The sequence below is a fragment of the Hyperolius riggenbachi genome, chromosome 3 (assembly GCF_040937935.1).
Source record: "Hyperolius riggenbachi isolate aHypRig1 chromosome 3, aHypRig1.pri, whole genome shotgun sequence".
NCBI classification, from domain to species: domain Eukaryota; kingdom Metazoa; phylum Chordata; class Amphibia; order Anura; family Hyperoliidae; genus Hyperolius; species Hyperolius riggenbachi.
In genome coordinates this window covers 74860635-74932723 of record NC_090648.1, presented here as the reverse complement: position 1 = coordinate 74932723, position 72089 = coordinate 74860635, and the positions used below count along the sequence as shown (strand labels likewise).

At 46.2% G+C, this 72089-nt stretch overlaps 1 protein-coding gene across 1 annotated transcript; it reads left to right on the top strand.

Annotated features, from left to right (window-relative positions):
• The first annotated feature begins 19277 nt into the window (after positions 1-19277).
• LOC137561006 (intercellular adhesion molecule 5-like) lies at positions 19278-69807 on the top strand. Its single transcript, XM_068272212.1, has 5 exons — positions 19278-19499; positions 51200-51475; positions 60260-60493; positions 63845-64117; positions 69583-69807. Exons 1-5 carry the CDS (start codon positions 19436-19438, stop codon positions 69696-69698), a joined length of 963 nt encoding a protein of 320 aa, XP_068128313.1. The 5' UTR covers positions 19278-19435; the 3' UTR covers positions 69699-69807.
• Positions 69808-72089: the final 2282 nt, after the last annotated feature.

The window sequence follows — 72089 nt, the reverse complement described above, 5'->3', positions numbered from 1 at the left end:
TCTCCGCCTCTCCCCCGCCCCTCTCAGTCTTCCTTCACTGAGAGGGGCGGGGGAGAGGCGGCGATGCGCCGCTGATAGACGCGACTGGAGGCAGGGCTGCAGCCGTTAGCCCTGCCTCCAGGAGCGACCAAGTCTGCGACCAAGTGTCGCAGTGGGGGGTTTGGGGGTGAAGGGACCCCCGTTTAGCAGCGGGATAGCGGCGGTTTAGCAGGGGCACACATGCCCTTGCTAACTTTGAGCTCTGTAGCGAGATTTATTCTTGCTTCAGAGTCTCTTTAAGCCCCTTACACACAAGGGGATCTTAACAGGATCTCTGCCACTCAAGGGATTTGAATGAAGTTCAATCCTGGTTTAAGCAGCTGAAAAGCAAAAAGCCCTTTTAAGATTACTCTCTGGGTCAAATAAATTAATAATTATCTTATACTGGAAAGCAGTGGTGTAGGTTAGGAGCTGTGGGCCCCGATGCAAGTTTTACATTGGGGCCCCCCAAACACTCTATACATAACAATTGATACGGCGCACCAATACCTGCCAATGGCAACTACAGTGTCAGAGGTGCAAGAAGGGAATGGGAAACAGCTTGTTAATGATTACCACTGTTCAAAGTATCTATAGAAGTGATTATTATGAGCACAGGGCCAATAGAGAGCTAATACTGAAGTTTAAGGAGGGCCCTACAGGGCCCCAATGCGGCCACAACCTCTGCAACCCCTATTGCTACGCCCCCGTTGGAAAGGTACATGTACTGTATGTTCATAGAGGACACCCTTAACGGTTTGAAAAAAAAATTGGAACAACTGGCTAGTAACTTGTAGACCCAATAGTAACCAAATAGATGTATAGCATCAGCACCAGACCAGACAGACTGCTGAGTGCGGGAAATAGGTAGGATGGACTCTGATGGACTCTGCCTCCAGACTGGTAGCAATCAATAGATCGTTAGAAGTGGAAAGAATCTGGGCACCAGACCCAAAGTTCCAAAACCTAACAGCCGTTTCTCATATTATACCCGCTTCGTCAGAGGCAAAAAGCACATCAAGTTGCCAGTACAAGACATGAACATTAAATACAAGGTTTGCTTACCATCTCCAGGTAGCTCCCCACTACCGAGCACGCTGGTAGGGGAGGTAAGCACCTGCTATGCATCTAATTTCTATTTAATGTTCATGTCTTGTACCGGTAACTTGATGTGATTCTTGCCTCTGACGCAGCGGGTATAACCCATGAAGCGACTGTTAGGTGTTAGGCCAGAGTGTCCATAAGGAGTGTCCTTATACTGTCTGTCGGCATCTAAGGATGTTATAAAGGTGACGCTGGTGTTGGAACCTTTGGTCTGGTGCCTGGAATCTTTCCACTTCTATCAAGGAATTTGAAAATCCATTCTTGGTTAAAGATCGGAAACTGAAGTGAGAGGAATATGGAGGCTGCCATTGTTATTCTCTAACAATGCTACATGCCAGTTGCCTGGCTTCTGTGCTGATGCTCCACCTCTAATAGTTTAAGCCACTGACCCAGAATGAGCATTCAGATCAGATGCTTTGACTCCACTTTGTCCATGCTTGTTGCAGGTGTGTCACTCAAAAACAACAAAAGGCATATGCTCAGCTTGATAGCCAAGCCACTGGGAAAGAAGACAGCAGCCTCCATACTTCTCACGCTTCAGGTTAATAAGTGGGCTGTTTTCAAATGGAAGAACTTTTGACTGAGATGTTGGAACACAATCATACACACCAAATTAATTATTGGTGCGATGAGCAAAAACGGCCATTTTCTTTTTGGTATTTTTTTTTTCACATAGATGAGTATATGTGGGAAAACACACACCAAATGCACAATAAGCATGAGAAAAGTCATTTACACACAAATGAGAATATTTGCCAAAAAACACACGTTTTGAAGAGGTTTCATATGTTTGTGAAATTTTCATCTTGGGTGAAAATGTAAATTTCAATGCAGAAATGAAAATTCAAGCTCATCTTATTTCTAGGGATGGTCAATGAGATGCAATTGTGAGTGGTCCATTTTAACCACTTAAGGACCACAGGCTTAACCTCCCCTAGGCTATATTTTACAAATTAGGCCACTGCAGCTTTCAGGGCTTGCTGCAGGGCCATACAACTCAGCACACAAGTTTTTTCCCCTCCCCCCCCCCCTTTTCTGCCCACCAACAGAGCTTTCTGTTGGTTGGCTCTGATCCCTGCTGGCATGTTTGTTTATTTTTTTATTGTATTTATTTGGGCTTTTTTATAATAAATTTTAAGATTTTTTTTTTATCCCCCCCCCCTCCGCCAATCACCGCAATTGGGTGTCATAGGCATCATCCTCCCAGGGGGACAGCCACACGGCTGTCCACAGAACAGTGCGAACAGTGCTGCCGTAGATCGCAGCGCTACACAGTGTAAATAGACAATGGTTTCGCCATCTAACAGTCTCCTAGCAGCAATCGTCGCTGCGAGACTGATGACGGAGAGGAGCGCATCGGTACGCGCAATCTCCTGTATAACTCTGGGACTTCACGCCAATTGGCGTTGAGCGGTCCTGGGGCTGCTGCCGCGTCCACGACAAATGGTGTGGATCGATTGTTTAGTAGTTAAAGCTGCATAAATCTGCATACAAAATTTGCATAACCCTTCATCACCAACTCAAAATTATTTGCATCTCATTGACCATCCACATATTATTACATTGCTTCAACACTTATCAGTCTTTCTTTTTCTGTGATTTTCCTGACACCTTGGTCTTTCACTTTCCTTCTATAGCACATGTGCTTTAAAGAGAGCCAGAGCTGGCGTAAATTTGTAATAAAAACCACTCTACCAGATCCGGGGGGCAAGCTGGATCATATAGAATCCATCCCCACCGCTCCCCGACCACCCTGAAGCCTGTAATGGCTTATTTTCTCTTTCAGGGGTCACACAGTCAAGCAAGAAGCACATAGCTGAGAAAGGCAGGAAATGGAGGGGGATAGGCAGCGAAGGGCCAATGAGAGGAGGGAGGGGGCGTTCCTGGCAATATTGGGGGGGGGGTGACAGCAGGGCGCAGAGTGGGCAGAGAGCAACACATAGGGGACACAGAGGCATGTCAACCAGGCACTGTGTCTGGCATTGCCACAAGCACAGACGCACAGGAGCAGGCCAGGAATCATCCCAGCAGACAAGTGAGACTACTATATGCAGGTAATACAGCCAACAGAAGATTGGACAGTGATCCTAAATTCTAAACTAGACCTTGCCATATCACTTCTGCCCACTAGGGGGCACTAAAGAGTTAAATTATGAAGCAGTGAGAAGTTTCTGCTCCAAATGAAATTGAACATACATTGGTTATGACACACTTCCAACTATAGGTGCTAAATGGGGGGGGGGGGGGGGGGGAGGGGGGGACATGCAGGACTGTCCTCACACTATATTGCACACAACAATTGCACTGGTGAATCCTGCGTGTAAGGGGGCTGGAGGAGATCACTAAGTAGTACAAGAAATAGCAAGAGGAGAGAAGATGAGAGAAGTGTAAACAAGCATATGTAATACCCTCCACATGCCCAGGGGCGTAATGATACTTCTGGTGAAATACTGCCCACTTTACGATTATTTTCTGGTGAAATGCTGCCCACTTTACGATTATTTTCTGGTGAAATGCTGCCTACCTTACAATTATTTTATGGTGAAACAATGCCGCATTACAATTATTTTATGGTGAAACAATGCCGCATTACAATTATTTTATGGTGAAACAATGCCGCATTACGATTATTTTATGGGGAAACGCTGCCCCATTACAATTATTTGGCACCTATGGGGGGAGCCCCATCCAAATTTTCGCAGGGGGGCCCAGTGATTTCTAGTTATGCCCCTGCACATGCCCACTGAACAATAAGGCAGCAACTGGCACGTGGTAAAAAGGTGATGAAATTACTGCCTGCCCAGAGCATGTGACTAACCTTCAGGCCGGTTTCAGATTACCGACTGGCGGCGGGATCGGTGCAGTCTGGGGGGTACTCCAAATAAGCCTTTGGGGATTACCACGTTAATATGCAGTAATCCCCATCTGGCTGACAGTGACAGCCAAAAAGGAAGTGACGCTCACTGGCACTCACTTCCTGTTTCAGAAATACGGAAGTGCACATAAGCGTATTGTGAAAATACACTTTCGCACATGCGGGCCACAACGCCACCGCATTCATTTTTTAAAATCCCTGCATCACCATAGACTTCCATGACTTCCGGTCCGTCGCACGTCGCTACAGGTACCATTGATTTGTCCTTGTGCCAGGGATGCAGGGAAAACGTCACTTCCATCTTATTGCGCTGCACCACGTCACTATGAATGGCCCATAGACTTTCATTGGGCTAAGGTGGGTAGACTTTCATTGGGCTAAGCTAATTACAACAGAGAGAGAAAATGTGTGCTTCAACCAAGTGAACCTGACAAATCTGGCTTTGCAAATTTGGCCTATTGGCTAATCACGAGACATTGCTCATGCAAATAAGCATTTGCTTTCGCATGCCTAAATATGCAGGGTCAAAAACCAAAAACCGCAAAACAATCGCCCTGCGGGAATCAGTTCATGCTATACAGCACTATCCAGGGGCGCCACGAGGAGGCTTCCCATTGCCCCCATACAACCGGGGGGCCGCGGGGGTCCCAGGCACTTTCACCGCCTGGAACCCACACAGCGGCACCCCGGAGGTGGAGGCTGTGGGGTGCAGGCGATCTCCCCAGCGTGATCAGCGCCGGGAAGAGCCGCCCGCACACACCTCCCAGGGTTAAAAACAGGCACTTACCTTGGCGTCTATTGCGTTCTGCTATATGCGCATAACCTGGGCGCGACACATAAGGGGAGGACAGGCGCAAATAGCCTGCTCCAGGGCTCACACCTCCTAGAACAAGCCACTCACCACCTGCCTCCAAAGAAAAGAAATGCAATGCTAATTACAACAGAGAGAGAAAATGTGTGCTTCAACCAAGTGAACCTGACAAATCTGGCTTTGCAAATTTGGCCTATTGGCTAATCACGAGACATTGCTCATGCAAATAAGCATTTGCTTTCGCATGCCTAAATATGCAGGGTCAAAAACCAAAAACCGCAAAACAATCGCCCTGCGGGAATCAGTTCATGCTATACAGCACTATCCAGGGGCGCCACGAGGAGGCTTCCCATTGCCCCCATACAACCGGGGGGCCGCGGGGGTCCCAGGCACTCTCACCGCCTGGAACCCACACAGCGGCACCCCGGAGGTGGAGGCCTGTGGGGTGCAGGCGATCTCCCCAGCGTGATCAGCGCCGGGAAAGAGCCGCCCGCACACACCTCCCAGGGTTAAAAACAGGCACTTACCTTGGCGTCTATTGCGTTCTGCTATATGCGCATAACCTGGGCGCGACACATAAGGGGAGGACAGGCGCAAATAGCCTGCTCCAGGGCTCACACCTCCTAGAACAAGCCACTCACCACCTGCCTCCAAAGAAAAGAAATGCAATGCTAATTACAACAGAGAGAGAAAATGTGTGCTTCAACCAAGTGAACCTGACAAATCTGGCTTTGCGAATTTGGCCTATTGGCTAATCACGAGACATTGCTCATGCAAATAAGCATTTGCTTTCGCATGCCTAAATATGCAGGGTCAAAAACCAAAAACCGCAAAACAATCGCCCTGCCGGGAATCAGTTCATGCTATACAGCACTATCCAGGGGCGCCACGAGGAGGCTTCCCATTGCCCCCATACAACCGGGGGGCCGCGGGGGTCCCAGGCACTCTCACCGCCTGGAACCCACACAGCGGCACCCCGGAGGTGGAGGCTGTGGGGTGCAGGCGATCTCCCCAGCGTGGTGCCGCTGTGTGGGTTCCAGGCGGTGAGAGTGCCTGGGACCCCCGCGGCCCCCCGGTTGTATGGGGGCAATGGGAAGCCTCCTCGTGGCGCCCCTGGATAGTGCTGTATAGCATGAACTGATTCCCGCAGGGCGATTGTTTTGCGGTTTTTGGTTTTTGACCCTGCATATTTAGGCATGCGAAAGCAAATGCTTATTTGCATGAGCAATGTCTCGTGATTAGCCAATAGGCCAAATTTGCAAAGCCAGATTTGTCAGCTTCACTTGGTTGAAGCACACATTTTCTCTCTCTGTTGTAATTTTCATTGGGCTAAGTCCTGAGTGGAGGCAAAAAGAAAACTGGACTTACCTGGGGTCCAGTCCACTGTAGCCCGCAAGGTCCCCCAGCATCCTCCTGGCTCCTTCCGCGGTCTCGCTGCTCCACTAATGCAGCAATGCAGCAACGTCTGGTGAAGTTGGCGTCGCGCATGTGCAGCCATTGTGTCATCACGTCGGGTGTCATAAGAGTCCTGTGTATGCGCGGTTCAGTCTCTAAAGAACCTGCGCATGCGCAGGACTCTTGCAGCAACCGGCATGATGACATACAGGGTGCGCGCCAGGGGTGGGCACACACAACTTCCCCCCAAAGTTGCTGCATTACCGGAGCACACCAGCAGGACCGCGGAAGGGGCCAGGAGGTTGCTGGGGGACCTCGCGGGCTACGGTGGGCTGGAGGAAACCCCAGGTAAGTCCAGTTTTCTTTTTTTTTGCCACCGCTCAGGGTCCCTTTAAGCAAGACATACAGTACAGTGAATTGGTCAGTTATGAACAGTAGTGAGGAATAGGATGGGTAAAGGGGTAAGGGGACAGCCTATTTCTCAGCAATCTGAAGGAAATAGTTATCCGCTTCTGACCGTCAGCAGACGTAAGCACTAGCAGTCCAGGATATTGCAGAGTGATGCTTCGTATCCCCGAGGTCACGGCAGAAGTATCAGAGTCCTGTGACTGTTCTTGTTCCTGCTTCAATTTCCTGGGTGGATTTCCAAGTTACACTTTGAAATTGGCACTGCTAAGCTGGCACGTGACTAAGATCACATATAACTCTACCTAATGTTCAAACTGGAAGGAGTCTCTGACCTGCTTCAGCTGAGGTGAGAGATTCCTTCCCTTCAGCTATTTGATCTCCCCTTTAAAGCATAGGCAAACGCAGGGGAGATTTACAGCTTCCCAGAATCCCCCTCAGACCAGGGCTGGTGCAGTGTCGGGGGACAGGCACAAGTTGAGACACCACAATATCTCCAGGTATCCTGCAGCTCACAGCACCGCCCCATTTCTTTCCCTGCTACAGTTGACTTTGGATGGAGCAGTAGTGTGCGGACTGAGCATGGAGCAGCTCTGGGGAACTTAACAGAGTCAGGTATGAGCACAGCCCTGTGCACTGCTGTGTGAATGCTTCACTTTCCCCTTCATTAGCAATGTCGGACAGGGACGGATCAAGACCAAGTTGCGCCTGGGGCAAGGTCAGGTTTTGGCGCCTAAAGGTCAGGTTTTGGCGCCTAAACTGCCATTCATTTTGCCGCCTTTTTAAGAATATAACAAACTGCGCCTGGGGCAAGATACCCGCTTGCCCCCCCCCCCCCCCCCCCCCCCCCCCAGATCCGTCCCTGATGTCGGATGTCTTCATTATTATTAGTATCCAAACTACTCCTGATTGATCCCGTTGTCGATCGGTGAGCAGATCGGACATTTAGGAATTAATTGTCAGATCCTGTCAGTTGGACAGGAAATTGCATTATGTGTGCCCTGCATAATGTCCTACCATATTATTATACTGTATTGTGCGTGGCTGAGGGAGACCTTTCAGAATCACCCCCTTGAAAATCATGGGGTTGCCCCTGTAAAGGGGAACTTCAGCCTAAACAAACATACTGTCATTAAGTTACATTAGTTATGTTAATTAAAATAGATAGGTAATATAATCTTTTACCCACCCTATTTTAAAAGAACAGGCAAATGTTTGTGATTTCATGGGGGGAAGCAATCTTTTTCATGGGGGACAGGCAGCCATCTTTTTGGTTGAAAGAAAGTGACAGGGAGCATGAGACACAGTTCCAACTGTCCTGTGTCCTGATCACCGCTCCCAGCTGTGCATGCTAGGCTTTAAATCTCAAATTAAAAAAAAAAAAAAGTGTGTGCCAAAACAGCAGAAGGAAAAAAACAACATCAGAAATCCCATCATGCTTCGCACACCATCAGGGGAAAAATGCCCAGGCAGTTTTCTTCTGTGCAGCTAAAAATGAGGCTTGGGTAAGAAAAACAAAGTTCTCATGCTGTGAAACTGTTAAAGAAACACCAAGCCTTTCCAGTGCTGCTGAATAGATTTTTAGTATGGAGGTTCACTTTAACCATTTAAGCCTTCTGGACATAGAGGCTACGTCCAGAAGGCCATGTGCGCTCCCGGCCGCGGATAGTTAGCCCAGGAATCAATGAATCGGGACATAGTGCCCGATCATTGATTCCTTTCCCCGGCAGTAAAAGCGACCGCTTCTCTCGGAAGCCTCGCTTTTTTTTCTGCCTCTTAAGTCCCTCTAAGCATACATGTTACGCTTAGAGTGACTTCATGTAAACAAACTCAAGGTTGCCATCTTGTAGCCAAAAAGTAAAACTACATCTACATGTAAATAAATAAATAAATAAGCAAACACAAATTTGCATAAAAAAATTACTATTTACATCCCACCTTCCCAAAAAGACCCAAATAAAATGTTTAGTAAAAAAAACATTACAATAAAAAAAACAGGTAAATACTTATCTAAGGGTCTAAACGTTTTAAATATCCATGTAAAGATGAAATATTTCAATTTTTTCTTTATTATTGGCTTGTAAATAGTGATGGATGCAAAACGGAAAACATTTTCAAATAAAATATTGTCGCCATACATTGTGATAGGGACATCATTTAAACAGTGTAATACCTGGGACTATTAGGCAAATACAACACGTGGGTTTTATCTATGGAGGCATGTATTATTTTAAAACTATAATGACCGAAAACTGAGAAATAATGAATTTTTTGTTAAAATGCATTTACAATAAAGTAGCTCTTAGCAAAATGTACCACCCAAAGAAAGCCTAATTGGTGGCGGAAAAAACAAGATATAGATCAGTTCATTGTAATAAGTAGTGATAAAGTTATAGGCTAATGAATGGGAGTTGAGCATTTCTCGGATGCATAAAGTAAAAACGACTGAAGGGTGAAGTGGTTAAAGCCTGTGTAATATTTGCTGCATAAATAACATTTGTGGTGTTTAAGTGGACCCTGAACAGAAGGAAAAATGCCATACTGAACTTACCTGGTGCTTCCGATAGCTGACAAGAGGTGTTAACCCCTCTACATCCCTGAAAACCGCATTTAAGCTCCCAGGGGCATAAATACTCGTCCCCAACTGTTTATGCGCACATGCGGGTGCCCGCAGCCTCCAGCAGTGCACAGATTGATGAATATAATCCAAAAGCGTGTGTCGAAAGTGACAATGTTTGCAGCAGTAATCATTGCATTGTGAATGACAGTAACTGTCATTTCCTGCTGGCTGAAATGCAGTTGGTACTTGTTGTAATCCTCTATAATAAAACCACTGTCGCTGCGTCCAGCAGCTGTCCCTGTGTCCCAGGTTTTTTGTAACGTAGTAACGGACAGCTGCACGGGACCAGGGAGCGAGGCGGGTGAGTGAGGTGGGCGGGCGAGCGAGGTGGGCGGGTGCGGGTGGGCGAGCGAGGTGGGCGGGTGCGGGCGAGCGCGCGGCTGGTGCGTGCTGGGAGCGCGGCGGTTGCGTGCAAGGCGGGCAGGCGTGCACATGCGCACTGGCGGCCGGAAAAAAACCTAGAGCCCGTTTGTAAACGGGCTTGGGTCTACTAGTTATTGATAGAGTACTATATCAAAATCACTAAATGGAAAAAATACACCTTTATTCCCAGATAAAATATTGTCGCCAAACGTTGTACTAGGGGCTTGATTTAGTTTTTAGGCTACGTTCACAGTGGGACATTGCAGAGCTGCGTTATAAACTCTCATAACACAGCTTAATGCATTGTAATGATAATCCTATGGGACGTTCACAGCGCAACATTAGCATCGCATTGCAACGTGTAGCGCTATGGTAATGCACTGCTGCAGTGTGCTACCTCTAAGCGTAACATGTTACCAGGTACAGAAAAGCATACTTTTCATTGCCAGTATGCTTTGCTGTATCTACTGTATGCGACGGTAATTAATGTGTGTTACCACCTTTTTATTGCGTTGCTTTGTAATGCTGCATTGTGTGCTTTGTAATGCTGCATTGTGACGTTAACGTTGAATTACAACGCAACGTCCCACTGTGAATAAGCCCTTAAAAGTTGTAATAACTGGAAGAAATGGGCAAGTAAAATGTGTGGGTTTTAATCACAGTAGCACATATAGAAATGATGCATTTTTTAATTATTTGCCTTCTTATTCCCCCTAAAATGCATATAAAATAATACAATTCTTAGCAAAAAGTAACACTAAAAGAAAGCCATTTTATGGTGAAAAAAACCAATGTATAGATCATTTAAGTGTAATAAGTAGTGATAAAGTTATTGCCGAATGAATGGACAGAGCCCTGAAATGTGAAAATTGTTCTAGTTCTTAAAGAGAACCCGAGGCTGATTGATTTAAAGAGGAACTCCAGTGAAAATAATGTAATAAAAAAAGTGCTTCATTTTTACAATAATTATGTATAAATGATTTAGTCAGTGTTTGCTCATTGTAAAATCTTTCCTCTCCCAGATTCACATTCTGACATGTATTACATGGTGGCATTGTTACTGTGGGCAGATTATGTAGCTGTTTCTAGCTGGTCTGGCTTTAAAGGGATACTGTAGGGGGTCGGGGGAAAATGAGTTGAACTTACCCGGGGCTTCTAATGGTCCCCCGCAGACATCCTGTGCCCGCGCAGCCAGTCACCGATGCTCCGGCCCTGCCTCCGGTTCACTTCTGGAATTTCTGACTTTAAAGTCTGAAAACCACTGCGCCTGCGTTGCCATGTCCTCGATCCCGCTGATGTCATCAAGAGCGCACAGCGCAGGCCCAGTATGGTCTGTACCCACGCTGTACGCTCCTGGCAGTGACGGATCTAGGGGGGAGCAAGCGGGTCTCTTGCCCCAGGCGCAAATTGTTGAATTCTTAAAAAGGCGGCAAAATTTGGATGGGGAATGGCAGTTTAGGCGCCAAAACCTGACCTTGCCCCAGGCGCAACTTGGGGCAACTTGGTCTAGATCCGTCCCTGGCTCCTGGTGACATCAGCGGGAGCGAGGACACGGGCGTGCAGGCGCAGTGGTTTTCTGACATTAAAGTCAGAAATTCCAGAAGTGAACTGGAGACGGGGCCGGAGCATCGGTGAGTGGCTGCGCCAACACAGGATGTCTGCGGGGGACCATTAGAAGCCCTGGGTAAGTTCAGCTCATTCCCCCCCCCCCCTACAGTATCCCTTGAACAGACAGCTATAAGCAGCTATTTCCTGTCTGTGAACATTGTTACATTGTGGCAGTTTGCCCAGAGTACCGTACGGTACCAGAGCCTCTTGTGGGAGGGGTTTCAGCACAAAATCAGTCATACAGCGCCCCCTGATGGTCTGTTTGTGAAAATCATTATTTTTCTCATGTAAAAGTGGGTATCAGCTACTGATTGGGATAAAGTTCAATTCTTGGTCGGAGTTTCTCTTTAAAACTGAATAGGACACAAAGGCATGCTCTGTGCACAATGACATGCCTCTGTGTCCTTCTACTACCCCCGCCAGTTCCCCCCTGGCTCTGCTGTCCACCCTGCAAAATAGTGCCAGGCTAGCGACAATCTGCTTGTCGCTAGCCTGCTATTTACCTCGTATTTGTCAATCAGCATCTCCTCCCCGCCTCCTCTATTGCAGGGCTTCACCGCCTCTGTCCCATAGCTCACCGCCTCCGTAACCTCCTCCAATCGGAAGCTAAGCCACAATCCAGGAAGTATGTAAAGAGAGAGAACCAAGAGCCCAATATAGTGTAGTAAGTACCGGTAATGGGTTTTATACAAAAAGAGTACAACGATATACTCACAAACCAGGGTTACCTCCAGGCAACCACTGTAAAGGCAGGTGAGGAGATTATCCTGTCCTCACTCAGGGTTAAGAAGTCGCTCTCTGTAGGAAGAAAAAGGGGTATTCCCCTCCACCAGGGGTGGATATTAGGTATAACGTAAAAACGGACAGAGGCGCCAAAAGAGTAAAATCAAATATTAAAAGGTTTAAAAGTGCTTAGGAGGCAGTGGCGGACTTACCTCCTGCAAGCAGACACAACAAGCTGTGTATTCAAAATAAAGTAGATTTATTGGTACACTCCAAAGGGTAATCGCAACGCGTTTCACAGGCCTATACCCGCTTCATCAGGCAATAGTAAGCAGGACCACACAACTGGGGGACAAGAGGCATCATTGGTGTGTATTCTCGAACAATGTGCATATATACATAGTCAGTGTTAGAGAATAATAATAAATAATATTAAAAATTACAAAAAATATAATATAATATTAAAATAATAAAAGAGCTTTCAAGTACCTCCTGTAGCAACGTGTGGTAGTTATTATGCGTAAGAAAGGTAATCTGCATGGGCATAGAGGAGGGAATGGGAATGTGGGGGAGGTGGGGAATAGGTGTATTACTGAAATGGAGGGTAATCATCAGTTTGGGGGGGCGTGAGGCGGGAGACGTGTGTACAATGGTGGAGAATAGGTAGGTAAAGGCTGGGGTATATAGGGCCAGGTGTAGGAAGTAGGGGCCATTGGTTGGTCCTATCACAATGTGTAGGGTAGAGGTCCTGAGCAGGTGCCAGGTCGGTGGGTTGTTAGGAGATAGGATGGCAAAGGATAAAGACGGGAAACAGTACTATAAATAGGCAATTCGTATGGCTTCAAGAGCAAAATAGTTATCTATTCTCCACTTACCAGCAGTATGTCCGGTAACACCTGGCGCCTCATTGCCGCGGTGTCCCGTACCTGCTGTTTAAATAATCAGTCATCTCGTCCCTCTGCCAATCAGACTGCGGGGCGGGCAGATGGTTTCCCGCCCTGCGGGAATACGTCATCAAAAGCAGCTCCCGTGCGACCTTTACGTCGCACTAATATTATGCAGAAGGGCAAAGCAGTGCGACAATAACGTCGCATTGAGGGCAGCTTCCGGATTGGGGCGGAAGTAGTTGACCCGACGTCAGGCGCTACTACTGCGCCTGCGTCAGGGTTCCTTCCACCATTATTGTGGTGGGCAGTTTGGGCAAAAAGGCGATCTATTCAAACCTGGAGTAGGAACTAAATAATAGAACAAAAAACAATTAAAACATATCATGCATGAGGTATCAGACGTGATGGCTTATATGTCGACTGTTTATAATGTTAATTAGGATAATTATTTTATTTGAGAAAATTGCTTTATGAATAAAATTACTACTTGTACTTTGATGGACAAAACAGAGAGAACTGGTGCCCTCCAGTGGGCATTAATGTTGTTGGGGTTTTTTTTGTGAATGTATATACACACACCAGTTTTTGTACAGGAGTATGTAGATGAGATTAAGCGCAGAAAAGTGGTTATGGTAATAATGATGGATGGTCTAGTGTACATGTCAAATCTGTGCTTGTAAATATATACAGAGGCACTCAGCTTCTACCTGTGTCACTGAGCCAGCCTATCACAGAGAGGAGAGGTGAAGAGAGAAGTAGTGCAGTGTCAGCCACAGTATGTTGCATTTCAGAGCTGTCACAATGCTTCCCTCCTTGTAAATGCAGAAGCCAGCTATTGCAGCACTGAGTAAAAAAATAATAATAAATTAATACAAAACGAGGAGGAACAGTCATAGTAAGTGTCATTCTGCCCTGTTTTCACTTTGGAATTTACAGCGGAGGTCCCCATTAAGTCATGGCGAATGATTTTGTGCTTTTAATATACTTTGGTATCCAAGCACACGGTATCTCTTAAGATCAAACACATTAATAGCTGGCAAGAAGAAGATGTCTAATAAAAGTAACACAGCACACTGGGAACTCAGGAGAAATCTTGAGCTGTGGAAAAAAAAAAACATTGAAAATGCCAAATATTCAGTGCTGGTCTGCGATCGCTCAGGAAAAGGGGGCGGAGACACGCCTCATGCTCCCAGACTGCTAAGCCTAAAATGAAACAGTCTCACTAACAGAACCTGTCTTCCTTTGCATTTATCTACATATAAAAATAAAATGTACTCAACTTAATACTTAACGTGCCAATAATACCCATATTAGGATTCACTGAGTTCAGTGACCGTATAAGGGACATAAGAGCCAGTTCACACTTGTTTCTCAATGCAGATATGAAGCCATGATATGCAGAAACCACCAGTCATTTATAGCAGTCTGCAGGGGCAAACCCAGGATTTTCCAGGGGGGGGATTCCTGAAAGGTCTCCCTCATCCACGCATAATACAATATCATAATATGGTAGGACATCATGCTGAGTACACACAATGCAATTTCCCGTCCGACCGACCAACAACGGGAAGCAGGAGCAGTTTGGATACAGATAATGAGGACAGCCAACATTGGTAATGAAGGGGAAAGTGAAGCATTCACCCAGCAGGAGCACAGGGCTGTGTTCATACCTGACTCTGTTAAGTCTCCCAAAGCTGCTCCATGCTCTGTACACACGCTGCTGCTCCATGCTCTGTACACACACTGCTGCTCCATGCTCTGTACACACACTGCTGCTCCAAGCTCTGTACACATGCTGCTGCTCCATGCTCTATACACACACTGCTGCTCCATGCTCTATACACACACTGCTGCTCCATGCTCTGTACACACACTGCTGCTCTGTACACACACTGCTGCTCCCTGCTCTGTACACACACTGCAGCTCCATGCTCTATACACACGCTGCTGCTCCATGCTCTATACACACGCTGCTGCTCCATGCTCTGTACACACATTGCTGCTCTGTACACACACTGCTGCTCCCTGCTCTGTACACACACAGCAGCTCCATGCTCTGTACGCACACTGCTGCTCCATGCTCTGTACACACGCTGCTGCTCCATGCTCTGTACACACATTGCTGCTCCATGCTTTGTACACATGCTGCTCCATGCTCTGTACACATGCTGCTGCTCCATGCTCTGTACACACACTGCTGCTCCATGCTCTGTACACACACTGCTGCTTCATGCTCTGTACACACGCTGCTGCTCTATACATACACTGCTGCTCCCTGCTCTGTACACACACTGCTGCTCCATGTTCTGTACACACGCTGCTGCTCCATGCTCTGTACACACGCTGCTGCTCCCTGCTTTGTACACACACTGCTGCTCCCTGCTGTGTACACCCACTGCTGCTCCTTGCTCTGTACACACGCTGCTGCTCCCTGCTCTGTACATATACTGCTGCTCCTTGCTCTGTGCACATGCTGCTGCTCCATGCTGAAGCAACGACCTTATTATCTTTAGTGTGCCACCCCCCTTGAGACACTCATATAGCCGGTGGTCATTGCCTCATTGTGATACACAATCCCCTTCACCGCGGCAAGGTAATGATCACGAAGGGGAATTGGCACATGTACATGCCTTTTGTTTTCTTATTGCAGCTGCAGTGCAGCCAGAAAAAGTAGGCAGGCATGTACACACACCAGAAAAATTAGTATAGCGGCCGCTGCTAGCAGCGGCCTTAAAAATTCAGGAATCCACCTGGAGTCCTGGACCCTGTTGGTGGTGGCGGAGAAGGCAGTCAAGCGGCCTGCAGGCAGAGATGCTGTGTGGGGAGTGACTTAGTCTTGGGGCAGGCAGGCAGAGATGCTGTGTGTGGGGACTGACTTAGTCTTCGGGAAGGCCTGAGCGTGCTTTGCAGACCAGGCATCCGTGGTCAGATGGACCCTTGACCCAACGGCAGAGATGTCAGGTAATGTCAGACAATGTCAGACATGGTAAGGCTGGAAGCACACTCGTCTGTCGGTTTTCTTCATGCGTTTTCTGCACACCATGTTTGTCTGTGTGTGTGAAAACATGCACGTTTTATCATAGATTTGCCATCTATGTTAGAAATATTAGTGGGAATATGGTAAAGAAAATTGTGAAAATACCATGTATTTTTTGAGAAAATCAATTCTAACATTTCATAGGAAACTGCTCAACAAGGCATTTTTAATTAATCAGTCTAAGGCCCCGTTCACACTTGCGGTTGTCTGCCAAACAGACCGGATGACCTGACCGGATCCGGACCGGATCCGGATCGGAACCATACGGTTCTGATCCGGATCCGATCCGGATCCGGTCAGGTTGCATCAGGTGTTCATCAGGATGCGATCCGGATCCGTTTGGCAAAAGTTACGTAAAAAACAAAAAAAATGTTGGGGTCTGGGAGGTCAGCAGAAGGGGGACCTGTGGAATCAGGCCCTCCGCTGTTTAGCACTCACCTCCACCTCCAACATGCTGCCAACATCTCCAGCTCGTGCTGCTCCACTCCAAAATGCTTGCCCATGTGTCCCCGATCCAATATCGCCGCAACAATCCTCATAGGAAGTGGGGTAGAACATCCAGATTTTTAGCCAGTGTGTTGTGCGCTATCCGGTTCTCATTGATTTGTATTGGCCGGATGGTGCAGTCCGGCTCCGCCCCGGATACGGCTGCCGGAGGAGCCGGACCAAAAAATAGCGCATGTTGGAACGGACGCCGGAGTCCGGATCCGGTCCGGCTCCGGTCCGGACGAAACAGACGCATGTGAACGGTGGCATAGACTTACATTGCTATGCCGTGCGTCCGTTTCGTCCGTTCCGCATGCGGTGCGGCTCCGGCACGGCGATTCCGGATAGCCACCGCTAATGTGAACCGGGCCTAATTCACAAGAACCTAGTTAGGGAGCTGACTGCACAAATATAGATTTTTTTTTTTCTCCTCGATTGTTAATTTTCCCTCTGGACTCCTTATTATCTCTGTACAGATGTTATCAGCACTAGTAATGCTAGGTACTGTCACAGGACCCCTAGTGGCCGTACCGCACAATGCCTTCCAATCGGTTTCAGCACACAGACCATGCAAGCTGTGGTCGCAATCGGTGCGCAGAAACCACTGGAATTTTGGCAGCAGACAGACTAGAAGGGAGCATGTGAGTTACGGTAATTACAACTTACACACTATTTCAGGGTATAACTGTGACCACCTCTGTTACCATGGGACAGAGGAGCCCACTGACTGGCTGAGTCTAGACCTGCAAATAAAAATGGTTAAACACACTCTATTCTGTCTAGCTAGCAATAATAGTAGCGACTCTTCAGAGACCAGGTTCAGTTTGTGCGGCTAAATAGCAGGGTAGCTGAATAAACAAAATGGCGTTAGAGTCGTTTTATTAAAATGCAATATAAATAATATAATTATTATAATAATATGACATTTGTCATATCTCGGCTTACGCTTTCCGCACACACATGACCATCACAGATTCATATTCCTCAGAATATGCCAGTTCATATGATACCAAACTTGGGCACGTTTGCATGCCCAGTTACAAAATAGTGGAATACCTCGGGTTTTGGCTATATCAGTGGCCCCAATTTAATATCAAAACATTCACAAGATTTGGACCAGCAGAATGAGATAACTTTCACATCTCTCCTATGAACGTTATTCTTAAAATGTGCTAAAAATCATAACTCCATGTACTTCTTGATCTGGCTGAATGGCCCCGACAAGTCTGCCTTCATGCTGGGACTAGCTTCCTTGGCTCTGAAAAGACTTTTGGTTTGTTAATTAACATCTGAGTGTAAGATCAGCTTGGACAAACTTTGAGTTTTGGCTAATTAACAAGTCACAGGCACCAGGCTTCCTGCCAGTTGGTACAAGGGAAAAAAACCTGTCTTTTAAATGAAGGAATGCCATTTTCTGATCGCTGCACAAGTCTAACCAGGAAGCGATCAAAAAAATCGACGGCGAATCTTCCAGATTCATCTGCGTTTCTCACGGCTGTTCCGTGACAGGTACACACAATGCAATTTTCTGACAGATTAACTGTCAGATCGATTATTTCCAACATGTTCAATCTGCTGATCGATTTTCCATAGAAGTTCATGGAAAATGAATTGGAACATTGATCGGAAATCAGATCGGACATGTTGGAATTAATTTATATAACAGTAAATCTGTCCGAAAATTGCATTGTATGTGCCTAGCATAAAACATTGAGTTTAGTGATGAGTTACTGTGTAATGTCAACAGCAGGAATGACATGCTTGTCTTTTAAAACAGGTCTGAAATGATTCATGCAGGTATACTTCATTAAACATCAGAGCTTAAAGGGACACTATCGATTAACATGCTTTTTTTTTTTCAATTGAGATAGGAAATGTTTGGGAAGTGCTGCTAAGTGCTGGTGTATACATTTCACTGCTTATCTATTTGATTACCGTTATCTAATTCCTTTCACATTTTTCTGATGGCAGTCTGCTGAAATTCTGAGGGGAGGGGGGACATTCCCTCACAGTGTATCTGTTAAAGGGGAACTGAAGAGAGAGGTATATGGAGGCTGTCATGTTTATTTCCTTTTAATCAATACCAGTTGCCTGGCAGCCCTGCTGGTCTATTTCTCTGCAGTAGTATCTGATTAAAACCAGAAACAAGCATGCAACTAGTCTTGTCAGATCAGACTTATAAGTCTGAACCACTGAAACACCTGATCTGCTGCATACTTGTTCAGGGGCTATGGCTAATAGTATTAGAGGCAGAGGATCAGCAGGGCTGCCAGGCAACTGGTATTGTCTAAAAGGAAATAAACATGACAGTCTCCATATACCTCTCTCTTCAGTTCCCCTTTAACCCTGTGTGTGCAGAAAGCTCAGTCAGAGACAGGCAGAGCTTTCTCCCACAGAGAGCAGAGGAAATGTATATTATGTGCAACAGTGCAACATAAACATTTGTAATACTGTAGTGTGTGAAACCTGATACCTGTTTTCAAATAATCTGCTTTAATATTACACTGTTCTTAGCATGTCAGACTGCAAAGATTCATACAGATTCATACCTCTGCAAATGAAACATTCCAATCGTAGCTAAAATCTACACACAATGAATTAAAGCTTTTGCCTCTGATATTTAACATTAATAGTAGGAAAATGTTAACATAGCTACTTAGACATTATTTGTCATTTTAGAACACTTGGGCATTGATAGTATTCCTTTAATGTTAAGTACTTTTAAGTATAAGTAAAGTACTATAAAATGAAGAATAGCTGCTTCAGGCGGAATAGGAGAAAAGCATGACTTTGGGCTTCTTCTACCCTCCCCTGGAATAGTGAATAATTCTTTCCATAATATCTCCCTGTAGCATTTTCCATCAGTGCTCCATAAATGGAAGCTGTTGATCTAAACAATCCCGCCCGTTCATCACGTGTCATAATACTGCACATGAAACAGTCACTGGCCGCCTCTCCCTCTCCGTCCCGAACTGACACATTCTGAACTCGGGGAGGAGAGTGGAAACATCTGCCCAGCTTCTCCCTGACATCTCTCACTTCTCTGCTGGAAGCCCACTTCATTCTGTCATCCTACCTGACATCTACTGTACACAGCGTCCCGATGGAGCTCTCTGCCGTATGGACTTTAATCACCCTCACCATCCTCAGAGCCTGCAGAGTGAACAGTAAGTCTCATCCTAGAATCCTGGAGGGGGGTTTATTCGTGTACGAGAGAATCAAACTCACTTAAAGTGTAACTGTCGGGCATAAAATCAAAAATCAATTCTTTATTTGTATCTGGTAAACAAGTAATAAGGATGCTAACAGGGCAATCAAAAAGTTAAAATCTTTATTACTTTTCTTGTTTATAAATGATCATTCCCCAGTTTACCGGACTCTTATTTGGTACGCTGCCGCACAAAGGAAGTTGCCGGTCCTGCTGGGTTGTCTTTTTTTGCTTTTTCTTTATTTCCCCTTAACTAATGTACAGAAGCAAAAAAGGACAACACAGCATGCCCTGCAACTTCCTTTTTGTGTACCAAATTTTGTGTGTACCAAATAAGAGTCAGGTAAACTGGGGAATGATCATTTATCAACAAGAAAAGTAATAGAGATTTTAACGTTTGGATTGCCTAATAAGCATCCTTATTACTTGTTTACCAGATAAAAATAAAGAATTGATTTTTGATTTTATGCCCGACAGTTACACTTTAAAGGACTTCCGATGCAAACTTTAAAATCTATTTTATACTCCCCTGTGGCTTCTTTCAACCCGAGCAGTAGTTTCAGTCCCTAGTCGCAGCCCTGGTCCTCCTCGGTGTTCCCGCTGCCCGCCCGCAATGATGATGACCCGTCGGCAGGGTCGGCTCTTCTTAGTGCCTACGTTATCTGGCGCACACTGCATTTGAGCACAACTACTGCGCAGGCGCAGTATGCGCCAGATGATATGGATGCGGAGTGCCCGCTCAGGCGCAGAAGAGCTGACCCCGCCAGCGGGTCACGATCCTTACAGCCAGCCAGCGGGAACACCGAGGAGGACCGGGGCTGTGGTGAGCGACTGAGACGGCTGCAAGGGGCTGGAAGAAGCCCCAGGTGAGTACAAAATAGATTTTTAAGTTCACATGGGAAGTCCTTTAAGGTGCTCAGTGATGATACAATCTTGATTGTACAATCTTATACAAAATTATAAGCTTTACTAGAGGAGACAAATACTAAAATACAACTTTTAATTAGACCGTTTTAAAAACATTGGTTGTGCTGATTATTACATAAGTAGTACAATCAGAATTGTATCAGTACCTTTAGAATGTCCAGTTTTTTATACCTGGATAGTTGTAACTTTTGCATCTGTAACTCTGGACTGCTGACAGTACTGCAAACATTTGTGTTAGATTATTTTGTTACTTTTTGTGTCCGGATAAGAAGTGGACCAGGTGACGTTTTACTTGTGCATGTTGATATTTCTTGTTGTCTGTGATTTATTTTGTGAACCGCTCTGCAGCTCACGCCAGTTTTCCGACTCTTGCTGTGAAGCACAACCCATAAGTCTTCCCGTACAGTACAGGCTTGTCTGCTGTCAGGACAGAGCGGAGAGACAGCTGTTTCTGTGTTTCTTCAGTCTAACAAATAGGTAGAGCTATCACACACTGCTGGCCTGCCTGGGTTACACCAGTACGTGTTTTTTGTAGGGTTTTTTCTATAGTCTTTGATTAAGGCAGGCCACACCCATATTGATTTTTTTCTGGCCGATCTGATTACTTTGATCAAATCGTCCTGTGATCTATCGCTCCCAACATGCCCAATCGATTGATTACTGATCAATTTCAGAGAGATTATTGATTAAGCATGTTGGAAAATCTCTGTACAGTGGGAGAGGGCAGCAGGGGATTGTTGGCTCAATGAAAGACTCCTCGTTATAGTAAACCTGTAACAGAAAAAGAGCCCCTGGGAGTTCTTACCTCAGAAGGGGGAAGACTCTGGATCCTAATGAAGCTTCCCCGTCCCCTCCTGCAGCCCAGATCCAGCGCTGGCCGCCCCTGAACGGCTATGCGGGCTCCAGGATCATAACAATCCCGAGAGAGCCTCGAGCAGGTGTGGCTTTCGTTTGGGCTCAGGCACAAATAGCTGAACCTGATTGGATCCACTCTACTGCACAAGTGCAAAGTATTTGCACCTGCCCAGTAGAGCGGATCCAGTTGGGTCCGTTTAGTGTTGGATCGGGGGGGCTGCAGGAAAACTCATTAGGATCCAGAGGCTGTCCCATCCCGAGGTATGTACCCCCCCCCCCCTCCCTTCCCCGGGCTCATTTTTCCATTACAGATGTTCTTTAACCACTTGAGGACTGTAGGTTTACACCCCCGTAGGATCATAGTTTTTTTTATTTATTTATTTTTAAATAAATTTTCCCTTTTTTAATAATTTTTTTCCCTCCCTCCCCCCGCCAGCCAATCACATCGATCAGCTGTCATAGACATTAGCCTGTAACAGCCGATCTCTTCTGAGCCTCCCAGGGGGACTGCAGTGCCACACGGCACGGTAACCCAGATATCCAAACTTTTTTACGCTTTCCAATTCGGATCCTGGATTTTTTTTTAAATCCGGATCGCTATCAACAGATATTTGACCGCATAACGTAGATATCCGCGGATATCCGGATCGCAAATACTGTAACTAAGGAGATGACGTCCTGGAGCCAATCAGAGGGCTCCCAACAGAAGCCCTAGCAACCAATCACAGAGGGGAACCCTGGCCAGCCCCACCTGACCTCATTGAGCCAATCAGAGGGCTCCCAGCCTAAACCCTGGCACCCAATCACAGAAAGGAACACTAGCCAGCCCCCTGTATAATAAAGAGGGCTGCCGTGATGAGACATATCGTCTTAGCTTGCTGAATGCTCACTGAGAGACATGCTCCAGTGCTGGTGGCCTAGCAAGGGCTGTACACAGTTATAAACCTAAAGCTGTTCAGTGATTCACCCCTTCACTACTATCACTACACTATTGTTAAATCGTTAATTAGCTTGATTGATGTCATAGTGTGACAGTCAGAGTGTGTTCTCCAGTGCTGCTGGGCCTTGCAAGGGCTGTACACAGTGATAAACCGAAAACCGTTCAGTGATTAACCCCTTCACTATCACTACACTATTGTTAAACCATTAATTAGCTTGATGTCATTTGTGTGACAGTCAGTGTGTGCTGCATGCAGCTGCTATGTGTATGTGTGGGTGCTGTGCACAGACCAGGCCAGCTGCTGCCTGCTGGCCAGCTATTAGCCTTAGGTATTGGTTAGGTTAGGAATTAGGGGATAGGATTACTGGTTTATTGTGTAGTTAGTACTGTAGTACTGCAGTCAGTGCTAGTAGTTGTTAGAGTAGTAGTACTACTGTGTTAGCTTTTTACAGAACTGCTGTGCTGTGAGCAGTGCCAGTGTGACAGTTAGTGTGCACTAATGTCTTCTCCTCTGCTGTCTTACTGTCACTTGCCACGTGTCACCTGGCACGTGACACTTGGCAAGTGCCACGTGACCCGTGGCAAGTGCAAATTGCCTGGTGCCATGTCCAGTGTTGCCGCTAATCTGTTTGTCGCTTATCGCTATTAAATGTTAAAGCCTTGTCATTATTTAGCTCTGTTTATTTTATTGAAAAATAGCGTTAACATACAGAACCCTCTCTGTACCTATCCCTAACCCCTAGACCCCCCCGGTGGTGCCTAACACCTTCCCTGGTGGTGCCTAACCCTAAGCACCCCCCTGGTGGTGCCTAACCCTAAGCACCCCCCTGGTGGTGCCTAACCCTAAGCACCCCCCTGGTGGTGCCTAACCCTAAGACCCCCTGGTGGTACCTAACCCTAACCACCCCCCTGGTGGTGCCTAACCCTAACCACCCCCCTGGTGGTGCCTAATCCTAACCACCCCCCTGGAGGTGCCTAACCCTAAGCACCCCCCTGGTGGTGCCTAACCCTAAGACCTCCCTGGTGGTGCCTAACCCTAAATCTCCCCTGGTGGTGCCTAACCCTAACCTTGACAGTGTTACATTAAATCCATTCACCGTTTTGCAGTTAAATAACTTCTGCAGTTTGGCTTATGTAGGGCACTATTGATAAATAACGTTACTGTGCGCAATAACATCTGCTGTTTGGCATATGAACAGCGCTATTGATAAATAATGTTACAGTGTTCTTCTTTTTTCCCTATGCGCCATTATTATGCAGTATTAACGATAACTAGCGATAAGCTATAGTGATAAGCGTTTATTTTTAATGCTGCGCCATTTTTATGCATAGGCGCTGTGCGCCATTATTCACTGATCCGGCTGCGGGGACATTCTTTTCCTGGAGATACCAGACCTGGGGGGCCCAGCAGCGCTTGGTGGTCCTGGGGCCCCCTCTGCCTCAGTGATAGCGCCTGCCCTGGTGACGTATTACACAAAGATAAAAGATATCTCGTGGGAAATGGGGTATCTGCTAATTGGAATGAAATTTAATCCTGGGTTAAAGTTCTTCTTTACACATCTAAAGTGATATCAATGAGGTCCTGCTGCTTGGGCTTTCAGACATGTGGCCTGATCTTCTGGAGTTTAGCTGCATGTCACAATGGCACCTACCTTCTGCTGATACAGCTGTGTGGGGGAATGGTGCTCACACACTCTCCGGAAGTTAAGAGTGGGTATTACAGCTACTGACCTTATCCCAGTTTTTCAAGTAGCCTGGTTTCAGCGATGGGGGGTTGGGGGGGGGGGGCGGGGGCAATGTAGAACAACATGGGTGTTCTTGGAATGCTGTGCAGCGGTGTGGGAGGAGAAGTAGTCAGTTCCGATCCAAAGTGGTCCTCAGTGCTTGGGGTCCATGGTTGTGTAGCCAGACAATGGAGCCACATGACTCCAATGTTGGACATAACCTCTGAATGGCTTTCTCATAGTTTCGTAGTGAGGCAGCACAGTGGTGTAGTGGTTAGCACTCTCCTCTCGCCCTGCAGTGTTGGGTCCCTGCAGTGGTGCTCACCGCCAGGTCGTGATCACGCTTACGCGTGGATTCACGACCATTTTGACGCATTCCGCCTCGGATAGATTTTCAACCACAAAAATCTGCTTCGGCTTCGCGTGAATGCGGACAGAAATCCGCATTCACGCTCTTGAAACCCGGCGCTGAAGTCGTGGTTAGCGGAAATGCGTCAAATTATGCGGAAGTGACACATTGCAGGCCAATCAGAGGGCCCCAGCCAGGCCCTAGCAACCAATCACAGGAGGGGAGCTATGCCCTCCCCTCCTGAATATAAAGCGGCGGCCATGATGGAAAAGCTCTGTCCTTGCTAGACTGTGGTGCTGAGAGGATTATCTCCAGGCCATTGTTGTTTGAGCAAGTGCATTTATTGTGTTAAAAACAAAGCGTTTTTTTTTGCTAACACTGCTCTTATACTGTACACAGTTAACTAGTCAGTGAGTGATTGCTGTAGTTAGTTGTAGTCAGTGTAGTGTAGTGGGAGTGTGGGAGTCTAGTGATTATTTAACTGTGTGTAGTGCAGGCAGGTTCAGTGCTGCAGTGTAGTCAGTGTAGTGGGAGTGGGGATTATCTGTGTTTAGTGCAGGCAGGCAGGTTAGTGCAGCTGCAGTGTTCACTTGTATATTCCAGTGACAGTTATACACTTGTACTATTTACAGACAGCCAGTCACACCGCCGGCGCCGCCACTCTCTGCCAGTGCTGTTCATTCATTTTGTCAGTGACCTTGTGCCGTGCCCAGTGCCCACTGCTCGCTCGCTGGCATATAAGCATCTCATTACACAGTGTGACATCCTTGTGTGCCCACTGCATCCTTCAGTGACCTAGTTGTATATCCAGTGCCCACTGCTGTGCCCACTGCATCCTTCAGTGACCTTGTACTGTGCCCACTGCATCCTTCAGTGACCTAGTTGTATATCCAGTGTCCACTGCTGTGCCCACTGCATCCTTCAGTGACCTTGTACTGTGCCCACTGCATCCTTCAATGACCTAGTTGTATATCCAGTGCCCACTGCTGTGCCCACTGCATCCTTCAGTGACCTAGTTGTATATCCAGTGCCCACTGCATCCTTCAGTGACCTTGTACTGTGCCCACTGCATCCTTCAGTGACCTAGTTTTATATCCAGTGCCCACTGCTGTGCCCACTGCATCCTTCAGTGACCTTGTACTGTGCCCACTGCATCCTTCAGTGACCTAGTTGTATATCCAGTGCCCACTGCTGTGCCCACTGCATCCTTCAGTGACCTAGTTGTATATCCAGTGCCCACTGCTGTGCCCACTGCATCCTTCAGTGACCTTGTACTGTGCCCACTGCATCCTTCAGTGACCTAGTTGTATATCCAGTGCCCACTGCTGTGCCCACTGCATCCTTTTAGTGACCTAGTTGTATATCCAGTGCCCACTGCTGTGCCCACTGCATCATTCAGTGACCTTGTACTGTGCCCACTGCATCCTTCAGTGACCTAGTTGTATATCCAGTGCCCACTGCTGTGCCCACTGCATCCTTCAGTGACCTAGTTGTATATCCAGTGCCCACTGCTGTGCCCACTGCATCCTTCAGTGACCTTGTACTGTGCCCACTGCATCCTTCAGTGACCTAGTTGTATATCCAGTGCCCACTGCTGGTCCCACTGCATCCTTCATTGACCTAGTTGTATATCCAGTGCCCACTGCTGTGCCCACTGCATCCTTCAGTGACCTTGTACTGTGCCCACTGCATCCAGTGATTCATTACTAGCAACATGTCTGGCAGGGTTTCGCGGGGTGAGAGGAAAGGGAGTTCAATTGCCTCAGCCACTTCTGGGACTGCTCCACGTCCAGGGAGAGGACGCCCAGCTGTACGTGGTCGTGATGCAGCAGAAAGGGGGGCAGCAAAGCCTGGGCCGAGTCAGCGGACGCCATTGTCCAAATATTTTAAAGTTTCTGGTCCCCGTGTGGTGGTTGAGCAAATGGAACCTGACGTACTCATGGACATCATGACTTCCTCCCAGACCTCTACTGTGAGCACCACTCCAAGCAGTAGCAGCAGCAGCCAACATCCCACGCTTGTTGTGACATCCACCCCAGCACCCACTGGTCAGCAGCCCTCCCAGGATGACAGCGTTCTGTCCCTCAGTCCGGCATCTGGGAACCTGCTGATGCAAGAAGCTCAGGACTTACTGGGGACTACTAGTCTACCACCAGTATGTTGCCATGGTCCTTCTGTGCTGCTGAATTGACCGCCCGCATTGTCCTCGTCCTCCTGACTCACTCGCTTCCACCATTGTACTCTGTCTGCGTTCACACTGCCCGGGTCACCGGGTGCATTTAATTTTTTGGCCAGCACTATGACGCTGTGCTGCTACTAGTACTACCAGTATGTTGCCGTGGTCCTTCTGTGCTGCTGAACTGACCGCCCGCATAGTCCTTCTCCTGACTCAGTCGCTACCACCACTGCACTCTGCGTTCACACTGCCCGTGTCCACTGACTGACAACTCTGCTGCAATGTCATTGCTAATTGCTGCAAAAAAAAAAAAAAAAAAACAAATTACAAAAACCTCTCTGGGGCCTTTTTGGCGTTAGCCACTCATCCTCCTCCAGCGGTACCTTCGCCGCCAAGTGCCATTGGAACTCGCCTTCACCTCTTTGATTGCTTAACGTGTATATCCCTTTTTAAAACCACGTATTACCAATTAATAGCCCCATTTACAGTGGTGATTTGTCTTTAAAAGCCATTAAAAAAAAAAAAATGTTGAAGTTATGTTGCCCCTTATCACCTCGATTATCCATGCAATTTGGGGGATTGTAGCATGTATGGGGGCTTTGTTAATAACGTGCAAAGAAAATCCGCCTCCGGGCGGGAATTCACGCGTGATTACGCCATTCACGGCAGAAAATCCGCGTGGTTGCGTGGACGCGGATGAAAATCCGCATGCGGCGGGGCCGAATGTGGATTTTTTTTTGCAACCACGCGGATTGCCGAATTCGTGGATGAGGCACATCCGAGCATCCCTGGGTCCCTGTATTGAATCCCAGGCAGGGTACTATCTGCAATGAGTTTGTATGTTCTCCCTGTGTCTGCATGGATTTCCCTCCCAAAAACATAAAGATAATTTAATTGGATTCCCCCTAAAATTGGCTGTAGACTCATGGCTGGATTCCCCATAAGGCACTGTAGGCTTGTGCCTAATATGTGAGATGCAGCCAACCTCCCTGAATGTCCCCCTGTCGGGTTACCTATGGCACATGTGAGGTACCAGAAGAATTACAAGTGGCTGGAAGAAACCCCCGGTAAGTTAAACTGGCAACTTTTATTTCACTTAAGGTACCCTTTAACTAGGGCTTTCACTGATTCTGCAAAGCTGCTCAGATGTACAGTATGTAACGGCCTGAAGAGACTTTATTAGCTGCAAACAATAGAGACTTTACCATTAGTAAGCCGCAGAGAATACACCAGCAGCAATAACAATCAGTGGTGAGGACAGACATCAGAAGAAGCAACTGGATGTGGCATCAGAAAAACAGGAAACAGGAAGCAGAATTAAAGGAGCTACTATACAGAAAATCTTACTCACCAGGAATCCTCATTGCTCAGACATGGACACTAAGGTCGGAATACTGAGGGAAATTTCAGTTTCATCATAAAATATTAGTAGACATAGATTGTTGCTGCTTTAGTCTTCTTGTAATTGTTATTCCTAGGATATATAAAAACTGGAATGCAGATCGGTGGACACATAATGGTGGGAAGTAATAGTGGTGTGATATGTGTGATGTGTTTGCACAGTGTGGCCAGTAATGAGTTATTACAAACATGCTACGCAGACAGTATACAGTCGTGGCCAAACTTGTTGACACCCCATTGTCAGGAACCGGCCCCGCGGCACGCCTGCGTATACGGTTCCCGACTGCGGGTTTGACCAGATCAAGAGGGAGCAGCCTTATTCAAGCCAAAAACAAGGCTGTGGCCCCTCAAACGCTTCTTACTGCCAACTGCCACCACTAGCTGTTGCTAGACACGTCCACTCGGCTGTCGAGTGCTCACGCAATCCGCGTTTTCGTAATCAGGGCCGCTTTGCGCTTTAGGGCGAATACGGGAATGCCACGCACACACACACAATGCAATTACAATCTCATACAGTAGTGTTGCTCAAACGTACAATCAGGCATGGACTTACACACAGTTACACTTCAGTCTCTTCTAGGCTATGAGTGTTAGTTTAGTACAGCAGAAGTCAAACTTATTAAATAACGATTTAATATTCCAGGAAAAAAGTGGAACAATGCAGAAAATAATATATACAAAAGATTTACAAAAAGAATAAAAGTTACCAAATAAAAGTTACAAGGATAAAAGTTACAAAGATACACACAAGGATATTTGCATACCAAAATGAACAGGGAAAAATAAATGTTACCAGCGTTGTTTGAACGTCATTGGCGGGAGAACGCCGCTTTCGACCAGTAGTCGGGCAGCCCTAGCGTCTTTGCTATCTCCAGAGAGCTACAAGTTGTGAATGACCTGTGCAGGTTCTTATAGGCCCATTTGGGGCCTGAGGGTACAAGTCCCACAATCTAACGCAATTTCCCCGTTTGTGACATCACGGTCTGCCGAGCCCCTTGTCACACCTGGGCTAGCTGTGACATGCGAATTTCAAGGCTTTTCCTGTCCACTCTGAACTTGGCAGATTCAGTTAGTCTGATAGTGTTTTGACCCACAGGCAGCTGTTTACCTTAATACAAAAGATCAAAGCAATGCACCACATTTGCAGGATGCCAGACAAAAGGGAACCTAATTACCTGTTCCTGGCTGTCCAGAGGAACTGTATGCTAATTTCCAAGCTCCCTGCTTCCAGAGGAATTCAATGCAAATGTAGGTCTATCGACACACACACACACTCAATCACATTAACAGTTTCCATGAAGCTAGCTGCCAATACCTTCAAAGCCAGACTGGCTGACATACCCATGTGACACAGCCAGAAAAATTAAAAATACGCTTCTGTGCGATACCATACGGCGGCGATATTTTGCATACTATCGTACATATCATCATCATCACCCCAATATATCATCACACCCATGTTTATTCACTTTGTGTGTATTGGAACAAAACAAAAAAAAGAGGAAAAAAAAGCAAACTGGACATAATGTAACACAAAACTCCAATAATGAGCTGGACAAAATTATTGACACCCATAACTTAATATTTGTTTGCACACCCTTTGGAAAAGAATTACTGAAACCAGTCGCTTCCTATAACCATCAATAAGCTTCTTACACCTCTCCTCCGGAGTTTTGGACCACTCTTCCTTTGCAAACTGCTCCAGGTCTCTCTTATTGGAAGGGCGACTTTTCCCAACAGCAATTTTATGATCTCTCTCTCAGCAATTTTACTGACCACTTCAGAACTGTCCAGCGTTTTTTTGCGTTCCATTTGTGGGCAGAGGCGTCTGTGTCATTAGGCAACTATAAATTTTTGCCTATGGCGTCGTTGGTGGAAGTGGGCGCTCTCTCGCCGCTCTGTGCGTGTTTATTTATTTATTTTCCTTTCAGCCAGGTCGGCGCCGGCTGTGACAGGCAGCTCAGCCTGTGCTCGGCGCCACCTACTGGTCCGCCCCCTTCCTCTCCTCCTCAGAGCGAGCAGCACGCACGTTAGTTTATATGTGCAGTGCCGCCGCCCACTGGTCCGCCCCTCTCCCCGCCCACCCCCTCTCCCTCTCTGTGCAGAGCGTGCAATCTCCGCACGCTAGTTTGTAAACACGTCGGCGCCGCCCCTAACTTCGCCCCCGCCTGTCACACGTGCTCGCCGCCGCTGCAGGAAGTTCGTCGGGGGATCTGCGCCCAGGGAGAGGAGTCTTCTGCAGGTGAGTAAATACTTTTCTTTTTACAGGTAATTATACATTTAGTGAAACACTGTCCGCATTAGGATTATTTCCTGGTGAACGCTGGCCACATACGATTATTTCCTGGGGAACGCTGCCACATTATGATTTCCTGGGGAACGCAGGCCACATACGATTATTTCCTGGGGAACGCTGCCACATTACGATTATTTCCTGGGGAACGCTGGCCACATAACGATTATTTCCTGGGGAACGCTGGCCACATTACGATTATTTCCTGGGGAACGCTGGCCACATAACGAATATTTCCTGGGGAACGCTGGCCACATTACGATTATTTCCTGGGGAACGCTGGCCACATTACGATTATTTCCTGGTGAACGCTGGCCACATTACGATTATTTCCTGGTGAACGCTGGCCACATTACGATTATTTTCTGGTGCACGCTGCCGCATTACGATTATTTTCTGGTGAATGCTGGCCACACCATGATTATTTTATGGTGGATCATTGCTGCGTTATAATTATTTTATGGTGAATCATTGCTGCGTTATGATTATTTTCTGGTGAAAGATTGCTGCATTACGATTATTTTAAGTGAATCCTTGCTGCGTTATGATTATTTTCTGGTGAAAGATTGCCGCATTACTTTTATCTCATGAAGAAACATTGCTGCATTACAATTATTTTCATCAGGGGGGCACCACATGGGGGGGTGCCACAGGTTTTCTCGCCTGGAGTGACACAATGGCTAGAGACGCCCCTGTTTGTGGGTGTTTTTTGACGTATGTTTGTGGTCATTGTCCTGCTGGAAGACCCAAGATCTCAGACGCAAACCCAGCTTTCTAACACTGCAGTGCGACCCAAAATTCTTTGGTAACCCTTTGGTAAGTTATAATCCTGGGCCAGGAGGGACACACACAATCTTCTCTCTTCCTCTTTGGTGTCCTGGTTAGCATGGCCGCAGGACGTCAGTTATCTTGTGATCCAACGCCACCAATGGTTTATGTGATGACTGACGGTGCTGGAGATATTGGAGACCAGGACACCAAAGAGGAAGAGAGTATTGTGTGTGCCAGCCCCAGCCTCGGATGGTGAGTTACTCACTCCACTGCGCTCTCTAAATGATGGGGGGTCTGGCTATCCGCATGCCCGGTTCTGGCTTCAATATGGGCGCCGGGGCAAAAGTGAGCAGTTGCTATGCTGCCAAAAACTTTGCAGGAGCACAGGGGCTCACAAGTTGGGGGGAGGCGTCAGCTCACAGGGGACTTGGACTTGGGGCAATTAACCCTTCAGATATGCTTTATTATAAAGAGACTCTTCAGCTTTGCCTAAGTATCATATGGCAGGTACAGTCATTACTGAATGCATCTTGAATTTTTACAAACTTAGCAAAAGCTAAAAATAAGATTTCTGTAATTGACATAAGGACACAATTATTGTGCTGTTGCCATGACATGTCCTCTAGCCACGCTCCATATACACACGCCAAGGAATGCATGTTCTGTCTGAGTAATTTCTGGGTGGGTAGACGCAGAAGAAAGAGAATGAATGTTTGTGAAAATTGGGAGAAAAGTACAGGACAGAAGTGGCATCTGCTGGCTTGCACAGCATATCGTTCAAAGGGTTATTTATTTGTGTGTGTGTTTAATATAACCTAATATTTTCAGCAAAGCAGCACCTCAAAACTAAAATCTTATTTGAACTTGGAAGTACTATTACACTAGTATAGAGGCTTTCATTAGTTGATTAGACCAGAATTTCTCAACAGTATAGTAGCGGAAGCAGGAAATTTGGGCGCATGAGGCAGGTGGACAAAAAGGGCGCCGCCATTCACTCCCATAATAAATATCGTTTAAATCGGCGCCCAACAGGAAAAAAGGGCGCCGGAGAAAAATAACGTTTTAAAAGCGGCGCCCGGAGACTTTTAATGTTTTATAACTGTTTCTCATGATTACACATTATTTAATGATTTATAATTTTTAAAACATTATTTTTAAACGGAAAACAGTACAATATTTTTTAAAACATTACTTTTAAACGAAAAACCGTACAAATTTTTTTTTTCATTTTTAAACGAAAAACCGCACCATATTTTTTTAAAACGTTATTAATGCTTATCACAGGGGGGTCTTAGGTTTAGGCACCAACAGGGGGGTCTTAGGTTTAGGCACCAACAGGGGGGTCTTAGGGTTAGGCACCAACAGGGGGGTCTTAGGGTTAGGCACCAACAGGGGGTCTTAGGGTTAGGCACCAACAGGGGGGTCTTAGGGTTAGGCACCACCAGGGGGGTCTTAGGGTTAGGCACCAACAGGGGGGTCTTAGGGTTAGGCACCAACAGGGGGGTCTAGGGGTTAGGGATAGGTACAGGGAGGGTTCTGTGTGAGAGTAGGGTTAGGTATAGCTTTAGTAAAATTCTTATTAATGTTTTATAAAACGTTATTAGAAATTTCAATTTTTAAACAGGGAAGATTAACGTTTTTAAAATTGCCGATTTTATACACATTATTTAATGATTTATAACTTTATAAAACATTATTTTTAAACGAAATATAACACAATTTTTTTTAAACGTTATTCATGATTATCTTTTAAAACCCTGCGCCCTTTTTTCCCGGCGCCCTTTTTTAACGTACGCCTTAATGCATTCATGTTTCTTAGGAGTACTCGATTTGCGTAGATAAATGTTTTTCACAGATTTCTTGATGCTTTTAACTAACTACAGGTATAAATATGTATTCAGATATATTTACTGTGTTTATGATTTACCGGTATATTTTTAATCTGAAAACTTACAATAATTAAGTGGGTATGACCAGGGACATAACAATAACCCCGGCGACCCCCACCATTCAGAGCAAAATATTGGTTGTCCATTGGCTACGTTCTAAAGGATAAGTGATACTGACAACATGAATCTGCTAAAATCATCCTAAAAATGTTCAGTTACAATGCATCACTGATTGTGATCTTCATACACCAGGGGAGAAAGCTGTAACACGGCCTAAGGGCTGGGAACCACCATACGCGCTTTTGTAGCACTTGCTGATCACCGGGTTGGGACAAGGCCCCATGGCTTAGACACCAAAGTTTGCCCCCACTCTCCCCAAACCACCTCCCTGCCTGCTCCATCTATGTAGCTTAGCAGTAGACATGCTGTTGACGCTGCATTGGTGCCTGTCTGCCAGCAGGAAGGAGTGACAGTGTGTCTGCTATTCCCTCTGGACAGTCCCCCAGTGGGTAAAGGCTGAGCCATGATGGATGGGTATGTCATGTGACACACGCACACTGCGCCTCGAGACTGGTGCCTCTGTTACCTCTGCCTCCGCCCTGCTTGCACTGCTAGTGTGCTGGGCACAATGTATTAGGGTACAATTACAGAATTGTCATAGTCTCCCTGAGTGTGGCCTTCCTCTCCCACCCCAGATGTATACAGGTAAACTAACTTACTTTCCCCCATTTGGCAATCCAGTACTGTGAATGTATAACTGCACTGGGAATATTACAATGTAAGTGTCCCTGGGGGTAGAGACTGACAACAATGCTTCAGTGTTCTTTGGAAAATGCATCTACACTATAAAAAAGATTAAGGGGAAGAAAGGAACAAAGACCTTATATTGCTTTCTTCCTAACAAGTTACTATCTGAAAAGCATTAAAACGGACCTGAACTCAGAACTTCCTCTCTGCTCTACAATACGCGACAGCATAATAACCTTTAAAGAAAAACATTTCTTTGTTACAGCTGTTACAAATCCTGTAATACATCTGTAGAGTGTCTACTTCCTGCTTTCATGGAAGCAGACACATTGTTAACATCCTGTGTTTTCCAATTAGCCATGGCAGGCAGCTGACACTGCTGAGGGATCAAATTACAACTTGTGATTAGTCACAGAGGAGGGGGAATTAAAGCTAATGTTACCCCTCCTTAAAAAAAAAAAAAGGTCAGATACTCACCTAAGGAGAGGGAAGGTTCTGAGTCCTAATGAGCCTCCCCTCTCCTCTCCCGGTGCCCTCAGGATCCTCCGTTCAAATCCCCCGCCGCAGGGACTTCGGAAGTCTTCAGGAGCCGAGTCCTCCTGAAGACAGGCGGCTCCATACGCGCATGCGCGAGTGCGTCATAGAGGGCGCTCGCGCATGCGCAGTATGGAACGGCCCGTCTTCGGGAGCCCGATTGCTCCAGAAGACTTCCGAAACCTCCCTTGGGCGGCGGGAGTGGCAGTATTTGACCAAACTGGTCGAATACTGCTACGGGGGATCCTGAGCGGGACCGGGCACCGGGAGAGGAGAGGGAAGGCTCATTAGGACCGAGCCTTCCCTCTCCTTAGGTGAGTATCTGACTTTTTTTATTTCTAAATCGGTTCCCATTAGCTTTAACGTAGTGAAAAAAGCGTAATGAATAAAATTGCTTATTATTTTTAGACTATTTAGTCAGTGTTTGCCCATTGTAGAATCTTCTCCCCGATTTACATTCTGAAATGTATCACTGGTGTATGTATCATCTTTCAGAGAATTCTGAAGGCCATGAAAATAATGCCTGACCTCCCAGATTACTCTGGTAGGACAATTCCACATAGCTAAACATACTACTATTGCAGCAGTGTACAGTATAGATATAGGAAGTGTTTCTGATGCTGAAACCAGGGGCGTAGCAATAGGGGTTGCAGAGGTTGCGACAGCATAGGGGTCCTTGGGCCAGAGGGGCCCGAAGGGCTCTCCCTCAACTACAGTATTAGCTCTCTATTGGTCCTGTGTTCATAATAATAACTTCTATAGATACTTTGAATATTGGTAATCATTAACAAACTGTTCCCCATCCCCTTCTTGCACCTCTGACACTGTAGTTGACATTGGCAGGTTTTGGTGTGCCGTATCAATTGTTATGTATAGAGTGCTTGGGGGGCCCCATTGTAAAACTTGCATGGGGGCCCACAGCTCCTTAGCTACGCCAGTGGCTGAAACCAAGATAATTACCATAAAAGTGGGTATCCTAGAGAATGTACTGCATTCTACTATATATCACTTGAGGGGCCTTTCACACTGCGCCGGTAATTTTACAGCAGCTCAATGCAAGTCTATGGGCCCATTCATACTGACGCAGTGCGGCGCATTGTGATGGAAGTGACGTTTTCGCTACACCTCCGATGCAAGGACAGATCTACGTTACCGTGCGGTTCTGCAGCGACGTGCGGTAGACAGGAAGTCGTGTAAGTCTATGGTGATGCGTGTGTGTGTGAAAAACCCGCCACAAATTTTACATGTTGCGCATACGTGAAAGTGTATTTTTAGCAATACACTTCCGGACATATGATCGCTTTGGCCACAGGAAGTGAGCGGCACTTCCTGCTTGGCCGGCTGCCAGACGGGGATTACCGCATACTAACACGGTAATCCCCGAAGGCCTGTTTTTGACGGTGCGGTCCCCTGACCAGCTAACCCCAGCCGGTAGTCTAAAACTGGCCATAGAGCCTCTTTTAATGTTGAAGGTGCTCATTTAATTTGTTTCTCTGCAAATGAAAATAAATATTTCACCTTTCTCAAACCAAATCAGCTCATTTTAGCGCAACGCTTTGGGTGCTGCCATAGGGCATAATGAGAAATACAGCTATAGTGTAGAGATGGGACGAACGGTTCGCCCGCGAACGGTTCCAGGCGAACTTTGGTGGTTCGCGTTTGCCTGGACCAGGCGAAGTTTTGCGGAAGTTCGATTCGCCCCATAATGCACTATGAGGGTCAACTTTGACCCTCTGCATCACAGTCAGCAGGCACATTGTAGCCATTCAGGCTACACTAAGCCCTGGAGCCCCCCCCTTTCCCCCTTATATACACTCACTCGTGTGCCTGCTAGAGACAGACTAGGGACAGCTGCTGCAGACTTGTTCTCCTAGGGACAGATTAGTTAGGTTCTTGGCTGCTTAGCTTGCTCCTGGCTGATTACTATTGCTTTTATAGCACCCCTCAACAGCTCTTTTCAGAGCTCATCCTGTCCCTTTTTTTTTTTTCTGTGTGTCAAACTGACACTTTTGTTGCATGCACAGCCTTGCTAATTGATAGTGTGTGTGCCACTGCCAGCAGCCCAGCACATTCAGTGACTACCTGTGTGTGTGGCAGTGAGCTGCACATTGTACTACCCAGTACTGCATATACCCCAGTACCTGTTGTGTTTACTTAACCCACCTCATCACTGCATATACCTAGCGTTGTGTTGAGTGAACCCAGCTCACTGCATCTAACTACCTGTTGTGTTCAGTGAACCCACCTCACTGCATATACCTAGCTGTTGTGTTCAGTGAACCCACCTCACTGCATATAACTACCTTTACTGTTGAGTGAACCCAGCTCACTGCATCTAACTACCTGTTGTGTTCAGTGAACCCAGCTTACTGCATCTAAGTACCTTTACTGTTCAGTGAACCCACCTCACTGCATCTAACTACCTTTACTGTTCAGTGAACCCACCTCACTGCATCTAACTACCTGTTCTGTTCAGTGAACCCACCTCACTGCATCTAACTACCTTTACTGTTCAGTGAACCCACCTCACTGCATATAACTACCTTTACTGTTCAGTGAACTCACCTCACTGCATACAACTACCTTTGTGTTGAGTGAATTCACCTGACTGCATCTAACTACCTTTTGGGTTCAGTGAACCCACCTCACTGCATATAACTACCTGTTGTGTTGCGCACAGCTGTTTGCGGTGCGTTACACAGTGAGTTTGGTGTGTCAGTGTGAAGCAGAACTCTAATTACACTCCCTGATTGATGTATACACATGCAAGATGTTTTAAAGAGCACTTTAGGCCTTAGCATTCAATGTCATTTCTGCCCTTAAAACGCTGCTTTGCGTCACATCCAGATTTTTCCCTGGGACTTTTAGCATGTATCCCACTCCGCCATGCCCCCCTCCAGGTGTTAGACCCCTTGAAACATCTTTTCCATCAATTTTGTGGCCAGCATAATTTTTTCTATTTTTCAAAGTTCGCATCCCCATTGAAGTCTATTGCGGTTCGCAAACTTTTCCGCGAACCGAACCTTCCAAGAAGGTTCGCGAACGGGGTTCGTGAACCTAAAATCGGAGGTTCGGCCCATCTCTACTATAGTGGCGCTCAGTGACTAATTTGGGCACCGGCAATAGCCAGAACTCAGATTAGAAAAAAAAAGAGGTATTTTGGCCACCAGCAATAGCCATTGTTGCAATTACGTATAACTCGGAGGAGGATAGCATTAGCACCACCAAGGAGTTTGCCTGCAGCAGGGGGAGTCTTCTTTTGGCTTCACCCAGCAGCGAAGTTTGCCCACTGCCATTTCACATGTACGTCCCTGCAGTATCAGCAGGGGGAGCTGATGCTGATTGTTACCTAAAAAGGAACTGTAGTGAAGATAAGTACTAAATGAAATTACTTATATTTTTACAATATGTATTTATAAATTGTTTAGTAAGTGTTTTACTATTGTAAAATCTTTCCTCTCCCTGATTTACATTCTGAAATGTATCACTGGTGGTGATTTTCGTTCTGCCAGGTGATCTGTACGGAATGTTCATTACTGAGAGTTCTATGCACAGAGGGAGATACTGGTTGCTTGGCAGTTGGAAAAAGCTGTCAGTACCATGGCCATGACATCACACTATATCCTACTTTTAATTATTAAATTCTCTGTGACTTAAAGGGACCCTGAGCAGTGGGTTAAATTTAAAATTGTTACTTTCCTGGGGCTTCCTCCCTCCCACCGTAGGCCGGGAGGTCCCCCAGCGGCTTCCTGGCTCCATCCTGGGTCTCTCTGGCGGCTCCGTTACCGGTAACACTACCGTTGAGTGGCGGGCCAAGCCTTCCTGATCCGTGATGCTCCTCGTCATCACGCCGGCCGCTACGCGTCATCGTGGCGAACGTCGTGACAGCCCTGCACATGCTCGGTTCATAGTTAGAAAACCACGCACACGCAGGACTGTCACACCAGATGCCGTGATGGCGCGTAGTGGCCGGCGTGATGACGAGGAGCATCACGGATCAGGAAGCCTTGGCCCGCCACTCAGCGGGAGTGTCGCCGGTAACGGAGCCACCAGAGAGACCCAGAATGGAGCCAGGAGGATGCCGGGGGGACCTCGCAGCCTACGGTGGGCTGGAGGAAGCCCCAGGTGAGTATCAATTTTAAATTTAACCAACTGCTCAGGGTCCCTTTAAAGGGAATCTGGAAATTCTGTTGAAAACAAAGAAAACGCTGAGAATCCCCCATGAGGAGATGGACTGGCCCAAAACCTGTCGGTTCTGTCAGATTTTAACTGCCTACTTTTTTCACGATAGTGGTCCTTTAACTGTGTACTCTGTAACACTATACATGTAGTAGTAGCTAGTATACTGTAACACTAATGTTTGTAATGGTTTTACAAAGGCCTAAAATCTTATTAGAGTGGTTACATCCGACAGGTCAGGGGCGGGGCCCTATAATGATCTGGCTTGCCACAGGCACATCACACTTACGCCTCTGAGGCCAATGCTGGATATTTCTCCCTTATGTCTGTGAGTTAGAAACATGCCCTTATATGAGCAGAATTAGTGATATGAGCAGAGTTAGGAGTTATTTTTATTCATCATTGCTCAAAGAAGAGAAATATCTGCTTGTTTACATAAAGACAGAGCAGCAATACACAGAAGGCCAGCTTTAACGTGAGTCTCCAGCTTCTCAGCAAACAAGATGCAGGTTGGGGAAGTTTGCATTGGGAGCACCATATAGCCACTAAATTAGTGCTCAGTAGCCCCCCTCACTTGCATTTAAAGTGGTGAACTTTTAAAGGGACACCGAGCACTTCATAAAAATGAAATTTCCACTTACCTGGGGCTTCCTCCAGCCCACCGTAGGTCGCAAGGTCCCCAGGGGCCTCCTGGCTCCTCTCCTGTTCCTCAGCTGGCGGCTCCTTTAGCAGACAACTTCAGCCTGAAGTAGTCCGATCTGCTTTCCTCTTCCTGATGAGCATACTCACACCGTCCGGCTGCAGGTCATCACGCCTGCCGGTGTGAGAGTCCTGCGCATGTGCGGTTCAATTTTTTCACTGCTGGCGTGATGACGTGTAGCTGTCCGGCGTGAGTACGTTCATCAGGAAGAGGGAAGCAGACCAGGCGACTTCAGGCCAAAGTCGTCTGCTAACGAAGCCACCAGCAGGATCGGGAGAGGAGCCAGGAGGACGCCGGAGGACCTTGCGGCCTAAGGTGGGCTGGAGGAAGCCCCAGGTACATGGAAACTTCATTTTTATGAAGTGCTTTGTGTCTCTTTAAGGTGCATACATACACACATTAAGTGGAGCAGCTGTGTTGCTAGTGGTCGTGTTAAGTTTTTGTGGGAAACCTGAAGCAGAGCAGGAGGAGGACGGTGAGTCAAGGAGGTTCTGTGTGGAAGCTGTAGAAGATGTGGTGCGCTGCCAGTCAACCATGTCCTCAGAATTTTGAGGGTTGAGGGTACGTGCCCTCTGAACACTGTGCATTCTTCCAGGGCCGCAGGAAATCACAGCAGCACGACCTCGAGGACACTTGCAGGATGGCCTGCCTTTGCCTGGCATTTTTTTTTATTGGGGTACTGTGCCTGCAACAAGTGAAAAGTAATGCAGTGGAGAAGCCTGCAACTGAATATGGTAGCAGCAATAGCAGTAGTGTACACAGACACTGAGAATATGCACCAACACTTAAAACACAATTTAGTGATAAATAACACAGGCCCTGCAGCAGTCATGGAAAAAAGGTGCTTTTATATGGCACACAATTTCGTTATCAGAGTAAGTGGGCATGTGTGTGGCTCTGTGCTGTCTGTGCACACACACAGACACTGACAATGCTGCAACAGTAGTTCAAACACAATACAGTGATAATAACACAGGCCCTGGACCACTATTGTGCTTGTAGTAGGCACTGGGCACAATGGTGGGTGCCTGTGGGCTGTGGAGTGTCGCACACACACACACAAAAACAGCAGAAGGATGAAGTAGCCCTCAGTCATTTGAATGACAGTTGGTGCAACGGATCCGCTGAGCGCATTGGGAAAACTGGCTGTTATCAGTCGCTCGAAAGCAAGTTGTACACACGTCCAACTTGCCGTTCAATCGACAAGTCAGACGACAAGTTGTTCATAAAAAGTTGGACGTGTGTACGTACCTTTAAATGCTTCTCTCATGAATTATCTCCCTTGATCTGTTTATCCCATGAATTATCCCTCCTTAAAGGGGAACTGAAGAGAGAGGTATATGGAGGCTGCCATGTTTATTTCCTTTTAAGCAATACCAGTGGCCTGGCAGCCCTGCTGAACCTCTGCCTCTAATACTATTAGCCATAGCCCCTGAACAAGCATGCAGCAGATCACGTGCTTCAGACTTTAAAGTCAGATCTGACAAGATTAGCTGCATGCTTGTTTCTGGTGTTATTCAGATACTACTGCAGAGAAATAGACCAGCAGGACTGCCAGGCAACTGGTATTGAGTAAAAGGAAATAAATATGGCAGCCTCCGTATACCTCTTACTTCAGTTGCCGTTTAAAGCGGAATATAACCCAGCATTTCTTCTTTGCTCTAAAAAATTATTTACAGCATATTATATACAACCAGCATTTTTTTTTTACTAGACCAGCATTCAAAGGGTTACACACAGGGCTGTAAAGTTCAGTGCAGAGAAATGTGGACACATCCGAAGTTGTAGATTATGTTATCTTGTGTTTACTTTAGGGCCCGTTTCCACTTGTGCGGTGGGAATTGCCGCGGTAAAAATTTGCATACGTTTGTATGCGAATTTTCATGCAAATTCGCATACGATTTCGCATTGATGGCGATGTATGCGAATTTAACCATGGCAGTGCCTGTGTGCTTTTCCATTGATTCCGTGCGAAATCGCATGCAAATTCGCATGAAAATTCGCATACCAATGCCGCATGCGAAATTCCCTATTAATATGCGATTCGCATAGCGGTATGCGGTATGCGAATTTTAATGGCTCTGCCATGCAGATTTTTTCTGCACAGAAAAACGCAAAGGAATCCTGACAAGTGGAAACAGTCCCATCCACTTGTATTGGCTATGCGAATTCGCATGTGGCAAACGCATGCGAATTCGCGATAGTGGAAACGGGCCAAATGTATCAAGTGAGGAATGTGACACATTCTCTGACTGTGGAGAAGCTGCTGGACACAGAGAGACACTGAAAGCATGTCTGCCTGCAATACCTAATGAATAAAACCAGTTATGATTAAAATGCAAAGTCAGCTCTAAAAGCAAAAAACTGTACTTTTGGGAACGTATAATTTCTAAATGAATAATACTTATGCACAAATGCAAATATGATAACCATGTGGCATATAAAAAGTAGGAAAACATGTTTTTATTGAATATTATGTCAGAGTTTTATATCGCTTTAAAGAGACTCGGAGATGAAATAAGTGAGGAATTTTTTACTTACCCAGGGCCTCGATCATTATAATCGATTTGGATGAAAATCAGTGCTGCCAAGTGCATGCCCAATCGACAATGCAACCAATTTCGGGCAATTGCTTGCATTAATCAGTCGGACATGCTGCAAGATGGGCCGGGCTGTGGTGGTTGGTCGGGTGCATGGCAGTAACAGTGAGTGACATCGGGATGAGTAACGAAACTCCCAACGCTGTCCCCCCTAATGGTCAATGTGTTTCGTTCCTCCGCCCCCGGCTCTGGACTGGCACTGCAGGTCCTGTCCCTTTTGGGAGCCCTGTACCTCTTTCCTCCTCATGTGTCCCTCTTTTAGGACTTTGTCCCTCTTTCTATGTAAATATATATATTTCTCTACTAAAAAATGTGTCTGACTCTAAACTTTATTCCCATCCTTTACATTGATATATTACTAATTTTAAAATGTTAATATGAAGGAAAATGAACCAGGATAGAAAGGACCAGTGCGGTTTGAATTATAAAACAACATATTTTTCTTATGAAATCGCTATCAGATGCATGACTAGGGGTGTGACGGGGCGTGATCAGGGGTGTGGCAGGGTGTGGCTTAAGTGTCCCTTTTTCTCATCTCAAAAAGTTGGGAGGTATGACTATTAGAGTGGACAGCGTCAGCAAAGGTGGTGTATGAGGCGTCACAAGGCCGATTCTGGATTGATTTCAGCATGAAAGTGATCAAAAATTGGCCTTTGGTGTATGGGCTGGCAACAGACCTCTCTCCAATCAGATTTGACACAGAGAGATCTGCCTCTTGATCGATCTGAACCATATATTGTTTGATGTATGGGCAACTTTATATCTGAGGTGAAAAATAAATAAGACGAGATAAGTCAAGAGAGATGCTTTGTAAATCAGCTTATTGGTGTTTTCAGTAGCAGAAATACAGGTTTCAGTAGAGTAGTAGGAGGCACCCAAATAGATTAGGTATGGAATTCCTGACACGGGGCGGTGAGAGAACGAGAGACCGAGCTGTGCTAGAGCCTCTGGCACTGCATTCAACCTGAGGAAGCGGCTTACGCCTTGAAACGCGTTATCATTTTAAGTGCTCAATAAATGTCCTTTATTTTACTAAGGCTTACTGAATTATTAAGGTAGGAGCATATTGTTTATATTAATTTATCCCTAACATCGAGACATACCTAATCTATTTGGGCGCCTCCTACTACTCTGCTATCTTGTTATTACCCTGCGTTAGGGGAGTCGACCACCTCTCGGTGGTCCATTTTAAGGAGCTGCGACCTTCACCCAACAAATACAAGGCCGAGTGGAGACGGTACTTCTCCATATGCTGACGTAGAGTGGTTGCCTCTCGTTTGCAACCCTGCTTTGTGAGTATATCTCTTACTATTAACCTTCCTGGCGGTAAGGGTAAGCCGCGCAGGACGTTTTCTCAGGCCCTGCTGGGCCGATTTGCATAATTTTTCTTTGCTGCACGCAGCTAGCACTTTGCTAGCTGCGTGAGCACCCCGATCTCCACCGCCCCCACCCCCCCAGACCCCGTGCGCTGCCTGGCCAATCAGTGCCAGGCAGCGCTGAGGGGTGGATCGGGACTCCCAATGATGTCACGCCATGGCGACGGGGGAAGCTCTCCAGGAAGTCCCGTTCTTTGAACGGGATTTCCTGATCGGAGATCGCCGCATGCGATCGAAGCGGGTGGGGGGATGCTGCTGCATAGCGGCTATCATGTAGCGAGCCCTGGGCTCGCTACATGATTTAAAAAAAAAAAAAATTAAAAAAGACTGCTGCGCTGCCCCCTGGCGGATTTTAATAAACCGCCAGGAGGGTTAAAGATACTACTCAGACTAATAGCTATAATACACCAGATTGGGCTCTCGGTCGTCTCTTGTTTTTTGTTTTTTCACAAGCCCGGACAGGTTTCAGTAGTCTTTCAAAGCATATTGTCATCAAGAGAAAACTGTCTTGGAAAGTCTCTGAGGAATTTTTGACTGTATGTAATGTTATCAGCAGCCCCATTATCATGACTCAGATGTACAACATTCCAGTCTTCCATCACAAATCTCTCATCTGTACGGGGCTGACCTGCTCTCTGTTATTCCAATCAAGCAAAAACATAACAGCCACCAATTTACCTGCCAAATAAATGGAATGGAATGGAATAGCATAGAATGGAAAATCTTAAACATGGTTGCTAGAAGGACCATACATACAGTACTGTGGCAACATCCCATGTGTGTGTAGCAAACTGTTATGTCTATGTGGACTATTTTTAGTAAAACTGCATTCAACTTATTGTAAACCGCGCGATATCTGCTAAAACAGACTTCCATGACATCACATTACACATTCTACAGTAAGGGCTGATTCACACTCGGGCGCTTTGTTGATCGCCTGCGATCAGTAAAGCACTGTTGCTAATGTATCCCTATGGGATCATTCTCACTGCAGCGTTTGCGATTTGCCCCTTAATATCCCCCTCTAACAAATTTGAAACTTTTCAGTTTATAGTAATACCTTCTTCAGACGCCCTTCCTTTGTTAGAAAAGCACAAGTCACCTCTGCTCTTAACATTCCTGAGGATGTGTGGATGCAGGGAAGTGATGGCACATGGAAGACACTGGGGATGACAGGAGCCAAAACCAGGCATGCTGCCTCCAGAAAGTGTTATTCACTATTGTATATATAACCTACAGCATAGTGTTGTAATGACTAGCACTCAAGCTTTGCAGCATAGAGGCTCAGGTTTGATTCCCAGCCTGTAAACTATCTATACGGAGGTTGTATGGCGTACATGCAAATAGGGCACCGGGGAAATTTGGGCAAAAATCATAGATATTCTACTATTGGGCAGTGGTAATTCTGATACATTTTACTAATATTTTATTTATTGTAAACCTAACCCTGTTCTCACCAGAGCCCTCCTTCTACCATTACCTAAAACAAACCCCCCTCCCCAGCAATGACTAACCCTAACCAACCCCCCACTGATGCCCTTCCCTAAGCAGCCTCCCACTGGCGCCTCACCCTAACCAATCCCCCCCATGATGCCTAACCATAACCTACCCACACACACACAGATGCTAACCCTAAACCGACCAACCACTCATGCGAAATTCTAATCGCTGGAGCTAATTTTGTACTAATCCCTGCCTGGGCATTCTCATGGCTCCCTGCATTGGCGCGGTCACTCACTCATCCTGCAACAGGATCATGTGATCATGCCAAGTCAGGAGCAGTGATGCAATAAATGGTTACTTATTGATCCGTATAATACAGTACAACTTTCAGGTTATAACCCAGGTCAATACGAGAAATCTGACAAGAGCCACATACACCATCTGTCATAGAGAAATGCACAATAACACTAAACCGATTTGGGTCACAAACAGATGACCTCTCCTCAAGCACCAAAAAGAGCCAAATTAGGAATGGTGGCTGTGTGTAGGCAATAATGTGCCAGAGCAGGATAGGAATCCCCATAGATACCGGAGTTGAAACTACCGAGTGCTCTTTTACTTACCTGGGGCTTCTTCCAGCCCCCGTAGTCTTATAGGCCCCTCGCTGTCCTCTCAGTCCTCTTCCTCATACATGCATCATTCCATGAAGATTTCATAAGAAAGATATGTTGTTTTATAATTCAAACCACACTGGTCCTTTCTATCCTGGTTCATTTTCCTTCATGTTAACATTTTACAATTAGTAATACCAAATATCAATTTAAAGGATGGGAATAAAATTTAGAGTCAATCAAACACATTTTTAGTAGAGAAATATATATATTTACATAGAAAGAGGGACAAAGTCCTGAAAGTGGGACAAATGAGGAGGAAAGAGGGACAGAGGAACGGGGCTCCCAAAGAGGGACTTTCCCTCCAAAAGAGGGACAGTTCGGACTCATCCTTGATCTGCTGTGTTGGTCATTAAAGTGTTCGACTTTGCTAAGTCTCGCACCATTGCACATTCACTGGCCCGCAGTGCGCCTCCTAATTGTGCTCATGTGGTCGGAAATGTTCTGTGCATGCTCAGTATACAGTATGTCAAGTCACGCTCTACTGTGCATGCGCTGGCCCAGCAGCGTGCCTCCTTCATCATGCTCCCATGACCGGGGTCATTCAGCACATTTGTGCTCATGAGACTAAACATACTGTGCATGCGCAGATTGCTCTGAGTAATGAAAGCACCATCAAGGGGGCGTCATTCTCATCCAGATTTCGGGTATCCGGGTAACTCAGATATCCGACCATTTTTGCCCTATCCGGCCAGATCCGGATTCCAGATGGTTGGGCAGATATCCGGATAGCTATCTGCAGGTAGTTTCCCCACCGACCCGGATATCCGAATTACAAGTTCAATACCAAAAAGGAATAACACCACCATTCTCATTTTGCAGGGATTTGTAGCAGGGATTTTTAGTATGTCAAAAGCAAGCTCACATACCTTGGCCGGGAATCGAACCCAGGTCCACTGCGTGCAGGGCAGCTGTGCTCACCATTATACCAACAACAACACACCGAGCAAAGGACAGCAGTCTGAAGTATGGAAGATTCCAGGGCAAGGGTGGGAAGGATGAAAAGCTAGGCGGCCATGCAACCATGAAGGGGGGGGGGGGAGAGAGAGAGAGTTCAGATATTAAAATGTCAAAATCGGATATCTGGATATCCGCAGGGCCGGCCCGCTCATGAGGCGGGGTGAAACTTTTGCCTCAGGCGGCAAATTTCCAGGGGCGGCAGTGCGGCACCCGCCCGTCCGTGGGTGCGGGGAGCCGGCCCGCCGAGCTGGAGGGGTAGCTGGCAGGACGGGGGTATTGGGCCAGCGGCGGGGAAGGGGGTCGGACCCCCCCCCTCCCTCGCCTGGGTCCCCGTCCTCCGCTCCCTTCCAGCCTAAATAGACGCAGCCGAAGTGTAAGAGGCACGGGCGGGGAGGACACTCACCTCCTCCTCGCTCCAGCGTGCGCTCCACTGACATCACTTCCTGCAGGACGCTGCAGGAAGTGACGTCAGTGGAGCGCACGCTAGGAAGAGGTGAGTGTCTTCCCCGCCCGTGCCTCTTACACTTCGGCTGCGTCTATTTAGGCTGGAAGGGAGCGGAGGACGGGGACCCAGGCGAGGGAGGGGGGGGTCCGACCCCCCTCCCCGCCGCTGGCCCAATACCCCCGTCCTGCCAGCTACCCCTCCAGTTCGGCGGCCCCCCAGAGCGCCCCCCCCCTAGGGCCGGCCCTGGATATCCGGATCAATTTGGGTAATAAAAAGTACTACTCGAGCATCCGGGCGTGCCGAGGGACAGCGCATGCGCAGTGGTGCACGATGTAAGCTTGTTAATGCATTTCATACTTTGCTGCTGACAAAAGGGAAGTCTCATGCTGACTGCTTAGTCCAGATGAGCTACTGAAATCACAGGATCAGGTGGATAGGGCTGCAAATCTTTTGGCGTATAAGAAATTGCATACATACTCAGTGGCGTAGCTAAGGAGCTATGGGCCCCGATGCAAGTTTTACAATGGGGCCCCCCATGCACTCTATACATAACAATTGATACGGCGCACCAAAACCTGCCAATGACAACTACAGTGTCAGAAGTGCAAGAAGGGGATGGGGAACAGTTTGTTAATGATTACCAATATTCAAAGTATCTATAGAAGTCATTATTATGAGCACAGGACCAATAGAGAGATAATACTGCAGTTGAGGGAGGGCCCTTCGGGGCCCCTCTGGCCCAAGGGCCCCGATGCGGTCGCAACCTCTGCAACCCCTATTGCTACGCCCATGTACATACTGCATTGCAACTGTTCATTTAACTGTCAGGCTGGAGTCCAGCTTTAATACCAGACAGGTAAACTACAGTGCTTTTCCTGCAAAGGATCATGTGAACCCGTGTGTGCAGGAAAAAGGGGTGCAGTGAAAAAAGGGCCCGACTTATTAACGAATTTGGCGCCAGGTATTTACGAAATTTGATAATGAGAACCATCGTAAAGCTTTATTAACGATAATTACTGTTGCAAAACCAAAAGAGGAATAATAACAAATAAATATTAACGTTAAATGTCGTTACATTTTTCGTCAATACTGCTTAACCCAACCCTCCCCTCACCCAGAACCCTCCCCTGGCGGCGCCTAACCCTAACCACCACCCCCAATGGTGCCTAACCCTAACCACCCCCCCAGTGGTGCCTAACCCTAACCACCCCCCCTCCCTGTGGTGCCTAATCCTAACCACTCCCCCGGTGGTGCCTAAAACTAACCGCCGCCTAGGTGGTGCCTAACCCTAACCACTCCCCCTGGTGGTGCCTAACCCTAACCACTCCCTCTGCAAAAACACGCTTTTACATATATTAACGATAATACCTATTAAAACGTAAAATCTGTACTTATTAACAAAATAATATGACAAAAACTATAACGTTGTAAACTACTCAAATGATAACTACCTCAAAAACTATAATGTTCTAATGTTATTAATGAAATTTTTTGCGGCGCCCTTTTTTCTGCTTTTTCGCTGTATTAACGATAATTGCATTTAAGTCTATGGCGGCGGCCCTTTCATCCAACCCTCAGCCGGCGCCCTTTTTTCCTGCTACCGAACCCATCCTGTGCCTCATGATACAGCCTCGGTTTACACAAAGACGGAAAAAATAGGGGAATAATATTACCTGTCAGTTACTTTGTGATCGCTGTGACTCACCCATCCAGCTGCTGTCACTGAACATAATGTTATGATCTACACACAATGTACAACTGTGAATAACAAGACCATACTAGCTAGACTCATGCTTCTCCTTAGGCTGTGTTGTATTTATAAAGACATTGTTTTCCACATCTGTTAGGAAGATAACTTGGCACAGGAATCTGGGCAGAATTGTTATATTAATAGGTAACATACAGAAATGCGATCATTTCTCCTTTTCATCTTCTAAAGCGAATCTAGAAATTTTTTTAATATCTTTTTTATCTGTTCGGTTGTGCACTTAATAGTTGTTTACTTTTTCTATAAGGCTAAAGTGAAATGTTACAATTCATTGTAAGGTCTCGTTTACATCATTTAGCGCAGATGGCCATGCGGTCGGAAAGTGTACAATCGCGTGCCATCTGCACCGCTATGCGCTGCGCTGCTAATCCCATTCACTACAGTGAATGGGTCAGCTCTGCGATTCCCAAAAAATGCATGCAGCGGTACGATAGCGCATCGCACTGCTGCACATTGCATATGATGGGAATGGTAGAAGTGCTGTCTATGCACTTCTGACATTGCTGTGTGTCTTGCACACTATACTCACTGCTGAAATGCCAGAGGTGTAGCTAGGCTTTTCAGCGCCCAGGGACAAAGACAGTTTTTGCACCCCCCTCTGGACAAATTGGGCATGGCCATGAATCAGAATGTGGTCATAGTCATGGGTGGAGCCAAATCTACAAATGCTGTTCAGATATGTTTCCCTTCCCCCTGTTTAGATAGCCAAATCTTCCCCACTTTAGATAGCCAGATGTGCCTCCCTTTCCCTCGTTTAGATAGCTAGATGTACCCCCCTATAGTTAGCCAGATGTGCCCCCCTTGTTCTACTGCTGTTAACACTTCTGCACTCCTCTGCAGAGGAAGGGAGAGAAGCAGGGGCACTTCTGGCAGTCTGCAAGCTGCCTCTCACTCACTTGGGGGTGCGGTGGCCATGCTCTGTGCCCCTTTACAGTGCTGCGCCCAGGGACATGTGTCCCCCCTTGCCCACCCATAGCTACGCCTCTGTGAAATGTGCTCTGCAGCGCGTATAGTGGGAACGAGCCTAGTGCTGAGTATACACGGCAAGATTTTCCGTGCGATTTTGTGACCCGATCGTTTTTCTCGCATTATTCTGCACTCGATTCTGCGCTCGATTCTCTTATGTTCATTTGTTTTTCTTATCTTTTTCCATTCACCGCTATGAGAAATCGAGCGCGGGAAATGATCGGGAGCAATATCGGACATAACGGATTTTATCTATCTGATCCATCTATCGCATGGAAAATTGTACCAAGTGTATTAGGCATAAGAATTCTAAGTAGAAAATGGTGCTTGTTTTGGTATTGTGAAGTAAAGATAAGTCTGTGGTGAATGGTGGAACTTACAGCCTTCCAGTATTGGATCACTGTAATGATGCCCACTTACCACTTTATACACCGCTACAGTTTAACTACGTCCTCTGTGACTTCATCTAAGCCACAAGGACGTAGATATACGTCTTGTAGCTGAAGTTGAAGCACAGCTGTACACAATTGGTCATTGCTCCTGTGCACACTCCGGCACTATCTGCTGCAACACTAATTGGTGAAAGGGAATATATATTCCCTGAGCCAATAAGATTGTTTTTTTTTATCATTAAAATACTTTTATTTTATCAGTTCATAGTGAAAAATATACGCTGTAGCATTATTTCAGAATCAAATATCCTCAACATAAATTGTGACAGGAACAGAATCTAAGTTTTGTTATAAATGGTAGAAATAGCCAAACAAAATTTGTGTTTTTTATCTACAGTAGCATAGTATTTTTAAACTGGAATTGGTAAAATTGAGAAATAATGTGTTTTTTCAATTTTTTTCCGTTTTCCATTAAAATGTATAGAAAACAAAATTGTTCAGGGGGGAATAATGCCATACAATTAAAGCCTAGTTTGTCTTGAAAAAAACAATATATATTTCATTTAGGTGTCAAGAGTAGGATAAAGTTATTGCTGATTAAATAGTGACATAGCTAAAATGTCAAAACTGCTCTGATCCATAAGGGGGAACAAGGTCTGGATGTGAAGTGGTTAATGATACAATTCACCTTAAAGGGGGATTGTCAGCCATAAAATCAATTCCATTTACCCACTGCTCTATGTAGTCTACATACTGACCCTGCATTGCAAGCATTCCAATATAATCATAAATGTTTCTGCTGTAATGAATCTTATCTCAGTCAACCTGGCTCTATTTTTGTACATTGCCGGGCAGAGGGAAGCTTGTTATCTACCTCTCACATTCCTGCTCCTCACTGATTGGTAATACAAGTATGAGGCGGTCATAGAAAAAGAGCACATGATCATGTGGAATACACTAGGGAAGGGAGGACCCAGTCAAAGGCTTACAATCTAAGGGGAGGGAGGTGGACCACACTAGGTAGGGCTGTGGAATAAATATTCAGTAGAGAGTTACTGTGTGGTAGGGGATGGGTGGGCGATCTTGAAGAGGTGGGTTTTGAGGACAAGGGTGAATATGTTGTAGAAGGGGGCGAGTTTGATGGGCAGTGGAAGGGAGTTCCAAAGGGTGGGGGTGGCTCTTGAGAAATCATGCAGGCGTGCAAGGTTGTTGGACCTTCTCCTAACTGAAACTTTTTTCCAACGACAATCACGCAACACAAAAATCGCTTTGCTTTTGTACAGCGATTCAGAAGCGATTTTGCAGTACTCTTACACCTTGCATTGGTGTGCAATCACCCCAAAAACCCTGCAGGACCGGCAATTGGGATTTGTCAAATTGCAATCACGGTTGTGTGGGTTCAACTCCATTGACAAATAGATGTTTGGAATTTGTCGTTTGTCGGCGATCTAAAAATGCTGCCAAAATTGCTCAAGTGGGTCTGAGGCCTAAGGCCGACTTTGAATTAACATTCTTTCATGCCTTATATAAACCAATGTGCTTTCTCCCTTCAGGCCTTCTACCAATCCCCTTAATAATTCTGGAAGACAGGATACAGCTGAACTCAGAGACAAAGGTGAGCTGTGTGTTACCAGCCAGCGAGTGCCGGTGCCTGGAGGTGGAGCTGAAGATTGTCACTACAGAGAAGCTCAAGAACTGTGTGTCCCATAAGGGGAACTACTCCAATGTCACCTGCACACTGGATGTCACTAAGGAGATGAACGAGATGGAGCTCTCCTGTGAGGCGCACTTCAGGACCAAGAGCAAACCATATAAGCTAAACATTCAGAGTAAGTATACAATGGGCAAGTTTGGTCTTGTCTTGTTGTGGATGGGGTATTGGTCTGCATCATTGCTCAAATCACTGCCATGCTTGTAATGTGTACATTCACACGCTTAAGGTGGCCATACACTGGTCGATTTGCCATCAGAACGACCAACAGATAGATCCTTTTCTGATTGAATCTGACCAGAGAGGGAATGTATGGCTGCCTTTACTGCAAACAGATTGTGAATGGATTTCAGCATGAAACCGATCACAATCTGTGGTGGTGGTGGTGCTGCCACTGAACTTCACCCAACCCCCCCCCCCCCCCCCCCCTGCACACATTACCTGCTCCGGCCGGCGTGAGTCCCCACTGTCACCGCTGTCTTCTTCTCCGCTGGGTTTCGGGTTCTGGACCGGCTGGCTTCACTTCTTTCTGTCCGGGGAAGTTTAAACAGTAGAGGGCGCTCTACTGTTTAAACTTCCTGCTGGGACAGGAAGGGAAGTCAGCCGGTCCGGAACCCGGAACCCAGCAGAGAAGAAGACAGCAGGACAGCGGTGACAGTGGGGACTCGTGCCGGCCGGAGCAGGTAATGTATTACCGCTGTATTGGGTCGGTCATCGGGCATTCGAACGCCGCTATCGGCTCACTCCTGATCCGCCGGCGATCGAGCAAAATCTTCCGCACGGACGGCTCAACGGGAATCTACGGGAACGATTGATTTCGGACGGAAATCAATCTTTCTGTCAGCGTTTGAGCAACGATTTCACAGCAGATTCGATCACAGTGATCGAATCTGCTGTATATCGGTGGGAAAATCGTTAGGTGTATGGGCCCCTTTAGTATACTTGGGGAAGATGTCTGATGTTATCGACTGATCAATAGGACAAGGCGCTTTGATTTCTGAACATGAAGGGCGATGCAACTGGAATGGGAGCTGTACACAGCTGTATTCCTTTGTATCCCTTTATTGTTAAAATCAATCGATCTTTTTGGGGTGCATTTTCAATCCCAGATCATATCCTCCACTGTTCCTGGGGGTGTTATATTCAGAGTTCTCTGGGACTCCCAACAAAAACATTTTCAAGAGAACAACCCATCCATCTGCAGGGAATCTAAAGACCCAAGTGACAACAGGCTTTCCTCACCTGAACAACACTGTGGTTGCTGGTTTTGCAACCCACACTTGTGAGTAATTTTCATTTGCAAAATATGTGTAGCATATATAGGTGTAGCTGTATTAGATGGGTCCTGCTCTTGTCCAACTCCGGTGACACCCACAGCCGTGATACTTGTAAGCCAGCAGTATGATGCTAAGCAATGTTATTGGATCCGGAGACCCAGTAATAAAGATAAAATTAACAATTTACCTTCTAGCAATATATTCTAACAGTTAGGTCATAGCATCTGAACTCAGAGTTATGGCAACAATGCAATACCAACAGTTGCTTGCAAAGGATTGCAATAGAAAATGACACCTCCAAAGTATCTGTAAAGGGGTTTGGCCCAAAGAAGCACCAGAAAATACAGAGATGTCAATCCCAAAAATCACAGTAAATCATTAAAGAGACTCTGAAGTCTCCGAAAATTCAGGTTTTTATTGCAAAAACCTTTTCAACATGATTGCCCCAACTAAAACGCCGCAATCCCCCCAAACACTCCTTGCAAAATCCACGACTTTCTTGGTCGTGGATTTTGCTGCCCGTGCGCTTCCGTGAGCGGCAGAGCTTTCAGCTGCAGCTCTGCCTCTACACTTGTCTATCAGCGCGTATCTCCGCCTCTCCCTAGCCCCTCTCAGTGAAGGAAGACTGAGTGGGGCAGGTGGAGGCGGAGACACGCGCTGATAGACGTGTGGAGAGGCAGAGCTGCAGCTGAAAGCTCTGCCTCTCGCGGAAGCGCTTCCCGCAGTGTGCCCCAGGGAGTTTGGGGGATTTAGTTCGATTTCAGCTGCGGGGATGCGGCGTTTTAGTTAGGGCAATCATGTTGAACAGGTTTTTGCAATAAAAACCTGAATTTTCTGAGACTTCAGAGTCTCTTTAAGTGCACTTTAAATGACAAATGTATAAACAGTCTGCTATAATCAAACTCACATAAACATTTAAGCTAATTGGCCAATGTTAGTCTAATCAGCAGGCTGGCAGTTGGAGTTCATGGGCTTGACTCACTAACCGGCGCCAAGCCGGTTAGTGTGCCCTAAGACTTAGTGTACGCAAACCACGGCGTTAGGTGGTTTGCGCCCACACATTGGATACAGCCCGGCTAACTGCGCACGCAGCGCGCATCGCGGGTAATGGTGCGCGGTGCGACGATTGTTAGACTAATATACAGTTCAGTCACAGGGAGGCCTGACCATGTGAAAGCCACAATCCAACAGGAATCACTCACTCCAAGCTGGCCATGCAGGCAGATGATAAAATGATCACTGTACTAATAGAGTAGATTGCTTATAGTTCGTTCAAATGAGGCAGAAGGAGGCAGACATGTGAAGTAGCCTGTCACACTCCTTCAAGCATGCAGTCACAGGACACTGTGGAGAAAGGATTTCAACTCACAGACTGCGCAGCACTGTGTAATTCACTCAGATCTCCATCAGGGTTTTTTCTGTGTTCCTTTCCTCCAGGCAGTTCTCTCTCGAACTTTCTAGCCCCTTCCTTCCTCTCAGAGCTAAGATTAAGCGCATGTTCACACTAAGGGCATTTAAGGGTGTTTTTTGAGCGCTTGTGCAATGAGTCCCTATGAGAGTGTTCACATATGAGTGGTTCGATCCCGATCCACTCACCAAAGCGTTGACTCTACCTTTTTCAGGGTGATTTGCCTGTAATGGAAGGTATAGTGAAATCGCAATCGATTTCCCGAGCACTTTGATGAATAAATGCATTGTATTTATTCATTTCCTGGTACAAGAGTTCACTTCCTGACTGACTACAAAAAGTGGAAAAAAAGCTTTCTAAGTGCTTAGAAAAACACTTAGAAAGCGCAAGGAAAGGCAATTTAAAAAAATCGCAAAAAAATTGCTCAGCGCTTAAAAAACCGCTGGGCGACTCATAATGTGAACAAGGCCTAAGGGATCGTTTCCATTAAGCGTCACTCCCAGGAGGGGGGCTTGCGATCCCATTCATTACTGAGTGGGATCGCGGGCTGAATCGCCCCGAAATGCAGCAAACCATGCACGGCGATTCAGCGCTGAATCACCGCGCATGAGTGGAAACGGCAGACAGTGCAGTCTGTGTACTGTCTGCTGTCTCTGCGATTGAGTTTCCATAAGCACGCATGAAAGGGCGCTATATGGAAACAAGCCTTTAGGCAGGGAACACACTTGACAGTTTTCGTACGCGTCTTCTGCACAGAAAAACTGAGAACTCATGTTAATCAATGTGCTAGTGCACACTTACTGTGTTGTTCGCACGCAGAAAAAAACTGACATTCTGCATGATGACTCTGCACATTTTGGCAGTTTTCTCTATCCATTACATCAGCTGCTGTGAAAAAAACGCGCGCGTTCTCCTGCATGGAAACACACTTGGTGTGCAGAAAAAGTAGGCAGAAAAACGCGCGTGGAAAACTGAAAGTCAAGTGTGTTCCCTGCAGGATGGCTACACTTGTATATACAGCAAAGACCCTAGTTTCCAGCACCAGCAGGGACTGGTTGATGCATGTGCCTGCCGGTTGCTTGAGCATCTGGCTGAAAAAGCACAACCCCCTCCCCCCCCCCCCCCCCCCCCCCAAATACTCACCAACCCTCCAGCGACGTTAGGTAGCCTTCTTGCTGCTCCTAGCTTCTTTCCATGGAAGTTGGCATGTCACCTGACCCGCATCTGGTCACATGACACGCCGGGAGCCATGCACAGATGCCGGAAGCTGCTAGGAGCCCTCTAGGAGGCAAACGAAGGCTACACGATGACGCTGGAGGCAGTATTTTAATACCTTCAAACAACCCCAAAATCCCCCAAAACAAAGTCCCCAGGCTTTGCTGTACCTGGTGCAGTAAATTACTACACTATAAGTGGCTCCCGTGGTCTGTGTTTTTGTATCTTTCTGGAAGATCCTTGAAACCGTGCCAGACATCTCCTTCTGTATAGGCAGTAGCTGAAATTAACATTTAACCCTTACCCTGTTTCTTAGTGCTAAAGGCAGCTTGTATAGGTAGCTAGTGCCTGAAAATGAAGATAGATTTTAGACAGCAAAGCTGGAACAACGTTCTACAGCACCCAAGTCAGAAATGACCACCCACAGATGTGCCCATGTCTTTCTAATGATAATCTATAGCAGCCTGGAAATACACGTAATAGTGACGCTAAACATACCAATGAGCCAGAGAGGGGCAACATGCATCATTACTGTTCCTGAGGCAGATGCCTCCCCTGCCTGCCCCTCGGCCTGGTCCTGCTAGGCAGTCAGCAAGCTTGTCATTTATTTGCACAAACTGTAAACAAGTAGCAGAAACTGTCTCAACTAATCAAATCAAAATAATACAATTTGTTTTTAGCATTCTATATAAGGAGCCATTTTTTTTAAATCATTTTGAATAGATGTTGACTCTGTTAGACCTCTTTATCTCTGTTAAGGTGGCTATACATCAGGTGACTTGGTGGCCAATCGACCATCCGATTTGATTATTATATAATGGAATTGGATGAAAATTGGTGCCGCCAGGTGCATGCCCGACCAACAAAGCGAGCAATTTCAGGACGATATTTGTCGATCGCGCGTGCTGCAAGATGTCAGGCCATAGTTGGTTGGTCAGATGTGCGGCGGTACGGCGGTCGATTTCGGAACGAGCGACGAAACAACGAAACCCCCGCTGCTTCTGCCGTAATGTATAAATGTGTTATAGATGTATAAATGTGTATTCAACTGTGTGTCTGAAAAAAGGAAATTGTAATATTTAAAATACATGTAAACATACAAAAATAATTAGTATGTTTCTTTCAGTGTAAAATGAGCCATAAAATACTTTTCTCCTATGTTACTGTCACTTGCAATAGGTAGTAGAAAACTAACAAAACTGACAGGGTTTGGACTAGTTCATCTCCTCATGGGGGTTCTTAGTACAGTGTTTTGTTAATTTCTTACAAAAGCACTCCAAGGCAGGTATCTATACAAAGATGCCAGCCAGTCCCGCTACTGATTTGTACACTATTTTGGCAGTTGGATTGAGCCTCTGCCATTCACTAAGTGCTCATGAAATAAATAAAAAACCCTGAAAACCCCCATGCGGAGATGGGCTAGTCCAAAACCTTTCAGCTCTGTCAGGGTTCTGCTACCTACTGTAAGTGACAGCAACATAGGAGAAAAGTAATTTATGGCTCATTTTACTCTGGAAGAAATGTACTTCTTCGTTTATGCATTTTAAATGTATAATTTTCGCAACTGTGGTCCTTCAAGTTATAATGATTTCTCCTTGTAATGATTTAAAGGGACTCAGAGACAAATAACATAATAGATTTATACATACCTGGGGCTTCCTCCAGCCCCATCCGCATGGATCGCTCCCACGCCGCCGTCCTGCGCCGCCTTTATCACCGGTACTGGGTCCCGTCACTTCCACCGGAGGCGACCAGTTTTCCGCATGCGCAGGGACTCCCTCCGTCTCGCCAGCGACTGCTTTACGCATGTGCCTGCGCATTACGGAGGGTGCGCACTGCGCCTGCGTCAACTGACCCTTCCTGGCCGAAGTGACGAAGACTGAGGATGGCGGTGTAGGAGCAATCCATGCGGACGGAGCTGGAGGAAGCCCCAGGTATGTATAAATCTATTACCGTATGTTGTTCATCTCTGAGTCTCTTTAAGCTCATTACACAGCTCCAGTCTCTCCTATTGCCCCAACAAACAGAATCTGAATCTCCAGATTCCCCGACAGGCTGGAATTAGTCTGCTGTATAGTGTCTGTAATCTCTTACGATATAGTGTCAGACTATATCGTGAGAATGCCACAGATTTGACATTACATTACTTTACCTAATAAGTGAACTGCTCCATGTCAAAGCAGTGTTTCCTCAGAGCTACTTTCCTCTTACACTTTGTGAGGACTACTCATACTTTCCTTGGAGCTGAGTTTGTGGCGTATACAGAGCGAGGCGCTGGGCAACATAAACAGATGGATCTTGGCGGAAAAGTCACGATGACTCACGGGTAAATTGTTTGCATAAGGCCAGTTTCTCAGATCTACATGAGAATTCCTCTCCGTTTTGCTAAACGATCTGATTTGTGACTCATTAATTTAAGACCAGTGAAGGGAATGCATGTCGCAGCCAAGCAAGCAAGGAGTTCACATTATGCTCATGCCAGGGACAAGGAGAGGCACATGGCTGCCATCCCTTCTTAACCCTTTAGCAGCCAATTTATTTAACCACTTCAGGACCACAGGCATACACCCCCTAGTGACCAGGGCATTTTTCCAAACACAGGGCTGTGCAGTTTTGTCAGGTTGCTGCACAGTCCTACCATAGCTCCCAACTGTCCCTCTTTTGGAGGGACAGGCCCTCTTTGGGAGCCCTGTCCCTCTGTCCCTCTTCCCCCCCCCCCCTATTTGTCCCTCTTTCAGGACTTTGTCCCTCTTTCTATGTAAATATTTATATTTCTCTACTAAAAATGTGTTTGACTCTAAACTTTATTCCCATCCCTTAAATTGATATATTACTAATTTTAAAATGTTAAAATGAAGGAAAATGTACCATGATAGAAAGGTACGATATGCGTGACTAGGGGAGTGACCGGGGGCGTGATCAGGGGTGTATCAGGGGCGTGGCTTAAGTGTCCCTCTTTCTCATCTCAAAAAGTTGGGAGGTAAGGGTCTACTACTAAGCACACAAATGAATCTAACCTCCTTTTATTGTCAGGACATTTCATTTGGAGGTTTCTGATCGCTCCTGCGATCCTGTGTTTCCTTTTTTCAGGCTTTCAGTGCCTTATTTTCCCTCCTTCTCCTTCCCACCCGCCTGCCCCGTCCAGATTTGATTAGGATGGTGACTTAGTATATGTATCCTCCCCAGTATAGGTAGCCAGAGATGCTGCTTAGTATACGTAGCCCCCCCGTGTAGGTAGTGAGAGGAGTCCTCCCCCTTTCCCCCTAAGTTCCTCTTAGTATAGGTAGCCCCCCCTCCTATCCTCCATTAGGGTGTTGCATCGTTGTCAGTGGGCTCTCCATTTCTCACAGACCTCAGATCACCGGCGACTGAAGAGAGAGAGAGAAGGTGACAGTACCTGCTCGGCACACTTCACATGTGGGAAATGACCAATGACGTCACTTGCGCATATGAAGTGCTCCGTGTCCACAGTCACTGTGTGCCCTCTCTATCTTTTGTCACTGCTGATCTGATTGGGAAGCACTGGGGCAGGCATGGCGCCCATGGCAAGAGCCATTCCTGCACCCCTCTAGATACACCACTGATTATGCACACGTTATAACAGGTGCTTCATACAACACACAAAGGAGTATACTCCCTAAGCCCTGTTAAACTTTTACGCAGACCTAAACCCAGAACTTCCTCTCTGCTCTAAAAGATAAGCAACAGCATAATAAACTCAGGCCGGATCCACACTAGGCTCCCTGCACACTGCAAAACTGTTCGATTCCGTTTCCGATTTGCAATTCCGATTTTCCCTGAATACAATCAACAGAAAAATGGAGGAAAAAGCGCGGCATGCAGTAACAATTAAAAATCGGTATCGGATATAAAAACTGATTAAAAATCGGAATCACATACAGTGTGCAGGGAGCCTAAGAGCTTTTCTGAGCACTTTTTAAAAATTTCTCACATTCATGTTCATTAAAATCATGGTAAAAATCACTGTGATCGCGTGAATGCGTACACGAAAAATTGCTGCGATTTTTACCGCAATTTTAATAAAAGTGAGAGAAATTTTTAAAAAGTGCTAATCAATCACAAAGCGCTCAGAAAAGCGCTTATGGGGCTTAATTCGCTAAACCGTGATAACTCATATCACGGCCGCGCTAGCGTTTCCGTGCGCAATTTTGCAATTTGAACGCGTGAAAATTTGTGATTGCGCACAAAAATGCATGCAAAACGCAAGATTGTGCGCAAAAAATGCTATGATATGAGTTATCACGGTTTAGTGAATCAAGCCCATAGTGTGTCTGGGCCCTTTATTTGTTGAAGCCCACAGAACTCCTGAGATTCTGCAGAGTGGTTACTTCCTGGTTTCATAGGAGCATAGAAACAGTTAACCTGTCGGCTAACCTTGCACAGATCAGACAGAGCTGACAGCTCAATTTACAATGGCTCATGATTTGCAGATAAGGGAGAATTAGACAGGCTGGACTTTCCTTCTCTCCTTTGTAAGAGTTTAGATCTGCCGTAAGTATATCCGAGGCGAATAGGGAAGGAAAAGATAGACACTTTCTTAGGTAGAGGGAAGTCTCTTGATCTTGTCCTCCAAAAAAAAGTGTGACCCCCCCCCCCCCCCCCCGCTGGGCAGCGCTCACATAGTGTATGAGCGGTGAGCAGCTCCGTGCAGCTGTGCAGGCATGGCCAAACTTGCGTGCGTGCAGGACAAATGGGCTCGTGCACAAAGAGGAGCGCAGCTACGAACGTCCAGAGAACCCTGGTGAGGACACTGGAAGCTTCTTGAGGTTCGAGAGGTTTCCCTCTTCCTCGGTAAGTATCTCCATTCTGTGTTTCAGGCTGCCTTGGGTTCTCTTTAACTCAAGGTAAAGCTACCTGAAATAAACTTGGAGGTAAGTGCATGCTAGATCCACATAGCTCTGTGTTGTCCATTTCTATCCATGTAATACTGATGGCCACAATGCTGAAATCGCTGTCTACATTGACCGTCCTTATTTTTCAGCTGAGCCTGAGTTCACAGACTGCCCCGACAAGCTGGTGTGGATTGAGGGACAAGAAGCCAGTTTCCACTGCAAGGCCAAAGGGTACCCTCCACCTAACGTGACCTGCCAGAAGGACAGCATGACCTATAAGGAAGGAGAGACCTTCATAACCGTGAAGAACATGTCTGGAAGTTATACCTGCAGAGCTGTGAACTTCGACTCTGTGGGAAAGAAAGTGACGGTTTCTGTAGAATGTAAGTATTAATGATGGGGTGTGACAATGATGAGGTCACCAGAGGTGGTAACATTATTTGTAGTGTCAGAATGAAAGAGGACTGTTCTTAAGCTGACCATACAACATGTACATCTCGGCTGTATAATTTTGACCAATCTTAAAGGGAAGGTATGAACTAAATTAAAAAAAAGATCTATTTACCCGGGGCTTCCTCCAGCCCCTGGCAGCTCCGCTTCCAGCCGGTGTCCCAGGGTCCCCTCCGTTGCAGATGCCAACCTCGCCAGGTCGGCATTTTCTGTGCCTGCGTGAGCGCTCCGCCACACCGCTCGTGATTGTGATCACGTGTCCTGGAGCGTTCTGCACAGATGCAGTACTTCTTCTCCTATGCAGAACTCTCCAAGCCACGTGAGTGCAATCACGACGAGTGGTGCCATCCCGCGTTCGGGCATGCACATTAGATGCCGGTCAGCATCTGCAACGGAGGGGACCCCAGGTCACCGGCTGGAAGCGGAGCTGCTGCGAGGGACATATCGGCTGCCAGGGGCTGAAGGAACCCTCAGGCAAGTAGATCTTTTTTCTTTTTTTTTTATCCTCGCATCTGTCCTTTAAGGTGGCCATAGATCGGCCAATTCTGTGGGCCCATCAAACTTCCGATTCAATAATTTTATAGAATCGGAGGACAATCAGTGCCGTAACATATCCACCCGATAGATATTTCAAACAATTTCATCCCAAAATCTGTCATAGGGATCAGGCATGTTGAAAAACTGCAGCCACAAAGTGCTCGACCAGGTACAAGGTGGCAACGGCATTGGTTATCGCACCGTCCAACATACCCAATGGACCCCGGGCCAGTATCCCCCTAAGTATAAAGTGCCCCCCTGTGCCCATGTCCAGTGTTTTATAAATTCTCACCTGTCTGCCGGGCATGAATCCTGCCCTCCTCTGCCATCACCACCATGTCTGCCTTTACTGCAAGGGACTGTACCACATGGCAGCAGGCATGTGTGATGTCACACACACACACACCACATGGTACAGGTGCTTGCAGTAAAGGTGGCAACGGCATTCGTTATCGCACCAACCAACATACCCAATGGACCCCCGGCCAGTATCCCCCTAAGTATAAAGTGCCCCCCTGTGCCCATGTCCAGTGTTCTATAAATTCTCACCTGTCTGCGGGCGTGAATCCTGCCCTCCTCTGCCATCACCACCATGTCTGCCTTTACTGTAAGCGACTGTACCACATGGCAGCACGCATGTGTGATGTCACACACACACACCTGTTTCCACATGGTACAGGTGCTTGCAGTGAAGTCGGACACAGTGTGGTAATGGCAGAGGAGGGCAGGATTCATGCCAGTGGACAGATGAGATTTTAACTGAACACAGGTACCGGGGGACATGTTTATATTCGGGAGGTGGCCAGGCAGGCAGCAAAGGCGGCAACTCTAACCATCCAATTCAATTATTATAATCAAATTGGATGAAAATCGGTGCTGCCAAGTGCATGCCTGACCGACAATGCAACCAATTTCAGGCCGAAAATTGGTCACATTCTTGTTCGCGCTTGCTGCAAGATGTTGCTTGATCGGGTGCGCGGCAGGAACGGTGTGCAATTTCTCGATCGACGAACGCGATGAAACCCCCGACGATGTCCCTCCTAATGCAAATGTCCCCCCGGTGCCCCATGTAATGGATACATTACCTGTCCACGGCGTGCGCTTGTTGCTACCGGGTGCATTCTCCTCTCCATACACGCACGTCCCACGTGGTTTCCTGGTACGGCCACACATGTGATGTCACACGTGTATGCAGTGGAGAAATCCTGGAAGCCAGCGGGGGACAAGCGGAGGCCAGGGAGAGGTAATGTATACACTTTGGCCCCGGGGGGGACATTACATTAGGGGGGCACAGCGGCGAGGTGGCGCACAGGGCTGATTCCGGATTGATTTCAGCTTGAAATTGATTAGGAATCGGTCTGCAGTGTATGGGCAGCTGACATCTCTCTCTTATCAGATTCGACAAAGAGATTTGTCTCTTGGTCAAATCTGCTCATACATCGCTAGATGTATGGCTGCCTTAAAGGGAACCTAAACTAAGAAGGTTATGGATGTTTCCATTTAAACAATACCAGTTGCCTGGTAGTCCTGCTCATCTCTTTGGCTGCAGTAGTGGCTGAATCACAGACCTGAAACAAGCATGCAGCTAATCCAGTCTGCCTTTAGTCAGAGCACCTGATCTGCATGCTTGTTCAGGGGCTGTGGCTGAAAGTATTAGAGACACAGGATCAGCAGGAGAGTCAGGCAACTGGTATTATTTTAAAAGGAAAAATCCATATCCTTCTCAGTTTAGGTTCCCTTTAAGCCAATTTCTGATAGATTTCATGCTGAAATCTATCTGAAATCGGTCTGTAGTGTGTGGGCAGGAAACAGATCTCTACCTTATCAGATTCTATCGGAGAGAGATATGTCTCATGGTAGATCTGCCCATACATTGCCTAATATATGGGCACCTTTACCACATCTATGTAATATAAAATAAATTATATTCTCTAGTAAACTTATGTCAAAATTACTCTCCATTACTGTGAAATTTTTTTTTTATTTTTTTTTTTTTTTGCCTTTAAGTTACTCATTTCCACGCTATTACACTAAGTTAAATAGCTATGTGACAGGATATAAAAAACCAACAGCAATACAACAGTGAGCAAAACTACAGTCATTAGTACCATTCTGTTAAGGGGCCCATACACCTAACGATTTTCCCGCCGATATACAGCAGATTCTATCACTGTGATCGAATCTGCTGTGAAATCGTTACACAAACGATTGATTTCCATCCAAAATCAATCGTTCCAGTCGATTCCCGTCGAGCCGTCTGTGCGGAAGATTTTGCTCGATCGCTGGTGGGTCGGGAGTGCGTCAATAGCAGCGTTTGAATGCCCAACGACCGACGCAATACAGCGGCAATACATTACTTGTTCCGCCCGCGCGAGTCCCATGGTCACCGCTGCGCCGTCTCCGCGCTGGGCTCCGAGTCCAGCAGGCTTCACTTCTTCCTGTCCAGGCAGGAAGTTTAAACAGTAGAGTTTGGGTAACTGTTTACTTGTGTCGATGAACAGCTCCCTCCTGTTTGCATTAGCTGTGCTCAGTCATCTTGGCAAAAAAAGTAATAACCACAACCCACAATAGGGGGCACTGCTGTCATTCTGGGCAATCAAAGTCTCATTCACATCAATAGCACAACAAATACGAGCAATAATAAGGATGAATTGTGTATACTGTTTACATAGTGTGTCTATAATTCATTATACACAGACACACCTGTCTCTTTACGGTTAACATTTTTCTCTTCTGATTTCTTCCAGATGAACCTGAAATCCTGAGCATCGCAGTGGAGCCGGCCATGTCTGTATATGAGGGGGCAAATGTTACACTGACTTGTAAGGCGGATGGAGTTCCGTCTCCGGTCTATAGCTGGCACCCCCAGGTGCCCCATGTCATATTGTCTGGTGACAATAAGACTCTACAGATCAGGGAGGTGACCAGCGTGCATGATGGATTCTACATATGCATAGTGCAGAACAAGCACGGGATCAAGACGCAGCAACAGAAGATCGTTGTGAACAAAGATATAATAGGTAAGTTATCCTCTTTTCTCTTCACCTGGGTGTGACAGCAGGCTCAGGCGGTTGCAGGCAGAGGTGTAACTATAGGAGCAGCTACCGGGAGGCACAGGACTATAGGATGTCCTAACTTCTCACCATCTCACCAATACAAGGCCCTGCTCTACAGCTGGATACACTTGTTATGAGGGGAATGTGTGGTGGTCACATCCAGTGGTGGCTCCATGATGGCTGGCTGGTGGGGCCTATTTGGGCGATCAAATCGAGGTTTGTATGGTGAGCTTTAGATGTTTTTTGCCTAACTTGAGTGATAAACTTAAGGCTAACTAGTTCAGCACTGATAGGAACCAAATGAAAACATCACAAACAGAACTTAAAGGCTTCTGTGCAGAGCAGATTGTCCAAATGATGGTGCTATTATGGAAAAAAAAAGTAGCTTACAGATGTTCTTGCCTTGCATGCTTTAATCCTCACTCACAAGCAAGCTGCTCTTGTGTGGATAGATCACAGACAAATCATTCCAGCCCCCACCCTGTGTCTGATGGCTCTACAAGTACGTGGGGGGGGGGGGGAGCAGGAGGGAGAGAATCAGTGTGTGTGTAATTCCTTATCTTAGTAACTTAGCATTGCTGCAGACTGGCGCTTGTAATTTACATACTGAAAGTCGTGAATTAAGATAATACAATTTATTGGCTAATTTAACAGAAAAACAGTAGCTAGTAAGCCTTCTTCAGACTATTCCTGTTGACTGACAATGTTAGAATATACAATCAGAAGGAGGTAGAGGAATTTGTTTGCAAATGTAAGTGGCATCCAGATAAATTAATGAAAAGTTCTAGGCCAGTGACCTAATACAATGTGTTATAGCTTGGGCATCAGCAAGTCAGGCAAACCAAGTAGGAAAACAGTGATTAAAGGGAACACGAGGTGAGAGGGATATGGAGGCTGACATATTGGTTTCCTTTTAAATAATACACATTGCCTGGCTGTCCTGCGGATCACCTGCCTGACCCTGAACATGCAGCAGAGCAGATGTCTATGACAAGTCTGACAAGATTAGCTGCATGCTTGTTTCAGGTGTGTGATTTAGACCCTACTGACCAGATAGATCAGCAGCCCTGCCAAGTAGTAGCTGGTATTGTTTAAAAGGAAATAAATATGGCAGCTTTCATAGGTTTCACACCTCATATTCCTTCATGCCACCATGGCAGTTCAGACCCTACAGTCTAGACCAGGGGTAGGGAACCTTGAGAGCCAAGATTCTCTACTGCTGGTCTAGCCCTTCAATCTACAGTCTACAATGGATTCCAATATAGTACATAATGTAATAGTGACACCTACAGGTCAGAGGCTTGAAAATCACACCACTCTAATAATAGTATGGTGTAAATTATCACAGGCTCAGAGCTCTTTCACTATGCTATGGTATACGTTTTTTAAAAATGCACGCCATATGTGTTTCATGCATGTGTGCTTCGTCGCACTGCAAGCTGCATTTTTGGCCAAAACCACATGCATTCCTTTTTCACCCGTCCATAGATACAGAAAGGCAAACACTAAAAAATGCATACATGCGCAGCAAAATAAAATGCACATTCTGCAGTGAGAAATAGTCCTCAGGCTGCAATAGAGGCCAGCACCGTGATGCTGATTTCTGCTTAATCCAAGTTTTTAATAATTTGTTAAAAATTGCATGTAGCCTGGAAATCAGCCGGTCCTAAACCACAACTCCTGCATGTGTTAGCTTCTTTCCAAGCAATAGTTATAAACTCAGAAAAATAGTGTGTTCATTATCTTCTCTAGTCTACATCCATTTAGACCATAGATGTCAAATTCTGAGCCGCAGTGGCATAAAATTTGATCTGCAAGTGTTTTCCTCACTTTTTATTATGCTTGGCCTGCAACCACCGGAGCGTTGCAAGAGCTTTTCAAGAGCTTAGGTGGGTGGAGAGCAGTGCAAGAGCTTAGGTGGGTGGAGCTTCAAACGCCATATGCTGTCATGCATGCCAATGTGTTTTCACAGCTTGCTGAGGATCAGTGTGGCACAGTGTACAGGAAGCTGCAGCACATATGCGGCATTGACATGTCACGTGTGTGGCCATGTATAAATGTAATTACCTGGGGCTTCACTCCAGCCCCTGGAAGCTTGTGTGTCCCTTGCTGCAGCTCTGCTCTCAGCGGGTTGCCCGGTGTCCTCTCCGTAGCAGCTGCTGACCCAGGGAGGTCGGTGGCTACTGCACGAGCGTGTGCCCGTGCCGCTCGCCATTCTTAAATTTTGAACACCTCATTGCATGCATGTGATACATTTGATGATTTATGTGAGATTACCAGGGATGCTGTATTTAGGAGGGGGACTGAAGAACTAGACCACCAGTTAAACCACATGGTGGAGGGAGAGGGACCACTAGACACCAGGCAACTGTATAGGGGAAGGATGGGGAGTTGTCACGGCAGGACCGTGAGTAATCGCAATTGTGATTGCACACTGATGGTCTTCCTCACACACATGTGCGGTGGTTGCCGACGTAATGTGGGCACGACATGCGGAAGGGGGGGGGGGAGTAAGGAGGGGCTCATTTTATACTAGGGGGGACGGCCCTGGGAGATCCATTGCCGCTCCTGCCGATATTGCACGCCATTACCGCTGCGCACTGAGTATGTCGGCCCAAGATTTTGCAGTATATCCGATCAAAATTGGTGGCATGGTCAATTGAGCCTGCTCTTGGCGGCATCAATTTTTATGCAATTTGATTATAAACTTTGAATCAGATGGTTGATTAGCCGCCAAGTTGTCTGATGTATGGACACCTTTATACAGGACAGATCATAAGATTCTCTCCTTTCCAGGAATGCCTTTCAGATTGCAAACTTACCCATTCAAACAAGCATGTAAACTTCTCAATGCCTTCAGCCTTTCACCAAGACTCCTCACCTCCAGATATACAGCTTACTCATTACTAAGGATGTTCAGTGAAATGTACCGTATTTTTTGGCATACAGTATAAGATGAACTTTTCTCCCCCAAAAATGGGGTGAAAAAGTCCCTGTATTTTATATGCCAAATATAGGTAGTCCGAGACTTACAATCCCCCACCAATACGAACCACCAACTTGCAGCGACGCCGGGGACTTCCTGTATTCTCTGCCTGTGTCATCCTCCAGCCACCCAAATGCCTCGTCCGCTCCCTGTGTGTAAATACAATTAATGGTAGCACTGGCTCCCCTAATTGCTCCCCTAATCCACAGTTCCAGCGGTGAACACAGACCTCTCTTCTCCTGCACGGCTCCTCTAGTGCCAGCTTCTGCTGATGACGTGATCAGCAGAAGCCATCACTAGGGGGAGCCACATGGGAGAGGAGTCTGTGACCTCCACTGGAACTATGAATTTGGTGAGCGATTAGGTGAGCCTCGCTGCCGCTAATTGTATTTACACACAAAGAGTGGAGGAGGCATGGGGGGGGCGGATGACACAGAGGGACAGAAGGGGACAAAAGAAGGCACACAGGGGGACTGAGGATAACACAGGAGGATGGAAGGGGACAAAGGAGGACACAGGGGGGTCGAAGAGGACAGAAGGGGACACACAGGGGGAACAAAGTGGGACACAGGGGGCAGAAGGGGACACATGGAGGAGCAAATGAAGACATGGGGACAGAAGGGGACACACAGGGGGAGCAAAGTAGGACACAGGGGGACAGAAGAGTACACAGGGGGACACATGGGGACTCAGGAGGACACAATAATTGGGGGAGAACATCTACAAGATGCTCCTGGAACATGGACGCACCGGGTTTAGTGTAAAAGTTAATTTTCTGTTTTCTGCATTCTAAACCTAGGTGTGTCTTATAGTCCGGAGCATCTAATATGATGAAAAATATGGTAAATCATTTCTCCTTGCAATCAAATTTAATGTAAATGTCAAGCTGCATATATATGAAATTTAAATGCAAGGAGAAATTATTTATATCTCATTGAACATGCCTGCTCATTACCTTACATTTTGTTTCTACCCTATCCCTTTAGACTGTAAATCCACAAGGGCAGGGGGTTCTCTATGTTTCCCGTAATTGCTGTGTGTTTTGTCAGATATATTCAGGTCTATCCACTAAATTACAAAAACATTTAAATGCCCAGATGGCACAATTACATAGTCTTGTGTAACTATGTTATACACGCAATGTACACGTTATGTGTATAATCCGAGTTACACAAACTACGTCATGTATGTTATATACTTGGCTTTAGACTTGGTAACATTAAAGTGATCTGTCTGCACACATGAATTTAACCTTTTTTTTAGTGAATAGGCCCCATTGTAATGATCACTGTGTTTTATGTTGCCTACCACCTTTTTATTATGTACGAATGTTTCTATTATGTACCTGTGTATGTTGCCTACTTTTTACTTTTTAATAATGAATCAGGAAGTAGAATCCAGCTGTAACAACGCAATGTTTTTTTTGTTTATAGGTTATTATGCTGTTGTGTATCTTTTAGAGCAGAAAGGACATTCGGAGTTCGGATTCATCTGAAAATGGCGCCTGCGAATAATGGCGCATGGTGTTGCCGCTAATCCGTTTGCCGCTTATCGCTATTTAACGTTAAAGCCTTATTGTTATTCAGCGTTAAAGCCTTATTGTTATTTAGCGTTAACACACAGAACCCTCTCTGTACCTATCCCTAACCCCTAAACCCCCCTGGTGGTGCCTAACCCTAACACTCCCCTGGTGGTGCCTAACCCTAAGACCCCACTGGTGGTGCCTAACCCTAAGACCCCACTGGTGGTGCCTAACCCTAACCACCCCCCTGGTGGTGCCTAACCCTAACCACCCCCCTGGTGGTGCCTAACCCTAACCACCCCCCTGGTGGTGCCTAACCCTAAGACCCCCCTGGTGGTGCCTAACCCTAACCACCCCCCTGGTGGTGCCTAATCCTAAGACCCCCTGGTGGTGCCTAACCCTAAGACCCCCATGGTGGTGCCTAACCCTAACCTTGACAGTGTTACATTAAATCCATTCACCGTTTTGCAGTTAAATAACGTCTGCAGTTTGGCTTATGTAGGGCGCTATTGATAAATAACGTTACTGTGCACAATAACGTCTGCTGTTTGGCAAATAAACGGCACTATTGATAAATAACGTTAGTGTGTGCCGTTTTTCTTCTTTTTTCCCTGTGTGCCATTATTATGCAGTACTAACGATAAATAGCGATAAGCGTATCTTTTTAATGCGGCGCCATTTGTATGCATAGGCGCTGTGCGCCATTATTCAATGATCCGTCTGAGTTCAGGTCCTCTTTAAGGGGTGTGGGTGTGGCAGTTACCGTTACAGCTATGGTGAGAATGGATTAGAGTTTAAATATTCCCTAGATACCAATTTAAGAAGAAGATAAGGACAAAAGTCCGTAGCAGAAGTTAACAAGAATGGTTATTTTTGTGTCAGTACACGCCTTTGTAATTAGCTTTATTTTTTTGTTTTCAGAAGCACAGACAAATCCAGCACTGTTCCAGAAAGGGAAAGGCGAGAAGCTAGAAGTCGTATTTTCCAATCTTCTGCTCTTGTTGTTATCTTCCAGTTTGTTTTATTATCTGTGTTAATTATGTTTGGTATTTTTTGTTGTCAGAAAATGAAGCACTTGCAATGCTCTATGCACTATGAAGCTCCCTGTATGTATGAGGTTGGATTAAAACATTCCTCAAAACATCATGTGTTGTGCTGTCCTAATGGTACATTTCTTAACTGTGTTGATGAGATAACCTTTTGCCTAGAGGAGGAATCGGATGATGCATTTATTAGGAGAGTTCCCAGATGCTGAGAGCATCAGTAACATATTTGAATAAGATAGTAATGGTGAAGGTCCCGCCACGCATTCTAGATTTTCATGATTGTTTTTTTCAGGTTCAAATCCAGCATGATTACTGGTGTCCCTCAGTGTTGGTGGACTCCAGTGGCATAGCCGAGGAGCTATGGGTCCCAGTGCAGGTTTTAAATTGGGTCCCCTCAAGTCCTCTGTAATTTATATGGAGCACTAAAGCCTGCCAAGGCTCTCTTCAGTGATGGGACAGTTTATTAATGCTTACCGCTACTCAAAGCACATATTGGCCCATAGGCAATTCACTTTTTCTCCTGAGTTATCCCCTAGGTGATATTTTTACACCTTATCATAAAATGCCCTTTAAACCACCAACTAGCAAGAAAATACAAAAGTATCTTTTCGTCAAATTTTTGATATTTTTTTAAATTGCTAAGTGTTGAAAACATACTTAAAGCGGATCCGAGATGAAAAACTAACTATAACAAGGAACTTGTAAAACTTAAATTGAGTATGCGCTTCAGGATATAAGTTAACACTAGATGGTTCGCGTAATAAAGTAGTGTGATACAATGCAATAAAAATTAGAGTTATATACGTGCTCTCTGTCTCAAAAAAAAAAAAAAAAAACACAGGAGTATACAGTCTCACACCAAGCGGCCAATAAAGTCCTTAGACTGGTTCCTCAGGGTAAACCGTATTCCAGAAAACTGGCTCCTTAGTCCAGGACAATCATCACCATGTAAATAGAAAGAAATAAAAGAACATAGTGTAATACTGTTTTCCTCCAATCACTCCTTCACCCGGAGAATTTTACACCATGTGCCTTTAAGGATCACCCTCCAATCACCAGTGCCGGGACACAGTCCCCCAATGTGCCCGCACTCACCCTAGATATCCTCCAAGATCTCCGGAGGCAGGATTGATCATATATGGGGGTATGTACCAGGAAACAGTCCGTTTCAAACACTGGCAAGGCTTCCAACTTTACTGCAACTTAAAAAACACTAGTATAGTGTAATACTGTAAATTTATTTAAAAGTTTAAAAGGTAGTGCACTCACAAGCATAAGGTAAATCAAAGCACGTAATGCTGACAGCGCTGGTCCCCGGGTAACCACTCCGCAGATGCCGCATCAGATTCCCCTCTGCCCGATCAAAGCTGCACTTCCAGCGTCTCCAGCTCAGCTTCCGGTCTCGTGTACTACTGCTCCGCCCTATGCATTTCGTCACAAGTGACTCATCAGGAACTTGTCTATATATCTTATCTAAAGTTTAGATAGTTGACACAGCAAATGTAGCTGCAAATAGCTTTAATAGAATATGATTGATTATTCCTGTGATACAATGACAGCAGCCATGTTGTTTGTAAACATTACACAGAGGCAGGCTTATCTGCATCCTGAGCAAAAAAAACAAATCTCCTCTCCTCCTCCCTCCTCCCCTCTGCCTCTGAAATCTCTGGCTAGTAATACCTCCCCCTCCTCCTGCCCAGACTGAGCTCCCATGAGCCCTTGCTACTGTCCGAAAGTGCCTTGGCTCTCTGAAAACCTGTGGGCGTGGCTTCTTTAGTTTATGGGGAATTAGAGTATTAATACAAAAACAAAAAAGTATTTGGCTTGAGGAATGCCCTATAAACAATAGGAAAGGAACACAATTATGCAATGAGTAAAAGTTCATCTCAGATCCACTTTAAGATGAAAAGTTATATGTATTTAATTTCATATGTACTTAACTTTTTCTCCTAGGAAATAATTTATTATTTGAAAAAGTACCCAAAAGTTGTTGAAAAAGTATTATCAAAATAATTTTGAGTATTTTCTTGCTTGGTGGTGGTTTAAAATGCATTTTAAGACAAGGGGCCATATGCAATTCTCTTTTTCACTTGAGTTTTCTCCTAGGAGATAATTTTTCATCTTCAATTTTAAATAACTTTCCAGCACTTTTCAACAAAGAAAGTACCAAAAAGTAGGTGAATAAGTACTATCAAAATTATTTTGAGCCTTTTCTTGCTTTTCTGGTGGCTTAAAAGGCATTTTATTGACAAGTCTAAAAATATCACCTGGGAGAAAACTGGATTTACGCTCCATCATTCGGAGCGTCGCCCCACCCCTAGCATGTAATGTCATTGCTTCTGTGTGAGGGGCGGGGCTACATGATGGAAGCCGGTGCTTGGA

What these genes read in the sequence shown, in the direction of transcription:
- LOC137561006 (XM_068272212.1), top strand. Translation starts at nt 19,436, where the DNA reads ATGGAGCTCTCTGCCGTATGGACTTTAATCACCCTCACCATCCTCAGA. An exon ending in ATATAAGCTAAACATTCAGA is followed by an intron (nt 51,476 to 60,259) that starts GTAAGTATACAA and finishes CTTATTTTTCAG; the next exon opens with CTGAGCCTGAGTTCACAGAC. An exon ending in TGTGAACAAAGATATAATAG is followed by an intron (nt 64,118 to 69,582) that starts GTAAGTTATCCT and finishes TTTTGTTTTCAG; the next exon opens with AAGCACAGACAAATCCAGCA.